The sequence below is a fragment of the Coregonus clupeaformis genome, chromosome 1, assembly GCF_020615455.1.
Source record: "Coregonus clupeaformis isolate EN_2021a chromosome 1, ASM2061545v1, whole genome shotgun sequence".
NCBI lineage: Eukaryota > Metazoa > Chordata > Actinopteri > Salmoniformes > Salmonidae > Coregonus > Coregonus clupeaformis.
Window position 1 is genome coordinate 41,677,771 of NC_059192.1, and position 72,089 is coordinate 41,749,859.

General features: G+C 43.4%; 2 protein-coding genes across 2 annotated transcripts; one reads left to right on the forward strand and one right to left on the reverse strand.

Annotated features, from left to right (window-relative positions):
* Positions 1-2,240: 2,240 nt before the first annotated feature.
* Positions 2,241-35,881, forward strand: LOC121568794 (phosphatidylinositide phosphatase SAC2-like). The gene is made up of 20 exons (XM_041879228.1): positions 2,241-2,585; positions 5,046-5,126; positions 19,436-19,572; positions 21,019-21,147; positions 21,366-21,533; positions 21,787-21,843; positions 23,726-23,924; positions 24,064-24,243; positions 24,459-24,526; positions 24,668-24,792; positions 25,795-25,872; positions 26,020-26,140; positions 26,353-26,481; positions 30,546-30,663; positions 31,033-31,231; positions 33,255-33,326; positions 33,411-33,484; positions 33,890-34,018; positions 34,178-34,265; positions 34,440-35,881. Exons 1-20 carry the CDS (start codon positions 2,489-2,491, stop codon positions 35,536-35,538), a joined length of 3,348 nt encoding a protein of 1,115 aa, XP_041735162.1. The 5' UTR covers positions 2,241-2,488; the 3' UTR covers positions 35,539-35,881.
* Positions 35,882-47,931: 12,050 nt separating this feature from the next.
* LOC121568822 (mini-chromosome maintenance complex-binding protein) lies at positions 47,932-66,133 on the reverse strand. Its single transcript, XM_045221232.1, has 10 exons — positions 65,711-66,133; positions 63,967-64,160; positions 63,655-63,858; positions 63,357-63,467; positions 54,972-55,090; positions 54,688-54,785; positions 54,448-54,593; positions 49,956-50,089; positions 48,913-49,407; positions 47,932-48,788 (listed from the first exon to the last, which is right to left on the reverse strand). Exons 5-9 carry the CDS (start codon positions 55,065-55,067, stop codon positions 49,159-49,161), a joined length of 723 nt encoding a protein of 240 aa, XP_045077167.1. The 5' UTR covers positions 55,068-55,090; positions 63,357-63,467; positions 63,655-63,858; positions 63,967-64,160; positions 65,711-66,133; the 3' UTR covers positions 47,932-48,788; positions 48,913-49,158.
* Positions 66,134-72,089: the final 5,956 nt, after the last annotated feature.

A 72,089-nucleotide genomic window follows, 5' to 3' on the forward strand; every position in this document is an offset into this window, starting at 1 on the left:
GGTAGTGATCACTATCCTGTCATGTGTACTGTAGGAATGAGGGTGGACCATTCAGTAGGAAATGGATTGAGGAGATGGATATTTGGGAAAGCGGAGAGGGGTCAGTTTCAGGAGTTGAGTGAACAGGAGCTGTCTCAGGTTGATCTCAATTCAGATATAGAAACAGTAAATGATGGAGTAAGAGGAGAAATAGTAGGGGCCACAAGGCAGGTGATTCCTATGTGTACAGCGGGAGAAAGAGTAACGCAGTTCCCTGGTGGACTGAAGAGTCTAGAGAAGCTGTGAAGAGTAGTAACACGGCTTTCAGAATGTTGAAAAGGTTCCATAATTACCAGCACCTGATTCAGAATAAACAAGCACAATCAGTAGTAAGGAGGATCATTAGGACAGCTAAGAGGGAGTGTTGGTGCCGGTTCTGTGGAAACATGTTTAGGTTCCTGGGGGTCTGGTTTGACACTTGAATGACATGGCCAGAGCATATTAACAGAGTAGTTGTCAAAGGAAAGAAAATATTTAATGTGATGCGTTGCCTGTCAGGAATGGGGGGCAGATGGAATGGCGTTGAAAATGCTATATACTGTATAGCGCTGTTAAGGCCATCACTGGATTATGGAAGTGTAGCATATGGATCAGCAGCTCAGACATCTTTTAAAAAGCTAGATGTAATCTAGGCCCAAGCCCTAAGAATATGTTGTGGAGCATTCAGGACCTCCCCGGTGGCAGCGATGCAGGTAGATTTGTGAGAGATGCTGTTAAAGTTAAGAAGACAACAGCTAACCATGACACATTGGGTAAATCTACAAGGACATAAGGATACACATCCTACAAAAAAGGTTCTCCTAGAGTGCTGGGAACATGAATGGAATCTGAATACAAGCTTTGGGTGGATAGGCAATGGCATGGCGAGAGAGATGGGGTTGTTTGGGAGGGAGTTTAGCCCCTCTGTGGTTCTTCCTGCTATCCCACCTTGGTTTCTCCCTCAGCCAGTGATAGATCTACATTTTCAGTCATTTAGCAGACGCTCTTATCCAGAGCGACTTACAGTTAGTGAGTGCATACATTTTCATACTGGCCCCCCCGTGGGAAACGAACCCACCACCCTGGCGTTGCAAGCACCATGCTCTACCAACTGAGCTACAGGGGACTACTAGGGTTGCTTGAGAGGGTAAGAGCTGTTGAGGAAGGAGTAGATTCAGTTGTAAGTGAACATTTAAGAACACAATACTATGCTTTCTTGAATGTATTCACAGATGGATCTAAGGACACTAAAACAGGGAGGACAAGTGCAGCTTTTAGTGTTCCTGAGTTTAAGGTGGCAGTGATGAAAAGAGCAACGGATAATTTATCTGTTTACACAATGGAGTTGTTGGCCATACTATTGGCTGCAGAGTGGGTGGAGGAGGTGAGGCCAGACAGAGTAGTCATCTGCTCTGACTCCAGTGCAGCATTGATGAGCTTTAATTAATTTATGTCTCGGAGCAGACAGGATGTATTGTATGAGGTTTTGCATACAATACATCATTTTGCAGTGCAGAGTGTATATGGTGAGACAGATGGGGGTATTTGTGATGTTCCTCTGGGTACCAGCTCATGTGGGAGTAGAGGGGAATGAGAAGGTGGATGTTATCGCCAAGCAGGCTCTTAAACATCCTAATGTTGAGATGGTATTGTCAATCAGTAAAGCAGAAGCAAAGGGGTTGATAAAAACAGTGGTTAAACACAAATGGCAAGAATTGTGGGAAAGGGAAGACACCTGTATAAGATTCAGGAAAAGGTGGGGGCAGGGTCATCAGGCCGAGAGAGAAGGGAAGAAAGTGTAATCGCAAGGCTGAGACTGGGATACACAAGACTCAATAGTACATTAAAATTGGTGAGGAAACATCAGACTGGGAGGTGTGATCATTGTCGGGAGGAGATGGAGACGGTGGAACACGTTCTATTTCAGTGCCAGAAATATGGGAGGGAAAGGGAGCGATTGTTATTAGATTTGAGGAGTAATTGGGTTGAAGAGCCAAGATTAAGTGAACTGTTGGGGAAATCTTCTGGGGATGTAGTATTTAATTAGGTATTTCGTTTCCTTAGGGAGACGAGAATATTGGGTAGGATTTAGACCTTCCCTGTCTTTGGTCCACACTCCAATCCAGTTGGTGGCGGTAATGCACCTTAAAGTTGGTTGCCAACCGCGCTAAAACATCCACAGAAGAAGAAGAAGTGACGTGTGATTGTTTCTGCAGGAAATCGACTGTCATTCAGTCTTCAAACTGGAAATGAATAAGCAGCCACATTTTCACACATTGAAGAAGTGTCTCACTATGCCTACTTTTTGAACTAAGAACGATTTCAAATAAGCAAAGAAAACGTTAGCTAACTTGCTAGGGCAACGCGCTGTCAGTAACGTTAACGTTAGATAGGCGTGCTAGCTATAGCTAGCTAACCGGTTTGGACCACATAAATATTTACATGTTTTGACATACTGTACACCGTCAAAATGGAGCTGTTTCAAGCCAAAGACCAGTACATTCTCCAGAGTGGCGATCATGCTCTTTGGTGTAGCCGAATAGATGGGACCATGAACGCCAGACCTGGTATGCAAAATACATTTGTCATACTCAAATTCGAGTACTATTCCTTTTTGGGATTGTAATAATATAATTTCTTCCCAACTATTTAGCTATCTAGACAATTATCCAAATGTGAACTGCCAAGCCATTACATTTATATTATTACCCTAATTTCATGTGCAGTGTGGCACTACCCAGTTGACCTGATAGTGATATTTGGAATAAACATACAGCGAGGCTCGAGGGGCACAGTAAAAATTATATAGCAGGGTTCCATTCTAGCCATGATCCAGAAAATAGACGATGACATTGTTCCATATGTTTACTTGTTTAAATGTCTTTAAATGGTTTTGTATTGAACAAAACAGCTATTGGGGTTCATCATTCATGCATCCTCCATCCATTCTTCATCTTACATGAGCTTGCTTTGATAGATTCCTTTGGCTACATGGGTAACTGTTAATTTTCTGAACTACCACTCAAGCATCTGTTGTGGTTCCTTATTTCCTTACACTGGATTCCACATATTTACAGACTAGTTACCGGCTCACTGCTACACACCACACCACACCACACTACACTACCTTGCTTGACTTGTTCTGCTTCTTGGGAAACAAGCATAATTTGGGCAGATTAATTGAGACAGGTGGGTCCACCCCCAAAGTACTGCATGTCATGATGACACTTACCTGTCTTGCTCAATGAGAGAAGATTTTAAATAGACAAGATGGCGGCGTACACATTGTTGGATTACTTAATGGAGAAAAAAAAATGATTTATTTTAATAACGGAGCATTTTCTGAATTAAAATGCACCTGCAACTTTTTTTGGTCATTTAGCAGACGCTCTTATCCAGAGCGACTTACAGTTAGTGAGTGCATACATTATTTTTGTATTTTTCATACTGGCCCCCTGTGGGAAACGAACCCACAACCCTGGCGTTGCAAACGCCACGCTCTACCAACTGAGCTACATCCCTGCCGGCCATTCCCTCCCCTACCTTGGACGACGCTGGGCCAATTGTGCGCCGCCCCATGGGTCTCCCGGTCGCGGCCGGCTACGACAGAGCCTGGATTCGAACCAGGATCTCTAGTGGCACAGCTAACACTGCGATGCAGTGCCTTAGACCACTGCGCCACTGCGCCATTTGAGATGATACATGTTTGTCCAAATCGAGAACGAAGATGGTATTGTTAAGGTTGGTCGAAAATTCTCTGTGCTACACCAAACAGTACCTAACTTGTAACTCCCAGTAATGGATACCAAAAATCTTTGGTTAAATCAAATTATCTGGTGTAACAATCTGCAGCTAACTTAGGCTAGATCGTTAGCTCTTGTGCTCCTGTCTGACCTGCACCCCAGTGTCTTGCCAAAACACCTCCCCCTTCTCTGTGACAGAGCGGCGAGCTAAGCCGGGACAATTCACAGCAAAGCCAGCAGCTGAGCCTGTGAACCTTGCCTTTCTGTTGTAACCAAAAAGCTGTTAAGAGGGAGCAGCCACTGTATGGATGTAAATGAGTACCCTGTGGGCTAGCTGACGTCACATGGGTGTGTAGCAAGCCTGAACAGGTTTGGGTTGCACCGCTCTTCCATTATTTAATTGGAAAAGGGTTTCCACTCCTCATTGGGCCTGTTGACACTAGCACCGACAGGAATTTCCACAATATTTCACATTTCTGAACAAATCTATGGCTGAGTTTGTATCATGGACAAACAGAGAGATGTGTATATAGGGCCAGCCCCAGTTTTCCACCTCCCTGCCCGGGCTCCAGCGCTGAGGTCGTTGCACAGAGTTCTCTGTCTCCATGGAACAGGAAGAGTTATTGTCTCAGCTACCTAGATGTTCTCCAGTCTCCACCCTCTTTGTCGCCCATTCATGCCTCAACACTTCAACTGCCTGACATACCCTTGACGTCTAGTTTTCTGTTATACCAAAGTTGTTTTAGTTATCAGCATCAGCCAGCTTTCTGTAGGCTAGTTGTGATGTAGTCATTTGGCAGTGATGTAGTCATGCCTCAGTGCATCATGTTACTACACCATTTTTTGAGAATGGAAACTGACACTAGCTAGGTTTCCATCCACTTGTTGAATAAAAAACTGTGTAATGATGTCACATCCTGAAAAGGTTCCATGTGTGTTTTCCATCCCATTGAAGTGTTGCCAGAAACATGGCCACTGTCTGTGACCCTCTATCACCTGGTTTTGCCAGAAACATGGCTACTGTCTGTGACCCTCTATGACCTGGTTTTGCCAGAAACATGGCTACTGTCTGTGACCCTCTATGACCTGGTTTTTGTGCTTCTGCTTCGGAGGCAAAGAAATTGTCATGTATTCTCTACATCCCTCAAACTCAACTCTGGACCTCAAAGGTAGTTCCACTCCGTTTTTTCATTGTTCCCCTCTAATCAGGGACTGATTTAGACATGGGACACCAGAAAGCCTTTCTTTTCTCTGATTTGTCTCTTCTCTCTCTTTTTATTCCAGCAACAGACCTTCGGTTAGCTTGCAACCCAGTGTGCTTGGGCCTGGTTGAGGGTCTCATCGGGAAAATACAACTTCATACAGGTAAGTAAAATGGTGTAGGCCTTGTGCTGCAAGTACTGGCTTGCTGGCTGACCGGAGAGGTACCATCGATCTTCAAAACAGCTGCAGTCACCTCTCCTTACTGAAGAAACCCAACCTTGACCAGGACATCCTATCCAACTACAGGCCCATCTCCTACCTCCCCTTCCTATCAAAAGTACTGGGAAAAGTGTTTGCAAACCAGCTTCAATCGTATCTATCATCTAATCAGTTGTACAGGGTTTTCCAGTCTGGCTTCTGGCCTTTGCACAGACCAGATAGGGATGGGTATGAGTACTCGAACGTACGTCAAAGCTCGATCTTTAACCAGAGATTATTATTTTTTAAAGTACTGTAAAACTATTTGGTGGAATGTGCTTTGTGGCTGGCCAAACGGGCAAGTGTAATTTTGTCTTGACGACAACATCAATTTGCTTTGACATTTGCTTTGACTCGTGTTCCGTTTGTACATGTGATTTGCGGGGCACAACAAAAAAGAAACCAAGCCAAGCATCACACTGTTCTTCTCCCTAAATTCCCTTTCCCCTCCATGTCTCATTCACTCAATTGCGTTCCGACCGCTCCCTCCACACACGCGTATTGAGTGCGCACACAAGCTCCCGTTAGGCAAACAGAAAGTCCTATTAACAAGGTATCTAACTGATGGGATACACAAGCTACATTCCTTGCCAAATGACGACAGTTTATCACAAATAGAAAATGGACTGGTTGATTTGAAGTAGGAAAATAAGTGTTCTAACAATGAGCTGCAGTTTCAGAATAATCCCCTCTATTTTCTGCTTAAGCTACTTTGCGAACTGCTAGTGCCATTTAGAATTGGTTACCCTAGGCCACGGGTCACGTTAATGCAGGATTCTGCATTTTTCACACAGAAAAAGGAAAGATAAAACACGTTTTGTATACGCAGATCTAAAATGCTTTTTATTGTAAATTCTGCTCGGCTTCAGTCAGAGTTCGCTCCAAATCATGAATGTAAAATATTTAATGTTTCAGTTGCACTTTTCAACTCGGATGAAATATATTTGCTCTGGTTATTGAATCACCAGACAGCACTCTGACTGATGCGTAGGCTACTTTTCCCCGGGATACTTTCCTCCGGTAGCAAGTTAAAATGCAATATTAACTTAAAACAAAACATTAAGAAATGTAGCTAGCTACATTATTTCTTTCTATGATAAATGTATTTAACAATATGATGGCAATGCATCGTTTTTGCAAAAAATACCTTGCTTTTTCATTTAAGCTAATTTATTTGTGTGGCTGATAGCCAAATAGCTTTGCACGTCTGTCTGTCATCTGATGAAAACGATTTTCTGCCGAATGTGTTGCACTTATGTACACTACATGGTCAAAAGTATGTGGACACCTGCTCATCGAACATCTAATTCCAAAATCATGGGCATTAATATGGAGTTGGTCCCACCTTTGCTGCTATAACAGCCTCCACTCTTATGGGAAGGCTTTCCACTAGATGTTGGAACATTTCTGCGGGGACTTGCTTCCATTCAGCCAGAAGAGCATTAGTGAGGTCGGGCACTGGCTCGAAGTCGTCGTTCCAATTCATCCCAAAGGTGTTCGATGGGGTTGAGATCAGGGCTCTGTGCAGGCCAGTCAAGTTCTTCCACACCGATCTCGACAAACCATTTCTGTATGGACCTCCCTTTGTGCACGGGGGCATTGTCATGCTGAAATAGGAAATGGCCTTCTCCAAACTGTTGCTACAAAGTTGGAAGCACAGAATCGTCTAGAACATCATTGTATGCTGTAGCGTTATGATTTCCCTTCACAGTGTTAGGTTCTGAACAAACAGAGTAAAAACTCAAATGGACGTTTATTCACATACTGTGATACAGCTGCACTCACTGGGTCATACAGCTGCAAAGACAAGGTATGATTACACAAGCACATATATTTTTTACCTCCTACTAGGCGGGGTCAACTCCTTACACATCTAGACAGCCAATACATCTCTGTTGCTAAGCAGGAACTTCATTGGTTCCTCTCACTGATGTAGTCATGGCCCTGCCTGATGGTAGACCCTTCATGAGCGTGGAAGTGTATGCGTGTGAGATAGGACTGTAGTAGGAGGGTCGTTGGGGTGGGCAACTCTGGCCCCCCTCCCAGAGGTTTCTTGTCACTTCATCTGTTGACTTGACATCGAGCCAAATTCCTCGCTGCTCCCTAGTTCCGCAGCTGGCCTGCCTTATCAGGAACTGAAACTAGACTGTTGCCAGTTGCCTCCCTCCTTAGGAACATTGATATTCAACAATAAAATGTTTGAACAGAATATGGACTTTCTGCACTTCCCCATGTCTCACTCAGTAACTTTCAATACACCAAGTGCCTATCCACCCTTCACTGACACAAACATATACTTTCCTTATACATGTAAAGTAATCAACTTCTAGGATGGTAACATTGATAAGTATATTTCAAGCTAGAATCCAACAACTGGAACTAAGGGGCCTCGCCCTAACCAATGAAAAACCGCTCCAGACCATTATTCCTCGTCCACCAAACTTTACAGTTGGCACTAGGCATTTGGGCAGGTAGCGTTCTCCTGGCATCCGCCATACCCAGATTAGTCCATCAGACTGCCAGATGATGAAGCGTGATTCATCACTCCAGAGGAGGCGTTTCCACTGCTTCAGAGTCCAATGGCGGCGAGCTTTAAACCACTCCAGCCGATGCTTGGCATTGCGCATGGTGATCTTAGGTTTGTGTGCGGCTGCTCGGCCATGGAAACCCATTTCCATGAAGCTCCCGACGAACAGTTCTTGTGCTGAAGTTGCTTCCAGAGGCAGTTTGGAACTTGGCAGTAAGTGTTGCAACCAAGGACAGACGATTTCTATGTGCTTCAGCACTCGACGGTCCCGTTCTATGAGTTTGTGTGGCCTACCACTTCACGGCTGAGCCGTTGTTGCTCCTAGATGTTTCCACTTAAGTGATAATGCCCAAGAAGCCAGTGTTAGGAGGATATAATGGCACGGGTGTTGTTAGGCCCGAGACGAACCGTGCCAATATATCCTCCAAACACCAGCATCGGGGGCATTATCACTTTTATACAATGGGTTACCAACATATTCAAATAATGATTTGCGTATTTTAATTAAAAACATTATTTTGATAAATTTATTCATACTATTTAATCCTTCCACAAGACACAAATCTAGGGTTGCTACCCAAGCCAGCTGGTCGTTTGTTCTATCGGTTCGGTTGCCAGTCTTTTTTGTTCTGTATCTATGGACCCAGTCATTCATTCTAAATGTTTCATTGCCATACTGGCTGGCAATGTTTTTATCCCTTGCTTGCTAGCTAGCCAACTATGGCTAACTTAGTCACGTAAAGAAGTGCAGCCAGAATAACAGCAAAATAGTTCCATTTGCATTTGTTTAAGCTGTTTTCTAATGTCATTTATTTGGATACATTCATAACAATGAGCTAATGATGCACGATTTCACCTGTCATAGAACATGTGCTCTCTCGTCAGGAATCTGTTGTTCAGAGGAGCTAGCCAACAACACAAGTAACACAATCACTTCAAACTGAAGCTGGAAAGACTGCAAACTAGCTGCACTTTGTTTTACCTATTTTCTATTGATAGTTCTTTGTATATAACCATAATAATTATGCTGATTCATGATTTTGACTGCCTGAGAAAAGCTGCCTGCCTGTCTGTCTCGTCCCAACTCCCGACACGTTCATTACTATGTGACAGCTGGAGATCGAATTTGAATATTGAAACAATGTTGCAAATGTTGGAGAGACAGACAGCAAGGTTTATACAAATCTCTACTGTTGAAAACTACATTTTAGTCTAAAAGAAATGTGAGATAATGTCGAGATGCTTTTAATAGTGGAGATCAAGTTTATAAATTGCCTGGCTGGGCTGATGAGACAGTGGATTGCGCAGTCAGATGAAACAGAGAAAATAGGCATTTTAACGTCATAGATTTAGGCGGTGGTAAATTGTGGAATAGACACCGGCTGGAATGCGCTTTTAACCAATCAGCATTCAGGATTAGACCCACCTGTTGTATAATTCACAATAACAGCACTTGCAGTTCTAGCAGAGCAGAAATTTGACGAAATGACTTGTTGCAAAGGTGGCATCCTATGACGGTGCCACGTTGAAAGTCACTGAGCGCTTCAGTAAGGCCATTCTACTGTCAATGTTTGTCTATGATTGCATGGCTGTGTGCTCGATTTTATACACCTGTCAGCAACGGGTGTGGCTGAAATAGCTTAATCCACACATTTGAAGGGTTGTCCACATACTTTTGTATATATAGTGTATATTGGCCATATACCACAAACCTCCGAGGTGCCTTATTGCTATTATAGACTGGTTACCAACGTAATTGGAACAGTAAAAATACATGTTTATTCATACCCGTGGTATACAGTCTGATATACCACGGCTTTCAGCCAATCCGCATTCAGGGCTAGAACCACCCAGTTTATAAATATATTTATACTCCGGACTCCGACATTGCTCAACCTAATATTTCTTTATTTCTTAATTCCATTCTTTTACTTTTTAGATTTGTGTGTATTGTTAGATATTCCCGCACTGTTGGAGCTAGGAACACAAGCATTTCCCTACACCCGCAACAACATCTGCTAAATATGTGTATGCAACCAATAAAATGTGATTTGATTTTGATTTGACCTACGTGACATCAGAGGACCAAACAACTTTCTGGTAGAGAATGCCGTGATGAGTACTGAAACTGTTGCCCGTAATAAAGCGCAGTGCATTGATGATAAGCTGCATCGAATGGCTTTAATTAAGTGGCAGTTGCGTTCATATAGATGATGTCGCCATAGTCTAGGACCGATAGGAACATTGACTGAATAATCAGCATTCTACTATTTAGTGAGAGGCAGGACCTATTTCTATAGAAGAAGCCCGTTTTTTTATTCTCAGCTTCTTAACTAACTCATCAATATGCTTTTTAATAGATGCCCAGATATCTGTAAGCAGGGAAACTATCAATATTGACACCGTCCAAAGTACATTTGTTTAAATCATCAGAGTTATCTTTATGTGCGCTAGATAACAACATACAAGGTTTTACGTGCATTCAATACCAATTTCAGGTCAATAAAGTTTTTCTGTAATACAATGAAGGCAGATTGTAGTTCAGGTAGAGCCTGGTCAACCGGGGGGGGGGGGCAATAGCATACACAACAGTATCATCGGCATACAAGTGCAGGTCTTTTCTTTTTTTACAGGAGTTAATATTGTTAATGTAAAAAGTACAGGACCCAGAATTGACCCTTGTGGGACATAGTTTGTTATGTCCAGAATCTGATTTAACACCATCAGTAGATACACAGTGAGTTTTATCTGTCAAGTAATGTTTAAACCAGTTACATGCAGCCTGGTCTAGGCCAATTGAGGGCCTCTGAATTAGCAGTGAGTGATCAACAGTATTGAAGGTCTTTGATAGATGGTGTTAGGTATTTCCAAAACTTTGGTTTACTTTAATGTAGCTGTAAGCTAGGTGTTGATAGCAACTGGCTGACTCATGTAATGCTAATGTAACGTTAGCAGGCTAGTGGGCTAGCAACCTTGCAAGTTGATTTATAACAATCAATTCATAAAGTATTTACTTGTAAGTTGGCTGAAAATTCTATTGAGACCAGTAGTCATGAGTGCAAATGATTTGGTTTAATTTTAAGTTATACATTTGAAGTTATTTCTGTTGTAATTTACATTATAGGGAATAGGCTGGCTTGCCGGGTCCTCCATATTACATCACCCCCCGGAAAAACATTTTCCAATTGACTTCGGCATTCTTCGGAATTCTGATCAGTTTTATGTAATAACTCGAAAAATAGAACAGTGGGGAAAAAAAGTATTTAGTCAGCCACCAATTGTGCAAGTTCTCCCACTTAAAAAGATGAGAGAGGCCTGTAATTTTCATCATAGGTACACGTCAACTATGACAGACAAAATGAGATTTTTCTTCCCAGAAAATCACATTGTAGGATTTTTAATGAATTTATTTGCAAATTATGGTGGAAAATAAGTATTTGGTCAATAACAAAAGTTTCTCAATACTTTTATATACCCTCTGTTGGCAATGACACAGGTCAAATGTTTTCTGTAAGTCTTCACAAGGTTTTCACACACTGTTGCTGGTATTTTGGCCCATTCCTCCATGCAGATCTCCTCTAGAGCAGTGATGTTTTGGGGCTGTCGCTGGGCAACATGGACTTTCAACTCCCTCCAAAGATTTTCTATGGGGTTGAGATCTGGTGACTGGCTAGGCCACTCCAGGACCTTGAAATGCTTCTTACGAAGCCACTCCTTCGTTGCCGGGCGGTGTGTTTGGGATCATTGTCATGCTGAAAGACCCAGCCACGTTTCATCTTCAATGCCCTTGCTGATGGAAGGAGGTTTTCACTCAAAATCTCACGATACATGGCCCCATTCATTCTTTCCTTTACACGGATCAGTCGTCCTGGTCCCTTTGCAGAAAAACAGCCCCAAAGCATGATGTTTCCACCCCCATGCTTCACAGTAGGTATGGTGTTCTTTGGATGCAACTCAGCATTCTTTGTCCTCCAAACATGACGAGTTGAGTTTTTACCAAAAAGTTCTATTTTGGTTTCATCTGACCATATGACATTCTCCCAATCCTCTTCTGGATCATCCAAATGCACTCTAGCAAACTTCAGACGGGCCTGGACATGTACTGGCTTAAGCAGGGGGACACGTCTTTCACTGCAAGATTTGAGTCCCTGGCGGCGTAGTGTGTTACTGATGGTAGGCTTTGTTACTTTGGTCCCAGCTCTCTGCAGGTCGTTCACTAGATCCCCCCGTGTGGTTCTGGGATTTTTGCTCACCGTTCTTGTGATCATTTTGACCCCACGGGGTGAGATCTTGCGTGGAGCCCCAGATCGAGGGAGATTATCAGTGGTCTTGTATGTCTTCCATTTCCTAATAATTGCTCCCACAGTTGATTTCTTCAAACCAAGCTGCTTACCTATTGCAGATTCAGTCTTCCCAGCCTGGTGCAGGTCTACAATTTTGTTTCTGGTGTCCTTTGACAGCTCTTTGGTCTTGGAAATAGTGGAGTTTGGAGTGTGACTTTTTGAAGTTGTGGACAGGTGTATTTTATACTGATAACAAGTTCAAACAGGTGCCATTAATACAGGTAACGAGTGGAGGACAGAGGAGCCTCTTAAAGAAGAAGTTACAGGTCTGTGAGAGCCAGAAATCTTGCTTGTTTGTAGGTGACCAAATACTTATTTTCCACCATAATTTGCAAATAAATTCATTAAAAATCCTACAATGTGATTATCAGGATTTTTTTCCCTCAATTTGTCTGTCATAGTTGACGTGTACCTATGATGAAAATTACAGGCCTCTCTCATCTTTTTAAGTGGGAGAACTTGCACAATTGGTGGCTGACTAAATACTTTTTTCCCCACTGTACCTATGATGAAAATTACAGGCCTCTCTCATCTTTTTAAGTGGGAGAACTTGCACAATTGGTGGCTGACTAAATACTTTTTTCCCCCACTGTAAGTGAGGTGTAACTTTGCATTCTGACTTTTGATGCGTATACTAATGCAATTCCATATGTTACATGTGGTTACGTTTATGCTACCTACCCTTTTTAAATACAATACAGGTGAACACAATTAACCAATGAAATATCTTGGGGGAGGTAATGAGGCAATTATTCACACTTGAGAGGTGTGTCCAGAGGTATGGTTGTTTCCAGGAGCATGGGGTAAGGGAGTCTGACACGTTGGAAGTTATGGGAAACAAACAAGATGGACGCCTGCCTCGGCTGCACCACCTCATATGCCTTTTGTTTCTGTTGTGTTATTTGGTATGTTTTATATTCACATGGTTTATTTGTGTTATTTCGACAAAAACAGGACAGTACTGAAAACATGAACCGATGAAAACATGCCTTAATTGATTAAATGTTTTGAAACTTGTCCTTTGTGTTGGTCTCCATGTTCACACTGCAGGCCTTAACGCTCAAATCAGTTTTGTTTTTCCAATCCGTTTTGGAATACTGACTGTCCAAACAGCAAGTTACAAGTGACCAAATCGGATTTGTGTGTGTTCAGACAGCAGTCATTTGCTGATATGGCTATGCTAGTTGTCATAGTCACTTTTTTTATTTATTTTTAAGCCTCAAAGGATAACATGATCCAACTTTCAAAACAAGTCCTTTTTGGCTAGCTACAGCAGTGAACTAGCTAGCTAGGTAGGTGTTTTAGCTTTCTAGCACATGTTTGTAAACAATTAACAAGCTAGTTAGCTACCACATGTCTTGTCCAACTGTCAACAGAGTAGCTAGCAAGCAACAAGATATGCCAAATAACAGTCTAAAACTACTTGAGGGCAAATCAGATTTAACCGTTCAGACAAGTCGCATGACCTGGAATCAGATTTATATCTGACTACAAACCACCTACGAAGGTATCTGATTCCATGTGGTTTTTGGCTGTTCAGACTGCAGGAAAAATAACAGATTCAAATCGGATATGTAGAAAAATAAAGAGAGAAGTCACTTCAAACTGCCAATGTGAACAAGGCACATTTCACTCTGCCTGTTCAACCCAGATCTAAAAGTACCTGTCACTTTCCACCTCGTGACAGATCCTCACGTTTTATAAAAAGGCAAAGCAAATGCATTAGAAAGCCAACATAGTACATTCGTTTTACAAGAGAAGGGCATGTATATACCTCTGATTGTAACGAATCAAGTGAATTTGAATGGGTGAAATTTCAGTTCGCTTAGCCAGATGCTGTGTTTCACCACAGACTGAGACTGAGACAGTGAGAGACCGAACAGGTGCTTAAGTCGCTAGGCTTACGGGCATTTGGAAATGGCCACGGGATGGTTTTTCCAAAACCATTTTAAACTACACTGCTCAAAAAAATAAAGGGAACACTTAAACAACACAATGTAACTCCAAGTCAATCACACTTCTGTGAAATCAAACTGTCCACTTAGGAAGCAACACTGATTGACAATAAATTTCACATGCTGTTGTGCAAATGGAATAGACAACAGGTGGAAATTATAGGCATTTAGCAAGACACCCCCAATAAAGAAGTGGTTCTGCAGGTGGTGACCACAGACCACTTCTCAGTTCCTATGCTTCCTGGCTGATGTTTTGGTCACTTTTGAATGCTGGCGGTGCTTTCACTCTAGTGGTAGCATAAGACAGAGTCTACAACCCACACAAGTGGCTCAGGTAGTGCAGCTCATCCAGGATGGCACATCAATGCGAGCTGTGGCAAGAAGGTTTGCTGTGTCTGTCAGCGTAGTGTCCAGAGCATGGAGGCGCTACCAGGAGACAGGCCAGTACATCAGGAGACGTGGAGGAGGCCGTAGGAGGGCAACAACCCAGCAGCAGGACCGCTACCTCCGCCTTTGTGCAAGGAGGAGCAGGAGGAGCACTGCCAGAGCCCTGCAAAATGACCTCCAGCAGGCCACAAATGTGCATGTGTCTGCTCAAAAGGTCAGAAACAGACTCCATGAGGGTGGTATGAGGGCCCGACGTCCACAGGTGGGGGTTGTGCTTACAGCCCAACACCGTGCAGGACGTTTGGCATTTGCCAGAGAACACCAAGATTGGCAAATTCGCCACCGGCGCCCTGTGCTCTTCACAGATGAAAGCAGGTTCACACTGAGCACGTGACAGACGTGACAGAGTCTGGAGACGCCGTGGAGAACGTTCTGCTGCCTGCAACATCCTCCAGCATGACCGGTTTGGCGGTGGGTCAGTCATGGTGTGGGGTGGCATTTCTTTGGGGGCCGCACAGCCCTCCATGTGCTCGCCAGAGGTAGCCTGACTGCCATTAGGTACCGAGATGAGATCCTCAGACCCCTTGTGAGACCATATGCTGGTGCGGTTGGCGCTGGGTTCCTCCTAATGCAAGACAATGCTAGACCTCATGTGGCTGGAGTGTGTCAGCAGTTCCTGCAAGAGGAAGGCATTGATGCTATGGACTGGCCCGCCCGTTCCCCAAACCTCAATCCAATTGAGCACATCTGGGACATCATGTCTCGCTCCATCCACCAACGCCACGTTGCACCACAGACTGTCCAGGAGTTGGCGGATGCTTTAGCCAGGTCTGGGAGGAGATCCCTCAGGAGACCATCCGCCACCTCATCAGGAGCATGCCCAGGCGTTGTAGGGAGGTCATACAAGCACGTGGAGGCCACACACACTACTGAGCCTCATTTTGACTTGTTTTAAGGACATTACATCAAAGTTGGATCAGCCTGTAGTGTGGTTTTCCACTTTAATTTTGAGTGTGACTCCAAATCCAGACCTCCATGGGTTGATAAATTTGATTTCCATTGATAATTTTTGTGTGATTTTGTTGTCAGCACATTCAACTATGTAAAGAAAAAAGTATTTAATAAGATTATTTCATTCATTCAGATCTAGGATGTGTTGTTTAAGTGTTCCCTTTATTTTTTTGAGCAGTGTATTTCTTTGAAGTTTTTCAATACATTTTAATATTTGCAGCTACATTAAGTAAATGCCTTCAGTCAACTTGTGCAATATTTTAGGAGATGAAGCAGATCGCATTCTTCATTTCACCTGTCACATTATTTTACATTGTGAAGCTTACCGTAGTTCCCCAGAACAGTTGAGCCAGTCACGTGTTTGTTTGTAAATAGCACAACGGGAGAAAGTGGGACCAGCTGTGTATTGACCAGGGTCACGTTTTATATTGAAAGTCAAGTGTTTTTTTGTTGTTGCCTCAATAGAGTGATCAGGGACGTGCACGTACATCTATAGTTTTCCTTCACAGAAAATACATTTAGTGCAACACATTAGGCAGAAAATAGCTTAATTTTCATTAGATGACAGAAGTGCAAGCTATTTGATTGGCAGCCACACAAGTGAATTAACTTGCAATGAAAATGCAAGGTCTTTTTTGCAAAAAAGACATCAGCCTGGTCTCAGAGCATTTCGTATTATTCTGTATGTAAATTCGAGACACGTTTCGTATGGTATGAATTAATTTGTAGATGTCCATCACCCATTTCGTATGATATGAATTACAATTCGTATTGTATGTTACGAATTTGCAAAATGTACAATATGTTCGGAATTTACAAAACGTGTTATGTTGCGAATTTGCAAGAATTACAGTATGTTACGAATTTGTAAAATGTTTGATATGTTATAAATTTGCATAACGTATGATACAGTTGAAGTCGGAAGTAATGTTCACAACAATTGTTTACAGAAAGATTATTTAACTTATAATTCACTGTATCACAATTCCAGTGGGTCAGAAGTTTACATACACTAAGTTGACTGTGCCTTTAAACAGCTTGGAAAATTCCAGAAAATTATGTCATGGCTTTAGAAGCTTCTGATAGGCTAATTTACATTATTTGAGTCAATTGGAGGTGTACCTGTGGATGTATTTCAAGGCCTACTTTCAAACTCAGTGCCTCTTTGCTTGACATCATGGGAAAATCAAAAGAAATCAGCCTCCACAAGTCTGGTTCATCCTTGGGAGCAATTTCCAAACGCCTCAAGGTACCACGTTCATCTGTACAAACAATAGTACGCAAGTATAAACACCATGGGACCACGCAGCCGTCATACCGCTCAGGAAGGAGACGCGTTCTGTCTCCTAGAGATTAACATACTTTGGTTCAAAAAGTGCAAATTAATCCCAGAACAACAGCAAAGGACCTTATGAAGATGCTGGAGGAAACAGGTACAAAAGTATCCATATCCACAGTAAAACGAGTCCTATATCGACATAACCTGAAAGGCCGCTCAGCAAGGAAGAAGCCACTGCTCCAAAACCGCCATAAAAAAGTCAGACTACGGTTTGCAACTGCACATGGGGACAAAGATCGTACTTTTTTGAAAAATGTCCTCTGGTCTGATGAAACAAACATAGAACTGTTTGGCCATTATCCCCTGTAGCTCAGTTGGTAGAGCATGGCAAATGTATGCACTCACTAACTGTAAGTCGCTTTGGATAAGAGCGTCTGCTAAATGACTAAAATGTAAATAATGACCATCATTATGTTTGGAGGAAAAAGGGGGTAGCTTGCAAGCCGAAGAACATCATCCCAACCGTGAAGCACGGGGGTGGCAGCATCATGCTGTGGGAGTGCTTTGCTGCAGGAGGGACTGGTGCACTTCACAAAATAGATGGCTTCATGAGGAAGGAAAATTATGTGGATATATTGAAGCAACATCTCAAGACATCAGTCAGGAAGTTAAAGCTTGGTCGCAAATGGGTCTTCCAAATGGACAATGACCCCAAGCATACTTCCAAAGTTGTGGCAAAATGGCTTAAGGACAACTAAGTCAAGGTATTGGAGTGGCCATCACAAAGCCCTGACCTCAATCCTATAGAAAATGTGTGGGCAGAACTGAAAAAGCGTGTGCGAGCAAGGAGGCCTACAAACCTGACTCAGTTACACGAGCTCTGTCAGGCCAAAATTCACCCAATTTATTGTGGGAAGCTTGTGGAAGGCTACCCGAAACGTTTGACCCAAGTTAAACAATTTAAAGGCAATGCTACCAAATACTAATTGAGTGTATGTAATCTTCTGACCCACTGGGAATGTGATAAAATAAATAAAAGCTTAAATAAATCATTCTCTCTACTATTATTCTGACATTTCACATTCTTAAACTAAAGTGGTGATCCAAACTGACCTAAGACGGGGAATTCTTACTAGGATTAAATGTCAGGAATTGTGTAAAACGGAGTTTTTAAATGTATTTGGCTAAGGTGTATGTAAACTTCCGACTTCAACTGTATGTTACAAATTCTAGCTAAGTGGCTAACGTTAGCTAGCTCGCTAATGTTAGCTAGGCTAGGGATTATTGTTAAGCTTAGGAGTTAGTTTAAAGGGTTAAGGTTATGTTTTGGGGAAGAGTTAGCTAACATGCTAATTAGTTGCAAAGTAGGTAAAAAGTAGTAAGTAGTTCAAAAGTTGCTAAAATGCTAAAGTTGTCCGTGATGAGATTCAAACTCGCAACCTTTGAGTTGCTAGACGTTCACGTTATACACCCGCCCATACATCCATCCATCCATCCATCCCGACCGACCAACCACCCTACTTTCGTTTTTGCCTTAACTAACCATCTGTCTTATGTAACCATACGAAACGTTACATATCATACTAAATGGAGTGTCTCGGATTTACATACAGAATAATACGAAATGCTCTGAGACCAGGTTGAAACAATGCATGGCCATCATATTTCTAATGTTTATCATAGAAAGAATGAATGTAGCTACATTTCCTAATGTTTTGTTTAAAGTTAATCTTGCATTTTACTGGAGAGAAGTAGGCTCACTACACCGAGAAAAGTAGCTACACATTATTCAGAGCACTATCTGCTGATAGAATGCCAGTTTGTGTATTCTCATCAGAGTGGAGAAGTGCAACTGTAGCATGAAATTAGTCTGATGCCGAGCAGAAATTACAATAAGAAGCATTTTACATCTGTGTTTACAAAACGCAGCAAGATATTTCTTATGCGTTTTTTATACTTTTTCCTGCGTGAAAAACACTGAATTCTGCGTTAATGCGACCCCTAAGTTTAACTTGCTAGTTCTCTGAGTGGCTCAATTAATGACGGGGCATCATATTGTGTTAGCTTTCTGCCGTGTTTGAGAAGTCAAAGCCCTTTGGATGAGTTATCTGTACAGCTGCCACTGCTATCTTCATTTTCTAGTTTTTTTCTCCTATCCATACTTGGCCTGTTTGCTCCTCCCTCATGTTCTCTGAGCAGGCCCATTGCCCTAGCGACTCCACACAGACACAGCCTGTACACATGCTGCTCCAGAGCCAGTACTGTTTTTCCTTCAGACAAGCATGCCTCAACTTCATTTGCACAATGTCTCTCGTTCACATTCGCTTGTAAATGTCCAAACTCCCCAAAAATGACATTCGGTAGCTCCTACCTATATATGTATAACTCTATGATCTGGATTGCCTGTCATTGCAATTTGTTTATTTTTGTTTGCGCTCGTTAGCATATTTAGCTAGCAGTCTCCATTGAAATGTGCTATTACTTGTGCTAATTTTGTTAGCATTCTGGTAATAAACGCCCAATGGGCTTTTTTGCGGTTTTTGGCACACCCTTGTGTACTAAACCAGTAATACCATAAATCCCTGGATGAGAGAAGGATGATATGACAATATGAAAATCTGGATACCGCCCAACCCTAGAAGTCGCACCTAATGGAATGTGTGGAATTCTGTGCCTGTGATGACGCATCCCTTCCCCCTTCCTGTTGGCAGATCTTCCTCTAGGTCTCATACTGATCCGCCAAAAAGCGCTGGTTGGCCAGATGCCAGGCAACCACAAAGTCTACAAGATCACCAAGATAGCTGTCATTCCTCTCTCTGAGGAAGAGCCACTGGATCTGGAGCTGGAGGTGAGAGACTGTATGTGATGAGGCACGTTTTATCTTTGAGCTTTATGGAGCTCTGAGCACTCAAGTAGTACTGGGACTTTAAGAAGTGTAGAAATGCAGCCGTAATCTAATTAAAGTAGCCACTGATGTGCTATTGTCTCCTTTTTTAAAGCTGCAATATCTAACTTTTTGGGCGACCCGACCAAATTCACATAGAAATGTCTTATAGATCTGTCATTCTCATTGAAATAAATGGTAGATATGTTCTATGTGCGCCATTTCTATGCTTCCCGTTCTTAAGTTTAGTTTTTGCGTCTTTTACTTTCGGTTATGTACACCAGCTTCAAACAGCTGAAAATACAATAGATGGTACAATGATTCTCTTAACTATACTTGCTTGTTTTGTCACATAAACTAAAATTAGGCTAACTATTCGAATTTTAGCAACCAGGAAATGGCGTAGTGATTTCTGCATAGTGCATCTTTAATCTAGGTTACAGTCATCATGAGATGTAATGAAAACCATAGCTTGCCGCTATCATCTAGGCTAGCCTTAGTTGTTTTCAATTTTATGATTGCATTTCAATGTTTCTAGTAAGTATCTCAATTGCCCTGTTTTGATTGACACCTTGATGAGTCCCCACCAATGAATCACCTTGTAAGATGAACATCCAAGGTACACTACATTAGTGTTCTTTTTCTGCATTGCTAATGTTAATCAGAATTGTTTAATTAGAAACCAAAATAATGGGATTTTGCCAAATGATCTCAGAGGAATTGGGATTTTACTTAGATGCCAGTCTTACAGGTGAGCCATGATGATGATACAGATGATATCGATACTGATCATGAGAAAGTAAGTGAAACTTTTCCAGTAAACGGGATCTGTTGGATAATCATGTCTCTGGTATGTTTCTAGAACCTAGCCCTACATACTGTCCATACCACAGAATTATTATTCCATCCCGTCTAGGTTAGGAATTCAGTAGCCCTGTGAAGTTGTTTTAGTTTTCTAAACCAGTTGTTTTGGATGTTTTTGACTGTTGGTAGCGAGTAGCTTTGAATTGATGTAATTAGCTAGCAATCAAATTGAGACTGAACCAATTAACCCACAGACGCCATAGCGATTAGCTGTCAATCAACCTCATAGACATGTCCACCAGTATGATCCCAATTGTCTATCATTCCCTGTAAATATATTTGGAATACATTAATCATTAATTAAATTATAAGGAAGACTTATAGCAGAGTTGGGGTCAATTCAGAATGCGTTGGTATACTCAGTTAGCCTAAGATGAACGAAATGATTGGTAATGCTTTCAGATGGGTTATAAAAGTGACCGTATTTCCCAGAGTTCATATTTAAATTCCTGTCACACATCACTACAGGGGATGATGACGTTGGTATGTTAACAGTGTACAATTTTGATAGAAAGTGGAATAGAAAGTCTGTCCTTTTTCTTTTAGCTTTGTAAGAAGCATCACTTTGGGATCGACAAACCAGAGAAGCTTGCACGGTCTCCAGATGAGTCGAAATACCTGATGAAAACTCTGAGTCAGATCAAGTCCAATGTTGGGGCTCCCACTAAGAAAAAGGTAATATAATTTGTGGTACTGTGCTCAGAAATCCCATGTATTATCATCTTTCATGCCTCTTGTACATTTTTGAATTGGTACATTTGCTTTTATTTACTGTCATTACAAAATACTTGGACATATATGTTTTTTATATATACTTTTAAAAAATATATGATTTTGCCAATTTAATACCATCCCTGTCCATGCCCACCACCCAGTATTCCCCTGCCTTTCAGGTCAAGGAAAACAAAGAGAAGGAACGTCTCGAGAGGCGGCTGCTCGAGGAGTTGTACAAGATATTCATGGACTCCGATTCCTTCTACTACAGCATGACTTATGACCTCACCAACACTGTGCAGAGGCAGGGAGACACAGAAAAGTCCAACTTGCCCCAATGGAAACAGGTAAGTGGTTATTACTACACTCAAAGCACACAGGTCGCATTTACTAAGACATTTACTAAATAACCGCAGGCTGCATTAAATCGGATCACTGGTCACGTTTGGCCCGCGGGTCGCCAGTTTGAGATGCTTGGTTTAAGTACAGTAGTATTTTACCACACATTTCATGTAATTTAAGATAAGTGGTTTAACCGAGCTTCAATAAGTCAAATAAAGTAATTGTGTTTGACTGATAATAGTTATTTTCCTCTTCAAGGTGGATGACAGATTCTTCTGGAACAAACACATGGTCCAGGAGCTAATTGATCTGCAGGTAACTGATGTATTTCAAGACTGTTTTGACAGGAATGGATAGACTATAAATTAATTTGTGAATTGTCAGATACAGTGCATTCGGAAAGTATTCAGACCCCTTCCCTTTATCCACATTTTGTTACATTACAGCCTTATTCAACAACAACCCATAATGACAAAGCGAAAACAGGTTTTAATAATTTTTGGTAAATTTATAAAAAATTAAACACAGAAATACGTTATTTACATAGATATTCAGACCCTTTGCTATGAGACTCTAAATTGAGCTCCGGTGCATCCTGTTTCCATTAATGATCCTTGAGATGTTTCTACAACTTGATTGGAGTCCACCTGTGGTAAATTCAATTGATTGGACATGATTTGGAAAGGCACACACCTGTCTATATAACGTCCCACAGTTGACAGTGCATGTCAGCAAAAACCAAGCCATGAGGTTGAAGGAATTGTCCGTAGAGCTCCGAGACAGGATTGTATCGAGGCACAGATCTGGGGAAGTGTACCAAAAAATGTCTGCAGCATAGAAGGTCCCCAAGAACACAGTGGCCTCCATCATTCTTAAATGGAAGAAGTTTGGAACCACCAAGACTCTTCCGAGAGCTGGCTGCCCGGCCAAACTGAGCAATCAGGGGAGAAGGGCCTTGGTCAGGGAGGTGACCAAGAACCCGATGGTCACTCTGACAGAGCTCCAGAGATCCCCTGTGGAGATGGGAGACCCTTCCAGAAGGACAACCATCTCTGCAGCACTCCACCAATCAGGCCTTTATGGTAGAGTGGCCAGACGGAAGCCACTCCTCAGTAAAAGACACATGACAGCCCGCTTGCAGTGTGCCAAAAGGCACCTAAAGGACTCTCAGAACATGAGAAATAAGATTCTCTGGTCTGATGAAACCAAGATTGAACTCTTTGGCCTGAATGCCAAGCGTCACGTCTGGCCAATACCATCTCTACGGTGAAGCATGGTGGTGGCAGCATCATGCTGTGGGCATGATTTTCAGCGGCAGGTACTGGGAGACTAGTCAGGATCAAGGGAAAGATGAACGGAGCACAGCGAGATCCTTGAATACCTGCTCCAGAACACTCAGGACCTCAGACTGGGGTCTGGGTTCACCTTCCAACAGGACAACGACCCTAAGCACACAGCCAAGACAATGCAAGAGTGGCTTCGGGACAAGTCTCTGAATGTCCTTGAGTGGCCCAGCCAGAGCCCGGACTTGAACCCGATTTGAAGAACTCTGGAGAGACCTGAAAATAGCTGTGAAGCGACGCTCTCCATCCAACCTGACAGAGCTTGAGAGGATCTGAAGAGAAGAATGGGAGAAACTCCCCAAATACAGGTGTGCCAAGCTTTTAGCGTCATACCCAAGAAGACTCGAGGCTGTAATCGCTGTAAGGTGCTTCGACAAAGTACTGAGTAAAGGGTCTGAATACTTATGTAAATGTGATATGAACTTTTTTTTTTATACATTTGCACACAAAAAGTAATCCTGTTTTTGTTTTTGTCGTTATGAGGTATTGTGTGTAGATTGATGAGGGGGAAAAAGCTATTTAATCAATTTTAGAATAAGGCTGTAACTTAACAAAATGTGGAAGAAGTCAAGGTATCTGAATACTTTCCGAATGCACTGTATAAGAATACAGATGGTCATGGTCCACTGGTGTGGCACTGAACGCTTCTGCAGAACACTATCTGAACAATAGGGAAATGTTCTAGCAAGGAAACAATTAGTGTTAGGTATTATTGGAGTGATTTGAACGGATACCAATCGTACTCCTTTAAATCTATGTTAAATATATACTGAACTACTGCATTCCCTCTTTATACATCTACATTTAGCATCACTGTATAGAGTTTAGTTGTAACTTTTCTTGTTGTGTTGCAGGTTCCAGAGGTGGACTTCTGGGTGACACCCATCATCCAGGGCTTTGTGCAGGTGCAGGAGCTGGTGGTGAATTACAACGAGAGCCCAGACGAGGAGAAGAGCAGCCCAGATACGCCGCTCCAGGAGATCACCTGCGTGGACGACATCCACCCGCGCTTTACCGTGGCCCTCATCTCCCGCCGCAGTCGCCACCGCGCAGGTACAGTACAGAGGTCAATGGTCATGGACACCCAGGCTAAATTGCTAGGTTCTATTTGCAACACTTTGATAAGTCATAGTTAAACTCTGATGATTATTGGAGGGTGAATTTAATGATCATAGTTTTCTTCTCCCCAAAGGGATGCGGTACAAACGCAGAGGGGTAGACACAGATGGCCACGTGGCTAACTTTGTGGAGACAGAGCAGCTGATACACGTGCACAACCACTCACTGTCCTTTGTGCAGAGCCGCGGTTCGGTGCCTGTCTTCTGGAGCCAAGCAGGCTACCGCTACAACCCCAGGCCTCGGCTGGAGAAAGGTCAGTGGGATATTTCCAATCCAAAATACTGCCTTGGGTATAATGAGTGCGTTCGTTTAAGCTTGTCCAGTGCCCCGGGTGGGCCAAATTTCTTTTTATGACTAATGGAATGGTCTTAAATATGCAAACTCCACCCACCCAGGGCACTGGGCAAGCTAAAATGAATGCGACCCCATCATATACTTTTTCCCGTTATGTTATAATAATCTTTTCAGGAGAGAAGGAGACCATTCCTTACTTTGCTGCTCACTTTGACGAACAGCTCAACCTTTACAAGAAGCAGGTGAGAATCATATGCCGGACAGCATTGGCATTACTTTGATATCAATACCAAAGCTTGAGTTTTAGTTTAACATAAGTAAAGACTTATTGTTTATAGTAAAATGAATGCAATTTACAACTATGTTTTCTCTTGTTTTGACAGGTCATCATAAACTTAGTGGACCAAAGTGGGCGTGAGAAGATTATTGGCGACGCATATCTCAAACAAGTCCTTCTGTACAACAATCCTAACCTCACATATGTCTCTTTTGACTTCCATGAGCACTGGTAAGAAAATTGATGCACAGAAACAATCAGCTCTTGACTGCACAGATCATTTAATACTGAACAAAAATATAAACGCAACATGTAAAGTGTTGGTCCCATGTTTCATGAGCTGAAATAAAAGATCCCAGACATTTTTCCATATGCACAGGTGTGGCATATCAAGAAGCTGATTAAACAGCATGATCATTACACAGGTACACCTTGTGCTGGGGACAATAAAAGGCCACTCTAAAATGTGCAGTTTTGTCACACAACACAATGCCACAGATGTCTCAAGTTTTGAGGGAGCGTGCAATTGGCATGCGGATGGCAGGAATGTCCTCCAGAGCTCTTGCCAGAATTGAATGTTCATTTCTCTACCATAAGCCTCCTCCAACGTCATTTTAGAGAATTTGGCAGTAAGTCCAACCAGTCTCACAACCGCAGACCACGTGTAACCATGCCAGTCCAAGACCTCCACATCCGGCTTCTTCAACAGTGGGATCATCAAAGACCAGCCACCCGGACAGCTGATGAAACTGAGGAGTATTTCTGTCTGTAATAAAGCCCTTTTGTTGGGAAAAACTAATTCTGACTGGCTGCGCCCCTGCCCAGTCTTGTGAAATCCATAGATTAGGGCCTAATTACATTTACATTTTACATTTTAGTCATTTAGCAGACGCTCTTATCCAGAGCGACTTACAGGAGCAATTAGGGTTAAGTGCCTTGCTCAAGGGCACATCGACAGACTTTTCACCTAGTCGGCTCGGGGATTAGAACCAGCGACCTTTCGGATACTGGCACAACGCTCTTAACCACTAAGCTACCTGTCTGATTTCCTTATATGAACTGTAACTCACAAAAATCTTTGAAATTGTTGCATGTTGTGTTTTGTGTTTTTGTTCAGTATAATAAGTAAATTCAATAAGGAAAGAATAACCTAAACTACAATTCTTGTATTTATTTATTTATTATAGTATGCACTTCCCCTGTATATATTTAATTGGTCTTCTGTCTTCTCAGTCGAGGTATGAAGTTTGAGAATGTGCAAACGCTGACAGATGCCATCTCTGATATTATCGCAGACATGAGATGGGGCTGGTAAGTGTGTGGGAGTGTGTGCCAACCTCAATATACTTTTTTTATAGGGCAAGAAAATCCTCAATGAATCAGTAATTGATCGCACATGTGGATCAGAAGCTCCATATCTACATGCAATGCATCACACAGTGAATGGTTCTCTTTCAGGGTGGACCAGGCAGGAGTCATCTGCCATCAGGAGAGCATTTTCCGGGTCAACTGCATGGACTGTCTGGACAGGACCAATGTAGTCCAGGCTGCCATAGCTCGTGCAGTAATGGAGGCGCAGGTGAGACATTTCCCCACTTCAAACATGGCAACTTAAAGCTGATGATGTAATGGTAGACATGGTAATGTGGTAATGGTTGACATATTACATATTAAAAGGAAAATAACAAAACATAAAATGTAAACTTTTTCAGTGGAATTCCCCTGTAAGTGTAGTTTTCTGGCAAAAGTTCCATGGTGTCTGATGGCTAACTTTGTCTCTGCGTCCCTCAGCTGAAGAAACTGGGTGTGATGCCCCCTGAGCAGCCTCTGCCACTCAAGTGCTACAGGATCTACCAGGTCATGTGGGCCAACAACGGCGACACCATCAGCAGACAGTACGCCGGCACGGCCGCCCTCAAGGTAAAATCATTAGCATGTGTAAAGTTTTAAGCTAATATTAGGTTTGCTATATTCGGTTTGCATCTGCCAACAGTATACTGTCCTGTTTCTCCACAGTTAGTAGGCCTCCGCTGCCTGGGTAAATGTATCAAGTAATGAAACAAGAAATGAGGGCGGCAGGTAGCCTAGTGGTTAAGAGCATTGGGCCAGTAGCCGGCTAGGTGAAAAATCTCTCGGTGACCTTGAGCAAGTCACTTAACCCTAATTGCTCCTGTAAGTCGCTCTGGATAAGAGCGTCTGCGAAATGACTAAAATGTAAAATGTCAAACATATTTGCTCAGTTATGTTTAATTACCAATTATACACATACTCTTTCCATGAGACTGACCAGGTGAATCCAGGTGAAAAAGCTTTGATGCCTTATTGATGTCACCTGTTAAATCCACTTCAATCAGTGTAGATAAAGGGGAGGAGATGGGTTAAAGAAGGATTTTTAAGCATCAACAATTGAGACATGGATTGTGTATGTGTGCCATTCAAAGGGTGAATGGGCAAGACAAAAAATATAAGTTCCTTTGAACAGGGTATGGTAGTAGGTGCCAAGCGCACCGGTTTGAGTGTGTCAATAACTGCAACGCTGCTGGGTTTTTCACACTCAACAGGTTCCCGTGTATATCAAGAATGGTCCAACACCCAAACGACATCCAGCCAACTTACATTTTAGTCATTTAGCAGACGCTCTTATCCAGAGCGACTTACAGTTAGTGAGTGCATACATTATTTTTATTTTATTTTTCATACTGGCCCCCCGTGGGAAATGCCATGCTCTACCAACTGAGCTACATCCCTGCCGGCCATTCCCTCCCCTACCCTGGACGACGCTGGGCCAATTGTGCGCCACCCCATGGGTCTCCCGGTCGCGGTCGGCTACGACAGAGCCTGGATTCGAACCAGGACCACTGCGCCACTCGGGAGATTACTTGACACAACTGTGGGAAGCATTGGAGTGAACATGGGCCAGCATCCCTGTGGAATACTTTCGACACCTTGTAGAGTCCATGCCCCGACGAATTGTGTCTAGTTTGAGAAACAGACGCCTCACAGGTCCTCAACTGGCAGCTTTATTAAATAGTACCCGCAAAACACCAGTCTCAACGTCAACAGTGAAGAGGCGACTCCGGGATGCTGACCTTCTAGGCAGAGTTGCAAAGAAAAAGCCATATCTTAATCTTTTCTTTTTATTGGCCAGTCTGAGATATGGCTTTTTCTTTGCAACTCTGCCTAGAAGGTCAGCATCCCGGAGTTGCCTCTTCTATATAGTCCCGTGTAGCTCAGTTGGTAGAGCATGGCGTTTGCAACGCCAGGGTTGTGGGTTCATTTCCCACGGGGGACCAGTATGACATTTTTTAAATAATTATGCACTCACTAACTGTAAGTCGCTCTGGATAAGAGCGTCTGCTAAATGACTAAAATGTAAAAAAGTATTTAGTCAGCCACCAATTGTGCAAGTTCTCCCACTTAAAAAGATGAGAGAGGCCTGTAATTTTCATCATAGGTACACGTCAACTATGACAGACAAATTGAGGAAAAAAAATCCAGAAAATCACATTGTAGGATTTTTAATGAATTTATTTGCAAATTATGGTGGAAAATAAGTATTTGGTCACCTACAAACAAGCAAGATTTCTGGCTCTCACAGACCTGTAACTTCTTCTTTAAGAGGCTCCTCTGTCCTCCACTCGTTACCTGTATTAATGGCACCTGTTTGAACTTGTTATCAGTATAAAAGACACCTGTCCACAACCTCAAACAGTCACACTCCAAACTCCACTATGGCCAAGACCAAAGAGCTGTCAAAGGACACCAGAAACAAAATTGTAGACCTGCACCAGGCTGGGAAGACTGAATCTGCAATAGGTAAGCAGCTTGGTTTGAAGAAATCAGCTGTGGGAGCAATTATTAGGAAATGGAAGACATACAAGACCACTGATAATCTCCCTCGATCTGGGGCTCCACGCAAGATCTCACCCTGTGGGGTCAAAATGATCACAAGAACGGTGAGCAAAAATCCCAGAACCACACGGGGGGACCTAGTGAATGACCTGCAGAGAGCTGGGACCAAAGTAACAAAGCCTACCATCAGTAACACACTACGCCACCAGGGACTTAAATCCTGCAGTGCCAGACGTGTCCCCCTGCTTAAGCCAGTACATATCCAGGCCCGTCTGAAGTTTGCTAGAGTGCATTTGGATGATCCAGAAGAGGATTGGGAGAATGTCATATGGTCAGATGAAACCAAAATAGAACTTTTTGGTAAAAACTCAACTCATCGTGTTTGGAGGACAAAGAATGCTGAGTTGCATCCAAAGAACACCATACCTACTGTGAAGCATGGGGGTGGAAACATCATGCTTTGGGGCTGTTTTTCTGCAAAGGGACCAGGACGACTGATCCGTGTAAAGGAAAGAATGAATGGGGCCATGTATTGTGAGATTTTGAGTGAAAACCTCCTTCCATCAGCAAGGGCATTGAAGATGAAACGTGGCTGGGTCTTTCAGCATGACAATGATCCCAAACACACCGCCCGGGCAACGAAGGAGTGGCTTCGTAAGAAGCATTTCAAGGTCCTGGAGTGGCCTAGCCAGTCTCCAGATCTCAACCCCATAGAAAATCTTTGGAGGGAGTTGAAAGTCCGTGTTGCCCAGCGACAGCCCCAAAACATCACTGCTCTAGAGGAGATCTGCATGGAGGAATGGGCCAAAATACCAGCAACAGTGTGTGAAAACCTTGTGAAGACTTACAGAAAACGTTTGACCTGCGTCATTGCCAACAAAGGGTATATAACAAAGTATTGAGAAACTTTTGTTATTGACCAAATACTTATTTTCCACCATAATTTGCAAATAAATTTATTAAAAATCCTACAATGTGATTTTCTGGATTTTTTTTCTTCTCATTTTGTCTGTCATAGTTGACGTGTACCTATGATGAAAATTACAGGCCTCTCTCATCTTTTTAAGTGGGAGAACTTGCACAATTGGTGGCTGACTAAATACTTTTTTCCCCCACTGTATATATATATATATATATCATTTTTTATTGTTGTACATAAAAGACTGTAAAAACACCAGGAAATCAGCTCCAAGTGATTGTAATTTAGGAAATCTGTTCCCAATTATTCCCACGTTTAATAGAGAGATTTGACCGTATAGAAATAATAATAATAATTGATTGGATTTATATAACGCTTTTCTAGTAACTGAGGTACTCAAAGCGCTTTACATAGTTGGGGGAAACTCACCTCATCCACCATCAATGTGTAGCACCCACCTCAGTGATGAACGGTGACCAATTTTGTGCCAGAATGCTCACCACACATCAGCTATCAGGTGGAGAGGTGAGGAGTGATATATGCGCATTAGGAATGAGGGGGATGATTAGGTGGCAATGATGGAATGTGGCCAGGTTGGGAATTTAGCCATGACACAGGGGTGAACACCCCTAATCTTACAATAAGTGCCATGGGATTTTGAATGACAACAGAAAGTCAGAACACTTATTTTAACGTCCCATCCGAAAGACCGCACCCTACGCAGGGCAATGTCCCCAAATGTAATCAAGGTTTGAAATTATTGTTTTAGTCAAATATTATATCTGTTTAGGCTTCTTGCGGTGAATTTGCAGTCTAAAAATATTTTGTTTTATTATGTTCCGAACATCCGCTCAAGAACAAATTGGCCCTCGGCTGAATCTAGTTGATGATCTCTGTTATATTGTTTTGTCGACATTTGGAAAGTTTACCGACAAATTAAGTATTTCCATCAGGCCTGATGTAAAAAATTTTTTTCCAACATGTACTTTATTTACATTAAAATGTTGGAAATGGAACCTGGTTAGGGTAAATAAAACTTTTACTCAATAAAGCCAATATCAGCAAAGTGTTTACACTACAGAGCCCTAAGCCAGGAAGAGTATAAAACCCTATTCTACCATATTAGCCTAGTTCTTTTGTGGAATGGATCAGACAGTGACTGTGCAATATCTTGCTTGTTTTTGACATCTTCTGTCTGTAATCCATTATACAGGGAGACTTCACCAGAACGGGGGAAAGAAAACTGGCCGGGGTGATGAAAGACGGCGTGAACTCAGCCAACCGCTACTATCTGAACCGCTTCAGGGACGCATACAGACAAGCAGTCATTGGTAAGAAGGGACCTGTAATACTTTACTTAAAGCCTGCAGATGTAATGCATTATGAAGCAGTTTTAATTAATTCTAAGACTTGTCATGAGCATGCATGATTCCCTTATGTGTTATTAATCATATCATAATGATCCTGACTAAATATCAATAGCCATTGTGAGTCAGTAAAAGGAAAAAAAATATATATATAGACATAACATATTTTAAGACATTATAAAGGTACATATATGCTTATAACAAGTTCAAATGCATTATACCTGCAGGCTCTAAGTAAAGTGTTATAAAAATGGATTCCACCCTCATTTATTTAGTCTTAAAACCGTGACTCAATCATCCTTGTTCTTCCCTCCCTCCCCCCTCTCTCTCTAGACCTGATGATGGGCCATCCTGTGACGGAGGACCTGTACTCCATCTTCAGTAAGGAGAAGGAGCATGAGGAGAAGGAGCAGGAGAGCCAGAGAGTAACCCAGGAGCAGGTCAGCCTCCTGCTGCAGACCTACATGCAGCTGCTGCTGCCTGACGACGAGCAGTTCCATGGTGGCTGGGCCCTCATCGACTGTGACATGAGGTTAGTGCTGGAACCATCCACAAATCACAACTCTAACCTTAAAGGGGCAGTGCAGTCATTAACATGATTTTCCTGTGTTTTGTATGTACAGTTGAAGTCTGAAGTTTACATACACTTAGGTTGGAGTCATTAAAACTTGTTTTTCAACCACTCCACACATTTCTTGTTAACAAACTATAGTTTTGGCAAGTCCGTTAGGACATCTACTTTGTGCATGACATAAGTAATTTTTCCAACAATTGTTTACAGACAGATTATTTCACTTATATCACAATTCCAGTGGGTCAGAAGTTTACATACACTAAGTTGACTGTGCCTTTAAACAGCTTGAAAAATTCCAGAAAATGATGTAATGGCTTTAGAAGCTTCTGATAGGCTAATTAACATAATTTGAGTCAATTGGAGGTGTCCCTGTGGATGTATTTCAAGGCCTACCTTCAAACTCAGTGCCTCTTTGCTTGACATCATGGGAAAATCAAAAGAAATCAGCCAAGAAAATTGTAGACCTCCACAAGTCTGGTTCATCCTTGGGAGCAATTTCCAAATGCCTGAAGGTACCACGTTCATCTGTACAAACAATAGTACGCAAGTATAAACACCATGGGACCACGCAGCCGTCATACCGCTCAGGAAGGAGACACGTTCTGTCTCCTAGAGATGAACGTACTTTGGTGCGAAAAGTGCAAATCAATCCCAGAACAACAGCAAAGGACCTTGTGAAGATGCTGGAAGAAACAGGTACAAAAGTATCTATATCCACAGTAAAACGAGTCCTATATCGAAATAACCTGAAAGGCCGCTCAGCAAGGAAGAAGCCACTGCTCCAAAACCGCCATAAAAAGCCAGACTACGGTTTGCAACTGCACATGGGGACAAAGATCGTACTTTTTGGAGAAATGTCCTCTGGTCTGAGGAAACAAAAATAGAACTGTTTGGCCATAATGACCATCGTTATGTTTGGAGGAAAAAGGGGGTGCTTGCAAGCGGATGAACACCATCCCGACCGTGAAGCATGGGGGTGCTTTGCTGCAGGAGGGACTGGTGCACTTCACAAAATAGATGACATCATGAGGAAGGAAAATTATGTGGATATATTGAAGCAACATCTCAAGACATCAGTCAGGAAGTTAAAGCTTGGTCGCAAATGGGTCTTCCAAATGGACAATGACCCCAAGCATACTTCCAAAGTTGTGGCAAAATGGCTTAAGGACAACAAAGTCAAGGTATTGGAGTGGCCATCACAAAGCCCTGACCTCAATCCTATAGAACATTTGTGGGCAGAACTGAAAAAGCGTGTGCGAGCAAGGAGGCCTACAAACCTGACTCAGTTACACCAGCTCTGTCAGGCCAAAATTCACTCAACTTATTGTGGGAAGCTTGTGGAAGACATTTCACATTCTTAAAATAAAGTGGTGATCCTAACTGACCTAAGACAGGGAATTTTTACTAGGATTAAATGTCAGGAGTTGTGAAAAACTGAGTTTAAATCTATTTGGCTAAGGTGTATGTAAACTTCTGACTTCAACTGTATATTTCCACACAATGATAATGGACTTTTAGTGTAAGAGCTATTTGAAAAGACTGCCTGAAATTTCAGGTTGTTTGGCTGGGTGGGGTTTTTGGACCGCCTGGTGACCTCACCAGGCGTTATAGGTTAATAGACCTATAACAAAGAGAGTTTGCCCTCCTCTCTGTCAATAACAGCTAGTTTTCAGGTTACAAATCCCTCCCATTAGGCTCTTCCAATTAGGTCCCACTCCCAGACAGTCCTAGCAAAATTATTGCTTGAGAAATTGTATTTTGCTTAGAAGCTATTTTTGTTTCTTTGACTGAATCCTTTCATGAGTTGGCTCTCATAGTGTTTGTTCTCCCAACACTGTTAGCGTGCATCAATTAAATTCAACTTTTTTTATTTCCTCAGGGGCAATTAAGACACACCTCAAAATCAACACTTTGAAAGTGTTTGTTCCTCAACAAATTGTTCATGTAGAAAGCTCATTGTCATGTTTTTTCTTCTCATCAGCCTTATTGATGCAACCAGCAAAGACGTGGATGTTCTCCTTCTGCTATCCAACAGTGCATATTACATTGCGTAGTAAGTGCCTGAATTTATTACAGAAGAGTCAATTACATGTTTTAGCCTTATATAATAGTTTTTTTTTTGCTTTCGTTTTTACAGTTATGATGAGGAAGCTGACAAAGTCAATCAGTACCAGCGCCTCAACTTAGAGGGTTTGGAAAAGATTGAAATAGGTGAGGAGTGTTTCCCCTTCAGAGAAATATAGCTCCACCAAGTGGAAATTCCAAAGTGTAGACAGGGTCTAAATCAGACATCACAGCTTCAATATGTATTTTACACTGTAAAGCTACTAAGCACACTTTGGGCACGGTTTTCATTCATTGTACACAAATTCTGAATGATGCAACTACTGTTTTTGATTTACCACAAACATTACATTTACATTTACATTTTAGTCATTTAGCAGACGCTCTTATCCAGAGTGACTTACAGTTAGTGAGTGCATACATTTTTCATACTGGCCCCCCGTGGGAATCGAACCCACAACCCTGACGTTGCAAGCGCCATGCTCTTCCAACTGAGCTATAGGAGTAACTCATCAATAAAGCTCACAACATGTCCTATGTGTTATTTTTTAGGTCCAGAACCTACTCTGTTCGGGAAGCCCAAATTCTGCTGTATGCGTCTACACTACAAGAATGAGGAGACAAGTGGGTATTTTCACACACTGAGGGCTGTCACAAGGAATCCTGAGGATGACGGTAAAGGTATGGGAAGATTATTTATTTCATAAAATTGTCAGCATAAAACTAGTCGACCATGAATACAATCTGGTAGATTGGAAGCGCACTGCCCGTGTATCCCAAATAAATTACCTGAATTCCTTGTCCTGACCTCCATTGTGGGAATGATTAATTATATTTCAGACACGTTACAGTGCATAGCTGAGATGCTTTGCATAACAAAGCAAGCCATGGGACTTGACCTGCAGGTGATTGAAAAGAAACTGGAGAGGTGAGTTGGAATTCATTATCACTCTTTCTAGATCTTCAGAATATTCTTCTCGTAGTTACTGTATTTTACACTTGTGCAGTATGCCTATACTAACCCTTTTGACATGGATATGCACTATGAACAGAAGCCCTGGATAAAATACTAGACTGTATATTGTCAATCCATTTGTTTCAGAAGGCACAGTAAACCTCACGAGGACATCATGGGCAGACACACTGACCAGGTCCTGGGCAGCTCTGGTCTGGCTCAGGGAAAGAGCTTCCTCCTCAACAAATTCTCCTCTCTCAACCAGAGGGTGAAGAAGTCCAACGTCAACATGGGCTCCTTCAAGGGGAGGCTTGGCAACACCTTCTCCACCAAGCCCGATGTGAAAGTGAACTTCCTGAAGCCCACCATTGGGATCACCCTCTGGAAGTCTGACAGCAGCTTGGAGACCTCAGAGAAGGCAAACACCGGCCCGGCCCTGAAGGACCTTTGTGACAACCACTCAGAGATGTCATCCGACTCAGACTCCTACAACTCGGATGAACACCTGCGCTCCGGCTCCCTGGAGAACGTGGACTACGTGCTGCCCAGCTGCGGCATCGTGGCGTCAGCACCGCGGCTAGGCAGCATGGAGCTCAACATCCGAGTCACTGGCTGCGACAGTAATAGTAAGCAGGAGGCTCCGGCTCTAGCCAGTCCTGAAGACCAGTCTCCCGGTGCTACCTCAGAGGCTGAGGAGGCCATCCTGATAGACTTTGGAACGCCCATTGATGCCTATTGCCACCAATTCATCCAAGATGCGCAGACCAAACCTGTCGAGGTATTTGGGGAGCAGGTGACTGGTGGCGTCCCCACACAGAACCCACAGGTCCCTTCACATGCTAAAGGGCCCCTTGCCCTAGACGAGCACCCAGGTTCAGATCAGCAGGAGAAGGAGCTCCAGCTCCCTCCCAGGCCGTCCCAGCTAGATGTTGCCTCCAGACCCAATCTCCTGACTGCCCAGAAGCTCAGCTCGGCAGCTTCTGGCGGCTCTCACATGGAGGGCAGCCTGGGCCCCTTGCCCGCCGACGGCAATGGCACCCGAGTGGTCTCTCCCTTTGCCAAGATCAAGAGCTCCATGGTGCAGGTGGCCAGCTTGACCCAGGCCGGACTTACCCAAGGCATCAACTTTGCTGTGGCAAAGGTGCAGAAGAGCCCAGAGCCAGAAATGGCCGGTCTCAATGAGACTCAAGAGAACGAGCTGAAGGCAATGTTTACACAGTGCCAGACGAGGATCATACAGATCTAGCACTTCTAAAGTTGTAGCCTCTAAGCAGGGTTTTGTACAGTTAGTAGTATAGTATCTGTGACTTCCAGTACAGTAGCTAGCAGTAGCATAAGCTTGCACAAGAAGGGGCCCACACTGACTTGACTAAGAACCCTGCTCTTCAATTCCCTTTGTAGTTGACCTGACCATGTTTACAGCCAGTGTTGTGTAGTATATAATACCCCAGCTCAATACACGGCTTACTTAATCCTAATGCAATTCCTTTCCGAAGCACTACCGCAAAGCGTTATATTCTGCCCATATTAACTAATTTATTTTAGGCCATAGCCTAAAGAACATGATTTAATGAAAAGCAGCAAACAGACACAACATTGTTTCACATTCTTTAATAAGACTCATAAACAGAAAAAGGCAATAGGCTACAGCTCACTTCAGTTTCCAAAACCAAATACAGGGAAACTCTACATATTTCAACGTATTGTACAAAACCTGTTGGTTGAGTATGCAAGTGGGTCTGTACTCTGTACGTAGCATAGTACCTTCGCTGACGTGTTTTGCTCGACAAAAAGATGTAAGCATTCCTTTCAATTGATTTTCCAGCTACATTTGCATGTCAGGCTATTGTTAATAACTGAATTAGATAAGGTAGGCAATATCCAGTGCATGTTGAGAGACGAGCTCTGAATTGATCACTTTTGTGATTCAATAGGTGCAGTGCATTGGCATTTGTGATATAGGCCTAGTTTATAGCTGTGTTTCAAAAACATTGGTAGAAGTGTCCGACCAAATGTCCCTATTGATTTTCAAAGGGCAGCTCAATGTTAGATATTAGACCTACCCTAGGCTAGTAAGAAAACAAACATAAAACTCCTAGATAAATGGGGATCAGTAGCTAGGTTTCCATCCAATTGGCGTCAGATTTTCATGCGAATATTCTAAAATCTGCATAAAAACAATATTCTAGTTTTTCCACCAGAGATGTTTCCATCAAATTGTTGTGGATAAAAAGCTGTGCGTGATGACGTAGTGCACATCAAAATAACTTTTGCAGTTAAATTCCCATGTTCCAAATAAAAAATAGGTTTCCATCGCATTTTCAACTCCACTGATCGTTTTGTCACAAATAATGTTGCGTTATATACAGTGGGTTCCGAAATTATTGACAGTTTTGATAAAGATGAGCAATGACTATGAAATAAATAATTCAAATACTGAGCTATAATGTAGGCGCAAAAAAAATTGGGAAATTATATTATTTTATACTAATACAATAGATTTTGTTTAACAATTCTTATAAATAAAGTAGTCAAAAGTTTAGTATTTGGTCCCATATTATTTGTGCCCAATAGAAATGAATGGCAAATAATGTATTGTGTCATTTTGGAGTCACCTTTATTGTAAGTAAGAATAGAATATGTTTCTAAACACTTCTATGCTACCATGATTACGGATAATCCTGAAATGAATCGTGAATAATGAGTGAGAAAGTTACTGAGGGTCAAAGATCATACCCCCCAACAAGTTTGAGTCACATGCTTGATGTAGTCATTGCGTGCTAGGAATATGGGACCAAATACAATAATTTTGACCCCTAACTTTTGGATAATTTTTTTTAAAGACTTGTTAAACAATAATGATTTCCCAATTTTTACAACAAAAAAAAAAAATATATATATATATAGAAAAAAATATAGCTCAGTATTTGAATTATTTATTTTATACAGACATTATTGCTCATCTTTATCAAGGGTGTCAATAATTTCGGACCCCACTCTAATGTATGTGCCCACTCTGGTCTTTGCATGTGCTCTCTAGCCAAAAGCTTGCAGATACAGTGTGGGAGGCTACCTACATGATGAAATTCCTATTATGGACAAAAGAGTGAGATAACCTTTGTCAAATGGCAGCCAAGCATCGATCTAAATGTCACCAGAATAAGACCCTCGATATTTATTGGAAAACAGCCTCAAGCTCATGCACTTTCTCCACCATTTGAAGTTCCTCATAACTTATTTCATCTGTAGCGTAATAAACTCCATGCTTTCCCGAGTCGTAGTGGGTGGACCACACGTTATCGTGTGACTCCCAAGTTCGATATGATGGTTATTATATCAATATTTGCGCATAATTAATTTTACTGACACAAAAAGATCCCACCTTGTCTAGCGTATTTTGTTTTGTTGACATTTGGCTGTTGGCTGTTTCCATCAGGCCTGTCGTGAATTATTTTATCCCACGTACTTTACTCGCATAAAAAGGTTAGATGGAAACCTGGTTACTGTTGTCGAGTTTATTCCCTACCAATATAGGACATTTACCAATATAGGACTTAATCAACGTACAAGAACTCCGGTAAGAGTATACTGTTTGATATGTAAGTATTTTACTGTATGTATATCTGTTCCCTAAATTATAACCTTTTCATTGACCAACATATATTTATGGACATAGAACTATATCTCCGTACACTTTGGCTTTTGATCATGTTGATGCTAGAGTAAGATGCACTGCTGCTGAACATTTCCGAAGGGGTTTGAGCATTTTTCTTTGAGAATACCAAATATTCACATTCAACTGACAGCTTACCAAAATCATTTTGGTGAGATTCCGTAAGCATTGGGGGATTGATAGGATTGAATTGAATTTTCATAGAAATGTCTGCATTAGGTCTATGAAGCCCTAAGTCCGTCACGTTTGACAAATACTGTACAGTAGCATAAAGGTTATAAAAACACACTGTTCAATGCTTTATGCACTCTAAAGTGTAAGCCTTAACAGGACATGAAAGTGGGAGATTGTGTATATCAGGTATTTATGGCAAATCTACCTTTAGATTTAAGTTTATTCCATCATGATGTTGCATAATTTGTTTGATCTTGGTACTGTATTAAATCATGTTCAGGGTAACGTCAGCTTTATCTTGGGATATTCCATCCTCTGGCCTACATGTTTTTAAATGGTGTTCAATGCTCAGGATATGAGCTCCATTTGTGTGTATGTTTGTGTAAAATAATATTGCATTACCAGTCCTGTGGAAGACTGGAGATTGTGTAACAATTGATGTGCAGAAAAACATCCCAGGCACCAACTGTAAAGTTGAAAAGCATTCTCTGGAGTGATGAATCACGCTTCACCATCTGGCAGTCCGACGGACAAATCTGGGTTTGGCGGATGCCAGGAGAACGCTACCTGCCCAAATTTTTAGTGCCAACTGTAAAGTTTGGTGAAGGAGGAATAATGGTCTGGGGCAGTTTTTCATGGTTCAGGCTAGGCCCCTTAGTTCCAGTGAAGGGAAATCTTAACAGCATACAATGACATTCTCTACGATTCTGTGCTTCCAACTTTGTGGCAAGAGTTTGGGGAAGGCCCTTTCCTGTTTCAGCATGACAATGCCCCCGTGCACAAAGTGAGGTCCATACAGAAATGGGTTGTCGAGATTGGTGTGGAAGAACTTGACTGGCCTGCACAGAGCCCTGACCTCAACCCCATCGAACACCTTTGGGATGAATTGGAACGCCGACTGTGAGCCAGGCTTAATCGCCCAACATCAGTGCCCGACCTCACTAATGCTCTTGTGGCTAATGCTCATTGCTACAAGTCCCCGCAGCAACATCCAACATCTAGTGGATAGCCTTCCCAGAAGAGTGGAGGCTGTTATAGCAGCAAAGGGGGGACCAATTCCATATTAATGCCCATGATTTCAGAATGAGATGTTCGAGCAGGTGTCCACATTTGGCCATGTCGTGTATAAAGCAACATGCAACAATTTCAAAGATTTTACTGAGTTACAGTTCGTATAAGGAAATCAGTCAATTGAAATAAATTCATTAGGCCCTAATCTATGGCTTTCACGTGACTGGGAATACAGATATTTACATTTTAGTCATTTAGCAGACGCTCTTATCCAGAGCGACATACAGTTAGTGAGTGCATACATTTTCATACAGATATGCATCTGTTGGATCAGAAAACCAAGAAACTGTTGTCTGTCCTCGGAAATGTGGGTGCTGAATGATTGCCTAGTAGCCTGCTGATATTGTCTGGCACTGCCAAAGCTTTTAATATGACAGCTGCAATGAAATAGGAATATAAGGCTTTAAGCAGGGTTACGGGTTGTATTTGTGGTGTTATTGTATTTAGGAATGAATGCACTGGACTGGAGCAGTTCTTAAATCGGAGCAGAAACCGTTCTTACCTGAATTAGGTACCGATTTGTAAAAACATTCTTTTAAAGTGTAAACATTCCTTTGAGATGGGGTTTTAATGTTAGGAGCGGGTATTTTTTGTTTTGTTCATATGCAATGTGCATTGTCCTTATATTTGCCAGATGGGAGTTTTTTTTAAACACCAAGTGCTTTTGAAATACCTTTCATTTGTCATCAATGGTTGACTTCACTTACCAGACATCTACCAGTAAAGATCCTGCCCATAGACGAAGTACAGTTCTATTTCAAATATATTGTTTTAATATCTCACAATGGGCATTCTCTCAGGCGGATTCTCTAATGGAAGAACCAATCACAGCAGAGCTACTGAGCCTGCTGCCCCTGCTACGCAAAACCCCCAGCTACGCAGCAGGCTGCGAACCCACATTTCGGCTTTCCCAGAGGCCGACAGTGGGGGAAGCGGTCCTTCGCTGCGACCACATGGAGGCCCTGCCCACCTGACTACTCTGGAGCGAAGGAGGGGCGTCTGACCTAGGGGTATGTCCCCGGCGGTAGAGGCAGCCAACAGATCACTATCACATCTGTACTCCTAAAACCCTACCACTCGTGCAGCGGTGCACTTCTATGCATCTGCTCTCAGGGACCATCAATTGCCATTCCACAGCTCTCCCCTCAAAGCTTTCACAAGCAGCAGAGGCAGGAAGACAAATGTTCAGTCATCACCATGCACGGTCCCCAAATCCCAGTGTTTTAACACTGCCCTTTGTAATAAAAAAGTATCTGTCGCATTCAAGTGTCTTGCAGAGGGCACAGAGCAAAAATACAACAAACAACTCGTTCTAACGCCACCATAGGGCACCACTGGTGAGAAAGAATCATCTGACTTGTGAGCAACTCGCCGCAAGAGCAGGGAACTGGCTCGCATGCACAGTCCATGCCCACCCCATTCTGGATCTACGGATCCTCAACAGATTTCTTAGAACGTACATGTTCTGTATGCTTACTCTCAACATGCTGTCTCGCTCTGTTTGTTGAGGCGACTGGTTCACTTCAGTCAACCTGCAGGGCGCTTTTAATACTTTTTTTAAGGAGTGGGGCAGTCACCTCTCCATATCCATATTTTGGGGGGGATAGAGACCGGGAGAGGAAGACACCAAAGATTGGAGAGATGTTTGTACCGGATTCGAACCCACGGCAGCGGCCCTAACTGCTAGGCCGCCACAGGATGCTTATTTTCACGTAAATATTCTGCCGACACACAGGACGTTTCTCATGTTCGCCTTTCAAGGCAAAGCCTACGAGTTGGCTCCCCGAACGTTCAAGTGTGGGGAGGGGCTAAAACTATCCGCTTACATAGACGATTACCTGCTTTTCTCCCCTACACAGAAGCAGGCGGTACTAGTCACGGCTTCTCTTGTATACCACTTCACCGAGCTAGGGTTCAAGATCAACCAGAAAAAGAGCTGTCTGCTGCCCACACAGAGAATAGAATACCTAAGCGTCAAGCTGGATTCTCTCTTATCGGGCTACAAACGTGTCTCCGAGTGCTGGGGTTGATGGCGTCCACCTCAGTAGTACCACTAGGACTACTGAGAATGAGACTTCCAGCGTTGCGTAAAAACTGCCCATCGCCTGTGTCCACGTCGGTCGAAAGATGGTGACCACGGACTGTCTTTCGGCTCTCCGTCACTGGAAGATCCCTCGATCTTAGTTTCAGGCACTCCCTTAGGGCTAGTGTCATCGAGGAAGGAGGTGACGACAGATGCGTCAGTCACAGGATGGGGCGCAGTTCACGAGGGAAGAGCAATAAACGGACTGTGGTCTCCACAGCTCCGCCACGCTCATATAAATTACCTCTGCTGAGTGTTTCATTTGAAATTGTCACATCCTGGACAGAACAGACAATATTACTGGTGGCATAGACTGCCAAGATTATTCTGTGGAGCAGTGCACATCTCCTCTCATTACGCACGACTCATGTCCCGTGTGTACTGAATGTGGGAGCAGACTTGTTGTCCAGAGGGAATCCCCATTATGGGTGTCCCAGAGCACTGCTGCAATATACGGACAGGTGAGACAAAAAATCTGGTTGCTGTTCATTTTGTACAAGCTGGACATCCTGTTAGTTCTCTGAGATACTTTGGAATAGAAATGGTCAAGATGTCACGCAGGGGAGGGGACATTGAGAGGAAGCTTCTTCAAAGGGAATCTTTCTGGATCCACAGGCTCAACACACAATCTACTCTTGGCCTTAACGAGGAGTTTGAGTTGAAACCGTTTTTATAGTTTCAATCATATTTTTAAAAAATCCTAATTGAACATTGTATGAATATTACTGTAAATATTGATCACATTCCTTGTATATGATCATATAATTTGATAGGTTCACAATATTAACATTCAATCTATGTTATACATTTTTTACCTCCTGTTTCAGGAAGTGATGTCACTGAGTACTGCCCCTATATATAGGACTTCCACCCCAACCTGGGATATCTAAAATGTAAATGTAAAATGGATGCCTGATTTAAGACCGAAACATTGTTATAAATATCACCTGGGAGCATGAGCAGCAGTGTGCAGCGTTTTCCTTTCTGTTTTTCAGAGATTTACCGTAGATCACTTCACATCGCAGAAAGACACGCCCTGTCCGTTGTCCCTTGGCCAAGAGTGTTCCTCTATGCTTTCCTCTGCAATGCTTGATCCTCCCCCCTCTGAACAGAGTGAGGGAACAAGGCTTATCCCTCATCTTGATAACCCCTCGATGGCCAGGAAAGCTTTGGGTAGCAGAGATCACTCTCCTGCTTTACGACGAGCCCTGCAGCTACCATTATGCAAGGAATCTATCTACTGACCCAAGCGAACTGAGCGATTTTGCCACCTTCACCCGGAAAACCATGATCCTCTGGGCTTGGCCCGTGAGAGGATGAATCTTAATGCGACAGGCTTGCCTCTCGGACTCATTGAGACTATCTAGAGTGTAAGGGCCTCTTCTACATGCTCACTGTATGGGAACAAGTGGTGCATATTTGAGAAGTGGTGCGACCAAAAACAGATAATTCCTTACCAATGCTCTGTATCAAAGGTTTTATGCTTCTTGCAGGAATGTTTAGACAGAGGGAAGGCATTCTCCACTGTTGAGGTCTATTTAGACGTTATCTCTGCCTGTCATATAGACTTCGACAACCACACAGTAGGGAAATGCCCTCTGTTATGTTTTATGAAGAGAGTGCGTTGTTTACGCCATCTCCAAGCCTTTAACTCAGTCTTGGGACTTTTCTATTGTGCTTGAAGCAATTTCCCAGCAGCTGCTGGAAAGTGTGGAGATGAAATATCTCTCCTTCAAAACCGCTTTTCTGATTGCCCTAGCATTGGGCAAAACGAGTGAGTGAGCTGCATGCACTGTCAGGTCAACATTAATGTCTACAGTTTGCCCCAGGGTTATCCAAGGTAACACTGTAACCCAACCCCGCTTTCATGCCTAAGGTCAGCGGCAATTACAATTGTCTAGTCTTGGAGCTTATGGCTTTCCACCCGTTGCCCTTCACTTCTACGGAAGAGCGTCTCCACAATTTGTGTCCAGTACGCGCTTTGCACATCTATACTGAACAGAAATATAAACACAACATGCAACAATTCTACAGAGTTAAAGTTCATATAAGGAAATCAGTCAATTTAAAAATGTATTAGGCCCTAATCTATGGATTTCACATGACTGGGCAGGGGCGCAGCCATTGGTGGGCCTGGGAGGGCATAGGCCTCATGCTGTTTAATCAGCTTCTTGATATGCCATACCTGTCAGGTGGATGGATTATCTTGGCTAAGGAGAAATGCTCACTAACAGGGATGTAAACAAATTTGTGCACAAAATGTTAATGAATAAGCTTTTTGTGCGTATTGGTTTCTGGGATCTTTTATTTCAGCTCATGGAACATGGGATCATTTTGGCAAAAACCAAAACGTGCACCCAGGTGGGGCCCAGGACCGAGCTTGGGAAACCCTGCATTAGAGAATCTGCCTGAGCGAATACCAATTGTGAGACATCTCAGTCATATTATCATAGAACCGGGGTTACGAAGTTACATTTTCGTCATTGTGAGTGACTAGACTCAACACATGATTGCACAGCATTTAAGCACATTTTCCAGCTATAATCCCATGTCTGTGGTTGTACTTCACCTCTCTTAAACAACTGACTTGTCATTTTCTTATGTTGTACTCAAATTTCATTTAACATTAAAATATATTTATTCTTGTTTCTACCGTAGAAGTCCTTTTTCCTGGGTCTATGAAAAATATACTGTAGCTACACACTCAAAGAATTTCAGTAAATTAAAGATCTGCAGACATAAACTACCAGTCAAAAGTTTGGACACACCTACTCATTCAAGGGTTTAACTTTGAACGTTTCTTCAAGTGCAGTTGTAAAAACCAACAAGCGCTATGATAAAACTGGCTCTCATGAGGACCACCACAGTTACCTCTGCTGCAGAGGATACATTTATTAGAGTTACCAGCCTCAGAAATTGCAGCCCAAATAAATGCTTCACAGAGTTCAAGTCACAGACACATCTCAACATGAATTGTTCAGAGGGGACTGTGTGAATCAGGCCTTCATGGTCGAATTGCAGCAAAGAAACCACTACTAAAGGACACTAATAATAAGAAGAGACCTGCTTGGGCCAAGAAACACGAGCAATGGACATTAGACCGGTGGAAATGTGTCCTTTGGTCTGGAGTCCAAATTTGAGATTTTTGGTTCCAACCGCCGTGTCTTTGTGAGATGCGGTGTGGTTGAACGGATGATCTCTGCATGTATATTTCCCACCTTAAAGCATGGAGGAGGAGGTGTTATGGTGTGGGGGTGCTTTGCTGGTGACACTGTGATTTATTTAGAATTCAAGGCACACTTAACCAGCATGGCTACCACAGCATTCTGCAGCGATACGCCATCCCATCTGTTTGGGCTTAGTCGGACTATCATTTGTTTTTCAACAGGACAATGACCCAAAACACACCTCCAGGCTGTGTAAGGGCTATTTGACCAAGAAGGAGAGTGATGGAGTGCTGCATCAGATGACCTGGCCTCCACAATCCCCCGACCTCAACCAAATTGAGATGGTTTGGGATGAGTCGGACCGCAGAGTGAAGGAAAAGCAGCCAACAAGTGTTCAGCATATGTGGGAACTCCTTCAAGACTGTTGGAAAATCATTCCAGGTGAAGCTGGTTGAGAGAATGCCAAGAGTGTGCAAAGCTGTCATCAAGGCAAAGGGTGGCTATTTGAAGAATCTCAAATATAAAATATATTTTGATTTGTTTAACACTTTTTTGGTTACTACATGATTCCATATGTGTTATTTCATAGTCTCCACTATTATTCTACAATGTAAAAAAAATATTGAAAAATAGTACAAATAAAGAAAAACCCTTGAATGAGTAGGTGTGTCCAAACTTTTGACTGGTACTGTATATTGACAATTATTTTACATGTCCAACTGTTCTTCATCTGTTTAATGAGTTGAAGCATGAACATTTTCACCCAGCTCTTTTTAATTGTGTAATATTATATTGGATATGCATTTGGGACCTAATCCAGAGTGTCCCTTAAAGGTCCAATGCAGCCGTTTTTATCTCACCCGGCCTCTAGTAATTCTCATGCATGCCTCTCTTCCTTGCGTTCTTGCGTGGAAATATACCCTGAACAAAAATATAAACGCAACAAATTAAGATTTTACTGAGTTAGTTCATATAAGGAAATCAGTCAATCAAATTCAATCAATGAAATGTATTTATAAAGCCCTTTTTACATCAGCAGATGTCACAAAATGCTATACAGAAACCCAGCCTAAAACCCCAAACAGCAAGCAATACAGATGTAGAAGCACGGTGGCTAGGAAAAACTCCCTAGAAAGGCAGAAACCTAGGAAGAAACCTAGAGAGGAACCAGGCTCTGAGGGATGGCCAGTCCCCTTCTGGCTGTGCCGGGTGGAGATTATAACAGTACATGGCCATTAAGGCCAGATTTTTCTCCAAGATGTTAAAACGTTCATAGATGACCAGCAGGGTCAAATAATAATCACAGTGGTTGTAGAGGTTGCAACAGGTCAGTACATCAGGAGTAAATGTCACTTGGCTTTTCATAGCTGGGCATTTAGAGGTTGAAATAGCAGGTGCGGTAGAGAGAGAGAGAGTTGAAAACAGCAGGTCTGGGACAAGGTAGCACGTCTGATGAACAGGTCAGGGTTCCATAGCCGCAGGCAGAAGAGTTGAAACTGGAGCAGCAGCACGACCAAGCGGGGACGCTCTGGATCGTACACGTCGATCCAGAGTGTCCCAAACATGCTCAACGGGTGACATGTCTGAGTGTGCAGGCCATGGAAGAACTGGGACATTTTCAGCTTCCAGGAATTGTGTACAGATCCTTGCGACATGGGGCCATGCATTATCATGCTGAAACATGAGGTGATGGCGGCAGATGAATGGCACGACAATGGGCCGCAGGAGCTCGTCTCGGTATGTCTTTGCGTTCAAATTACCATCGAAAAAATGCAATTGTGATCATTGTCTGTAGCTTATGCCTGCCCATACCATAAAAGGGGCACTCTGTTCACAATGTTGACATCAGCAAACCGCTTGCCCACACGATGCCATACACACTGTCTGCCACCTGCTTCTCCAGCGTGCCAGTGGCCATCGAAGGTGAGCACTTGCCCACTGAAGTCGGTTACGATGCCGAACTGCAGTCAGGTCAAGACCCTGGTGAGGACGACGAGCATGCAGATGAGCTTCCCTGAGATGGTTTCTGACGGTTTGTGCAGAAATTATTCGGTTGTGCAAACCCACAGTTTCATCAGCTGTCCAGGTGGCTGGTGTCAGATGATCCGGCAGGTGAAGAAGCCGGATGTGGAGGTCCTGGGCTGGCATGGTTACATGTGGTCTGTGGTTGTGAGGCTGGTTGGACGTACTGCCAAATTCTCTAAAATGACGTTGGAGGTGGCATATGGTAGAGAAATTAAATTATCTGGTAGACATTCTTGCAGTCAGCATGCCAATTGAATGCTCCCTCAACTTGAGACATCTGCGGCATTGTGACACAAAACTGGACAGCACAAGCTGTACCTGTGTAATGATCATACTGTTTAATCAGCTTCTTGATATGCCACACCTGTGAAGTGGATGGATTATCTTGGCAAAGGAGAAATGCTCAATAACAGGGATGTAAACAAATTTGTGCACAAAATTTGAGAGAAGCTTTGTGTGTATGGAACATTTCTGGGAACTTTTATTTCAGCTCATGAAAGCAACTTTACATGTTGCGTTAATATTTTTGTTCAGTGTGTGTGTGTGTGTGTGTGTGTGTATATATATATATATATATTTATAATAAATTAATCAAAATAACGTTTTAATGAAAATATGTCAAATCATTATTTGAATATGTTGGTAACCCGTTGTATAAAAGTGATAATGCCCTCGAAGCCGGTGTTTGTTGGATATATTGGCACAGATGTTGTTAGGCCCTGGGAGGGCAGGCAAACCGTTTTAATTTATTCATACCATTTCATCCTTCCACAAGATATAGTCCCGACACAAATCTAGGGTTGCTAGAGACACGACCCAGTCGTTCAGTATTTTTGTTCTGTATCTATAGACGTGACCTTGTCGTTCGTTCTAAATGTTCCATTGCCATGCTGGCTGGCAACGTTCTTATCCCCTGCTTGCTAGCTAGCCAACTACGGCTACCTTAGTCACGTCAAAAAGTTCAGCCAGAATAATAGCCAAGTAGATTTCTCGTTAATAATGAGCTAATGAGGCGTGATTTCGCCTGGCATAGATAATGTTGGAGCTAGCCAACAACACAGGGACAGCAGGATATCGAATTTGAATATTGAAACAATGTTGCAAATGTCAGAGACAGACAGCAAGGTTTATACAAATCTCCACTGTTGAAAACTAAATGTTAGTCTAAAAGAAACGTGAGATAATATCTAGATGCTTTTTATAGTGGAGTTTGTAAAGCGCCTGACTGGGTTGATAAGACAATGGATTGAGCAGTCAGATGGAACTGAGTAAATAGGCATTTTAAAGTCATAGATTTAGCTGGTGGTAACTTGTGGAATAGACACCCGGCTGGAATGCGGTTTTAACCAATCAGCATTCAGGATTAGACCCACCCGTTGTATTAATATATATATATATAAACACACTGAAATATATAAATAAATCAGGAGAAAAAAAATTCACTTGACTGCACTGGGCCTTTAATAAAATAGTAGCCCAGATGCCAAAAGTAAATGTCAAGCTGACCATATTTTAATAAGAGTACAAAACGAGTGCAGAAAACCTTTCAATTCTCATTCACAAACTTATCCCATAAGCAATAAATTAATTTCTTGACATTTTGGGAAGAACATTCATCAAATCATGATCAATGTACTGACTCCTAAGAACTTTATCAGGCATACAAGGAGGACAAATGTATTATATAAATGCTGATCTCAAAATGCACTATTTACATATACTTTGAATACCAGATCCACAACATGTTATAAAAACTAGAAAATTTGGTCTCGAGTAAGGGAAGAAAAGTAATCATAAGCTTTGCAAATTATTTTGTATTAGTTCAAACTTCCCAGGACGGGAATCCCACATGTAAACAGTATTTCAATGCAGGTTAAGGCAGCAAACTATATCTACAAAGCACTGAGGAACATCCCACAGTACAATTAGACCTGCTACTTTTTTTGCCAGGATTTGTATTGTATCAAGAAATTGCAAATATGACAATTAATAAAAAGCTTATCCTGATCTCCCAACACAGATGCAAAAAATGAGAAAATCCCAGTGCTTTACAAAGAGAACTAACTATTTTGTTACATACCTTTTATTAAGTTGAACTTTTCAAGAACTAGCTCTTCTGGTATCAAAATGAAAAATATTTGTTCCACAATCTTTTTATTCCCATACCGGGCAGGTGTTGGTGTTTAAGGCTCGTTGCTATTGAGACTATTCTGTTGTTCAGTCCTGCTCCTGCGAAGCATGTCTATGTGCTTGGCTCTCATCCATCCATAAGGGTGGCCTGTCCCAAACTTAAGGAGAGGAACCTTGGGACAAACGTTATGCCAGTTAGCTACACAAAATGACTGCTTAACTTGAGAACAGATGTTATGCGGAATTCAAACGTCTGGACAAATATGGCTCAATAAATTTCACATAACTTTTACACACCTTGCGACAACAACCATCCTATGCAGGTCCTCTGCGGTGACGCACTGGGGGTCATATTTGCGCATGTCAACAAAGTAATCCTCAACTGCCTGTGGAACACAATAACAAGGCAACTGAATAAGAATCAACAAAAATAGGCACATGTACAGTTTCTTTAGAAAATAGAGGGCGTGGACACTAACCATTACAGGTTTTGAAACCCGATACCTTACCACGATTTAAGCTCAATCAAGGTGTTTGTTTTAACTATTCAATATTGCTTTCAGCACGGCATCTAGGTTCATAACAATGGCCAGGTTTGGAAAGCAGACAATCCAAAGCAGCCTTTATCTTGGTGACCTCATCAGAGATGCTGTAGTCGAGGGTTTGCGGCACACTCAGGTATACCCGGAACTTGTTTAATTGTGATGTCAGCTGTGCCATGTGGATGGTAGTGAGGTACTCCTCCATGTTGGGTGGGGTCACCTGGGGCTGTAGGGGCACCTGGCAGTCCGACTGTGGGAGGGGAGGAGGATGGTAGGAGAGATTGCATTAGAAATACACAGCACATGAGTGGCAAATATGTTGAGGTACTTGCAAGAAGTTGTCTTTTTGAGTGGCTTGATTTCAAACCTCTCTGGTAAGCACTGGCTCACCTGGTGGAAACTATGATACCGAGTTTAACTGTGTAATACAAATGTTGGTGTGGCCTGATAAGACGGCCCTATCCCGACACCTCTGGCCAGGACTGTCCCAGTGGCACAGCTGCAGCCATGTCAACTCCATTAGACCAACACACACAAATAACAAAGTGCATTCCTTAGGCCATTTGCAACAGTGCAGCCAAGCTCTAAAGCCATACCATGGCGCTGCTAGGGGCTGTGGTGACCAATGGGCAGCGTGATGACGCTGGTTGGAAACAACCCCACGGCGTTTGACAAGTGTCAGCCTCCTGAGAGCCTGGCTGAAACCTAACCCCTGCAAGGGCGGGCAGACACACACACCCAGGGGCTACCCCTCCTACACCCTCTGGTGTGAATCTTGACCTCTTTGTCTGTCCTCACCGGCAGCAGCGATCGGCCTTCTGACGTGACGAGCACGTTAATATTGCAGGGGAATTCCATCTGGTGGTAGTTGAAGTCATAATCAACCTTCTGCCAGGAGATCAGGTTCCCCAGAGCTGTGATGTTCCGCACACCTACAGCAGGACACAGATTTCTATTAACATATTACCACAACGCATGGCTATTCAATGGATTAAATGACATTGCACTACCGCAATTGGTACACCAAATTAATGAATATACCATGGCTGTTTTACAAAAAGCTGAAGGTACTTCTGTGGGTATCTTAAACTAGTTCCCAGTCACTGCAGTACAGTAATGTACATCTTTCAGCCCGCCCAGAAACCACCCATTGTCCCTACCCCCACTTGGAGATCTGAGCGAATAAGACAGGTATAAGCAATGTCTAAAATTCCACCAAGCCTATCAGAGAGCAAGGTGGAGCAATGACCCCATTGTGTACACCTATCAAATCCTCTCAGATCTACACAAGTGTCTGGGGCTAGAGGTTGTTTCTGGCACAAAAAGCTTATTTCTCTAGAGGTTTTTGCAAAATATTTGTTTACATCCCTGTTAGTGAGCATTTCAATAAGCTGATTAAACAGCATGATCATTACACAGGTGCACCTTCTGCTGGAGACAATAAAAGGCCACTTTAAAATGTGCAGTTTTGTCACACAACACAATGCCACAGATGTATCAAGTTGAGGGAGTGTGCAATTGGCATGCTAACTGCGGAAATGTCCACCAGAGCTGTTGCCAGAGATTTTATGTTAATTTCTCTACCATAAGCTGCCTCCAACGTCATTTTAGAGAATTTAGCAGTACATCCAACCGGCCTCAAAACCACAGACCACGTGTAACCACGCCAGCCCAGGACCTCCACATACGGCTTCTTCACCTGTGGGATCGTCTGAGGGGGGTGCTGAGGAGTATTTATGTTTGTAAAAAAGCCCTTTTGTGGGGAAAACTCATTCTGATTGGCTGGGCCTGGCGCCCCTGCCACGCCCACCCATCGCTACACCCCTGCCCAGTCATGTGAAATCCATAGATTAGGGCATAATTCATTCATTTCAATTGACTGATTTCCTTATATTAACTAACTTTGAATCTTTGAAATTGTTGCATGTTGCGTTTATATTTTTGTTCAGTATAGATATCTTCAAAGTATGCATTATTTCAGTATTGTCACAAACAAATCTAATACTGACCTTAAGTGGAGGGCAAAATGAATTTTGTCATGACAATGAAGAAACTGTACTGCAGGCCAGAGTTGCATATTAGTGTTCTATTGAATTTTCATCTCAATTACTAAAGTGGCACCCAAATATGCTGTTACCCCTCAATTCAAATCTCAAATAAGTCAACTCAGTTTTGATTTGATATGGAGCATGATACAATATATTAACTCACACAAGGCACCATCTGTTGGATGATCTGATAGAGTCGCTCTGTGTATGAGGAGTTGAGCGGACAGACACTCCGGTTCAGGGTGAATTTACCCAGAGGCAGGACATCTGTCATTGTCCTGTTGGAAGTTGAACCTTAGCCCCAGTCTGTGGTCCTGAGTGCTCTGGAGCAGCTTTTCATCAAGGATCTCTCTGTACTTTGCTCCGTTCATATTTCCCTCGATCCTGCCCTGTCTTCCAGTCTCTGCCACTAAAAAACATCCCGACAGCATGATGATGCCACCACCATGCTTCACCGTAGGGATGGTGCCAGGTTTCCCCCATACGTGATGCTTTGCGTTCAGGCCAAATAGTTCAATCTTGGTTTCATCAGACCAGAGAATCTTGTTTCTCATGGTCAGAGTACTTTAAGTGCCTTTTGGCAAACTCCAAGCGGGTTGTGATGTGCCTTTTACTGAGGAGTGGTTTCCGTCTGGCCACTCTACCATAAAGGTCTGATTGGTGGAGTGCTGCAAAGATGGTTTTCGTTCTGAAAAGGTTATCCCATCTCCACAGAGGAACCATGGAGCTCTGTCAGAGTGACCATCGGGTTCTTGGTCACCTCCCTTGGTGGTTCCAAACTTCTTCCATTTAAGAATGATGGAGGCCACAACGTTCTTTGGGACCTTCAATGCTGCACACATATTTTGGTACGCTTCCCCAGATCTATGCCTCGATACAATCCTGTCTTGGAGCTCTACGGACAATTCCTTCGACCTCATGGATTGGTTTTTGCTGACATGTGTGCCTTTCCAAATCATGTCCAATCAAATTAATTTACCATAGGTGGACTCCAATCAAGTTGTAGAAACACCTCAAGGATTATCAATGGAAACAGGATGCAACTAGCAAAGGGTCTGAATACTTACAGTCAAAGTTTGGACACACCTACTTATTCAAGGGTTTTTCTTTATTTTTACTATTTTCTACATTGTAGAATAATAGTGAAGACATCAAAACTATGAAATAACACGTATGGAATCATGTAGTAACCAAAAAAAAGTGTTAAATAAATCAAAATATATTTGAGATTTGAGATTCTTCAAATAGCCACCCTTTGCCTTGATGACAGCTTTGCACACTCTTGGCATTCTCTCAACCAGCTTCACCTGGAATGCTTTTCCAACAGTCTTGAAGGAGTTCCCACATATGCTGAGCACTTGTTGGCTGCTTTTCCTTCACTCTGCGGTCCGACTCATCCCAAACCATCTCAATTGGGTTGAGGTCAGGGGATTGTGGAGGCCAGGTCATCTGATGCAGCACTCCATCACTCTCCTTCTTGGTCAAATAGCCCTTACACAGCCTGGAGGTGTGTTGGGTCATTGGCCTGTTGAAAAACAAATTATGGTCACACTAAGCGCAAACCAGATGGGATGGCGTATCGCTGCAGAATGCTGTGGTAGCCATGATGGTTAAGTGTGCCTTGAATTCTAAATAAATCACTGACAGTGTCACCAGCAAAGCACTCCCACACCATAACACCGTGTCCTCCATCCTTCACGGTGGGAACTACACATGCAGAGATCCTCCGTTCACCCACACCGCATCTCACAAAGACACGGCAGTTGGAACCAAAAATCTCAAATTGTCCATTGCTCGTGTTTCTTGGCCCAAGCAGGTCTCTTTTTCTTATCGGTGTCCTTTAGTAGTGGTTTCTTTGCAGCAATTCGAACATAAAGGCCTGATTCACACAGTCCCCTCTGAAGAGTTGATGTTGAGATGTGTCTGTTACTTGAACTCTGTGAGCATTTATTTGGGCTGCAATTTCTGAGGCTGGTAACTCTAATGAACTTATCCTCTGCAGCAGAGGTAACTCTGGGTCTTCCTTTCCTGCAGAGGTCTTCATGAGAGCTAGTTTCATCATAGCGCTTGATGGTTTTTGCGACTGCACTTGAAGAAACTTCCAAAGTTCATGAAATGTTCCGTATTGACTGACCTTCATGTCTTAAAGTAATGATGGACTGTCGTTTCTCTTTGCTTATTTGAGCTGTTCTTGCCATAATATGGACTTGGTCTTTTACCAAATAGGGCTATCTTCTGTATACCCCCCCTACCTTGTCACAACACAACTGATTGGCTCAAACGCATTAAGGAGGAAAGAAATTCCACAAATTAACTTTTAAGAAGGCACACCTGTTAATTAAAATGCATTCCAGGTGACTACCTCATGAAGCTGGTTGAGAGAATGCCAAGAGTGTGCAAAGCTGTCATCAAGGCAAAGGGTGGCTATTTGAAGAATCTCCAATATAACATATATTTTGATTTGTTTAACACTTTTTGGGTGTTATTTCATAGTTTTGAGGTCTTCACTATTATTCTACAATGTAAAAAATAGTAAAAATAAAGAAAAACCCTTGAATGAGTAGGTGTATATTAATAAGGTATTTCTGTTCTGAATTTACATTTGCAAACATTTCAAAAAATTTGTTTTCGCTTTATCATTATGGGGTATTGTGTGTAGATTGATGAGGAAAATTTGTATTTAATCAATTTTAGAATAAGGCTGTAATGTAACAAAATGTGGGAAAAGTTAAGTGGTCTGAATACTTTCCGAATGCATTGTAAATATAGTAAGAACATAATATACATAATTTATTTCTGTCCCGGTTTCCAGGACCCAGATCAAGCCTATTATTGGATAAAAAATAATTCTCAATGGATTGCCTCCATTGAAGGTTTTAGTTCAGGACTAGGCTTAATCTGGGTTTTGGAAACCATCCGTCTGTGTATGGAGTGCACACATACACATTAGAGATGAGGTGCAGTATGAGGTACTCAGCAGCCAGTCCGTCTCCCAGAAGAACATGAGTGAGGTAAGCAAGCAGCTGTCTTTACAGATGCCATCTCAACCAGAAAAGAGGATACAACTGAAAAGGTGAGACACAATTTGTTTCAGAAAGCATACACCCAGGGCCAAATTCAGAGTTGAGATAAGTGTGCACAACTCAGACTTTGGTGTAAATCATTAATTGATGTCAGTGGGAAACTTGCACTGCCCTCAGTGAATACAAGTACATGTATATTGTGATGTGTACTAGTCTTACAGGCGCTTTGGTCCTCCGTGGGAGTAGAGGGCAGTAGAGGGTTGTTGTGTTGCAGGGGGCAGAGCATGTGGAGACGGAAAACTAGTGAAGCAGGGGGGTCGTGGGCTCTCTGTTCCTCTGGAGTCGCCATTCTCTCTGTGGGGTCTCTGTGTGGATACACAATTCTGTGAGCAATTCGGACACACTCACACACACCTAAATTGAAATTAACCTTATTTAAAACAAACTCTAGCGCCTTACTTTTCTTCACCCAGCAAACTCAGGACTGGGTTGACGGAGATAATCCCATAGACCTCCAGGGTGTCGTTCAATTTGAAGCAGTCCAAGTCCTCATAGACCTGGTGAGTGCCAAAGTGGGATCTTTGGAATCACTTTAATATTCTGACACAGAAATAGGCCAGTCCTCTGATACAGCTTAGTTACAGAACTAATATAATCCATGAAAACAAGCAAACACTGGACAGTATGGGCCTAAATTCATGCAGGATGATTTTGTTTTTTTTATTTTCACTAGACAGGCTAACCCCCTCTCCGCTGGCAGGGGGAGGTTGATGTCCAGATGGGAGGAACAGTCTGAGGCGGCCGTCGTCTGGCTGGAGGAGGCTTCCGTCTCCTGCCATTTGGAGTCTCTGTTGCCATGGAGCTTTGTAAATAGAAGAGAGAACGGTTGGTAGTACTGTTAAAACAGTCTTCTACAAGCAAGGGTCGTGTTCACTAAGCCTGATACGAAAGAAAACAGTCCAAAACGGGGAGGTACTATCTGAACTTGTCCAATAAGAAACCGACATTTTCCTTTTCCATTGCATATGTTTATAGATTATTTACTTTTTACCCCCTTTTTCTCCCCAATTTCGTGATATCCAATTGTGATCTTATCTCATCGCTGCAACTCCCCAACGGGCTCAGGAGAGGCGAAGGTCGAGTCTTGTGTCCTCTGAAACATGACCCGCCGTGCTGCATCTTAACAACCGCTCGCTTAACCCGGAAGCCAGCTGCACCAATGTGTTGGAGGAAACACCTTTCAACTAACGACCGAAGTCAGCTTGCAGGTGCCCGGCCCGCCACAATGAGTCACTAGAGCGCGGTGAGCAAAGTAAAGCCCCCCGGCCAAACCCTCCCCTAACCCGGACGACACTGGGCCAATTGTGCGCCGCCCTATGGGACTCCCGGTCATGGCCGGTTGTGAGACAGCCTGGGATCGAACCCCAGGTTGTAGTGATGCCGCAACACTGCGATGCAGTGCCTTAGACCGCTGTGCCACTCGTGAGGCCGCATATTGTTTTTAAAGGGTAGGAAGCATACATTTTTACTCACCAAAGTATCAGCACAGTGTGGTCAAAGACTTAGTAACTTAGTTGTAGTCACGATCTGGTTACCTATAACTACAAACATAATTATGTTTTTACATATTTATTAACTTATTTCCGGATATCTTCGGAACTACCCACAATGCACTATTTTCTCAACATCATATGGAGTATCTACTTTTGTTACCTAGTTCATATGCTAGCTCGGTAACTAGCTCAAGCTGGCTAACGTTAGCCACACCTCATGCTCTTCACAGGAACCCGTTAGCACTGCAGGCTCTGGTGCCTTCTTGCCATGGGCTCAAAATGAAAGAGAAAATCATCTCGTCTGTTGGGGCGGTATGCGAATTGTAGTGGGTCTAGGGTTTCTGGGATGATGGTGCTGATGTGAGCCATGACCAGCCTTTAAAATCATTTCATGGCTACAGACATGAGTGCTACGGGGTGGTAGTCATTTAGGCAGGTTACCTTGGCGTTCTTGGGCACAGCGAATATGGTGGTCTGCTTGAAACATGTAGGTATTACAGACTTGGTAAGGGAGTGGTTGAAAATGTCAGTGAAGACACTTGCCAGTTGGTCAGCGCATGCTCGGAGTACGCGTCCTGGTAATCCGTCTGGCCCTACGGCCTTGTGAATGTTGAACTATTTAAAGGTCTTACTACGATCGGCTACGAAGGGCGTGATCACACAGTCGTCCAAAACAGCTGGTGCTCTCATGCATGCTTCAGTGATGCTTGCCTCGATGCAAGCATAGAAGGCATTTAGCTCGTCTGGTAGGCTCGCGTCACTGGGCAGCTCGCGGCCGGGTTTCCCTTTGTAATCTGTAATAGTTTGCAAGCCCTGCCACATCCGACGAGCGTCAGAGCCGGTGTAGACTGGGATGCTGACGGGAGAGGTTGTGTTTTCTCTAGCAGGAGGTAAGCTTGGCTTCTTATATGGTGTTGAGTAAAGCTTAAACCATGTATTTAGATTGTAGGTAGGTATTGTAGTTAGGTATTATAGGTAGTTTACTCAGGTAGTTATTGAAGGTTATTGTAGGTAATTATTGTAGGTAAGGACTGTATTCGGCGGACTCCGGCGAAGCACGAGGCTAGCCTACCCACTACTTGGACCAACAAAGCTAGCTAGCTAGCGGGTAGCTACCGGTAACTTTTAGCAACTGTGGTTAGCTGTTTCCAATGTTATTTCACGCTTAAGAGTACCTGTAATTGAGCCAGCTAGCTGCCACCTTCAGCTGTTTTTCTAACCTCATTATCATTAACGATAGGTGGTTGGTAGCTGCTGTACTTAATTTCGGCTACTGATTGCAGTCTGCCAGTTTGGCTTTATACATAGCTTGGGCTTTGTCGAGTAAGGCTTAAACTATGTATTTAGATTGTAGTTAGGTACTATAGGTAGGCATCGTGGGCTGTATATTATTAAGTAGTATAGGTAGGCATCGTGGGCTGTTGTGGGTAGCTGTTGTGTAGTTATTGTAGGTTACTTTTGTATTCGGCGGTGCCGGATGTAGCACAAGCTAGCTAGCTAACTCACCTCCTGGATTAGCTGGCGAGTTGCTATTAGCAACGGTTGCAACTAAAAACAATATCCTTTTAGCCAGCTACATTCGTTCGCAGCGACGCCGTTTTTCAAACAAAGTCAACACAGTAGCCATTGCTAGCCAGCCAACACTACCAGCAGGCTGTGGTAGCTAAATACAATATCTTTGTGCTAGCTACCCAACGTTTAATCGTTGCTGCGTTATGAAAGGTAAGCTTGGCTTCTTATATGGTGTTGAGTTAAGCTTAAACCATGTATTTAGATTGTAGGTAGGTATTGTAGTTTGGTATTATAGGTAGCTTACTCAGGTAGTTATTGAAGGTTATTGTAGGTAATTATTGTAGGTAAGGACTGTATTCGGCGGACTCCGGCGAAGCACGAGGCTAGCCTACCCACTACTTGGACCAACAAAGCTAGCTAGCTAGCGGGTAGCTACTGGTAACTTTTTGCAACTATGGTTAATTGTTTCCAATGTTATTTCATGCTTAAGAGTACCTGTGATTGAGCCAGCTAGCTGCTACCATTCAGCTGTTTTTCTAACCTCATCCGAGGCATTAACGTTAGGTGGTTGGTAGCTGCTGTACTTAATTACAGCTACTGATAACAGTCTGCTGTAGTTTACAACAATTCTAATTTCTAAAGTGGAAGTTGGGAGAGTTTTACTCGGGTGGTTCAGTGAAACAATTATAGTTTCTGAGGTGGAAGTTGGGAGAGTTATATATATATATATTATTTGGTGAGGGAGGCCTGCTCTCTCCTTTCCCTGATGTTTAGTTCATTTCATCCCAATCTCCTCTGCATTATTGTAGCCATCTGCTGCAGCCTGTCAACTATGCCTCTGCCTATCCCTGTTCTCTCCTCTCCGCACAGGCTACACAAACGCCTCACACCGCGTGGCTGCTGCCTCTCTAACCTGGTGGTCCCTGCACGCACCACACACCTGGAGTTCCAGGTCTCAGGCAGCCTCTGGAACTGCCGTTCTGCCGCCAACAAGGCTGACTTCATCCCAGCCTATGCCACCCTCCAGTCCCTCGACTTCCTGGCACTGACGGAAACATGGATTACCACTGAAAACACTGCTACTCCTACTGCTATCTCCTCGTCTGACCATGTGTTCTCGCATACCCCGAGAGCATCTGGTCAGAGGGGGTGGTGGCACAGGAATCCTCATCTCTCCCAAGTGGTCATTCTCAATTTTTCCCCCTAACCCATCTGTCTATCTCCTCATTTGAATTCCACGCTGTCACAGTCACTAGCCCATTTAAGCTTAATATCCTTGTCATCTATCGCCCTCCAGGTTCCCTTGGAGAGTTCATCAATGAGCTTGACGCCTTGATAAGTTCCTTTCCTGAGGATGGCTCACCCTTCACAGTCTTGGGGGATTTCAACCTCCCCACGTCTACATTTGACTCATTTCTCTCTGCCTCCTTCTTTCCACTCCTCTCCTCTTTTGACCTCACCCTCTCACCATCCCCCCCACTCACAAGGCAGGCAATACGCTTGACTTCATCTTTACTAGATGTTGCTCTTCTACTAATCTCACTGCAACTCCCCTCCATGTCTCCGACCACTACTTTGTATCCTTTTCTCTCTCGCTCTCCTCCAACACTACTCACTCTGCCCCTACACAGATGGTAACGCGCCGCCGCAACCTTCGCTCTCTCTCTCCCACTACTCTCTCCTCTTCCATCCTATCATCTCTTCCCTCTGCTCAATCCTTCTCCCTCCAATCTCCTGATTCTGCCTCCTCAACCCTCCTCTCCTCCCTTTCTGCATCCTTTGACTCCCTGTGTCCCCTATCCTCCCGGCCGGCTCGGTCCTCCCCTCCAGCTCTGTGGCTTGATGACTCATTGCGAGCTCACAGAACAGAGCTCCGGGCAGCTGAGCGGAAATGGAAGAAAACTAAACTCCCTGCCGACCTGGCATCTTTTCACTCCCTCCTCTCTACATTTTCTTCATCTGTTTCTGCTGCTAAGGCCACTTTCTACCACTCTAAATTCCAAGCATCTGCCTCTAACCCTAGGGAAGCTCTTTGCCACATTCTCCTCACTGCTGAATCCCCCCTCTCTGTGGATGACTTTGTCAGCCACTTTGAAAAGAAGGTTGACGACATCCGATCCTCGTTTGTTAAGTCTAATGACACTGCTGGTCCTGCTCACACTGCCCTACCCTATGCTTTGACTTCTTTCTCCCCTCTCTCTCCAGATAAAATCTTGCGACTAGTGACTGCAGGCCGCCCAACAACCTGCCCGCTTGACCCCATCCCCTCCTCTCTTCTCCAGACCATCTCCGGTGACCTTCTCCCCTACCTCACCTCGCTGATCAACTCATCCTTGACCGCTGGCCATGTCCCTTCCGTCTTCAAGAGAGCGAGAGTTGCACCCCTTCTCAAAAAAACCAACACTCGATCCCACTGATGTCAACAACTACAGACCAGTATCCCTTCTTTCTTTTCTTTCCAAAACTATTGAGCGTGCCGTCTTTAGCCAACTCTCTTGCTATCTCTCTCAGAATGACCTTCTTGATCCAAACCAGTCAGGTTTCAGGACTGGTCATTCAACTGAGACTGCTCTTCTCTGTGTCACGGAGGCTCTCCGCACTGCTAAAGCTAACTCTCTCTCCTCTGCTCTTGTCCTTCTAGACCTGTCTGCTGCCTTTGATACTGTGAACCATCAGATCCTCCTCTCCACCCTCTCCGAGCTGGGCATCTCCGGCGCGGCTCACTCCTGGATTGCGTCCTACCTGACCGGTCGCTCCTACCAAGTGGCGTGGCGAGAAGCTGTCTCCGCACCACGTGCTCTCACCACTGGTGTCCCCCAGGGCTCAGTTCTAGGCCCTCTCCTTTTCTCCCTATACACCAAGTCACTTGGCTCTGTCATATCCTCACATGGCCTCTCCTATCATTGCTACGCTGACGATACACAACTAATCTTCTCCTTTCCCCCTTCTGATAACCAGGTGGCGAATCGCATCTCTGCATGTCTGGCCGACATATCAGTATGGATGACGGATCACCACCTCAAGCTGAACCCTGGCAAGACGGAGCTGCTCTTCCTCCCGGGGAAGGACTGCCCGTTCCATGATCTCGCCATCACGGTTGACAACTCCGTTGTGTCCTCCTCCCAGAGTGCGAAGAGCCTTGGCGTGACCCTGGACAACACCCTGTCGTTCTCCGCCAACATCAAGGCGGTGACCCGATCCTGCAGGTTCATGCTCTACAACATTCGGAGAGTACGACCCTGCCTTACACAGGAAGCGGCACAGGTCCTAATCCAGGCACTTGTCATCTCCCGTCTGGATTACTGCAACTCGCTGTTGGCTGGGCTCCCTGCCTGTGCCATTAAACCCCTACAACTCATCCAGAATGCCGCAGCCCGTCTGGTGTTCAACCTTCCCAAGTTCTCTCACGTCACCCCCTCCTCCGCACACTCCACTGGCTTCCAGTTGAAGCTCGCATCCGTTACAAGACCATGGTGCTTGCCTATGGAGCAGTGAGGGGAACGGCACCTCCGTACCTTCAGGCTCTGATCAGTCCCTACACCCAGGCGAGGGCATTGCGTTCATCCACCTCTGGCCTGCTGGCTCCCCTTCCTCTGCGGAAGCATAGTTCCCGCTCAGCCCAGTCAAAGCTGTTCGCTGCTCTGGCACCCCAATGGTGGAACAAGCTCCCTCACGACGCCAGGACAGCAGAGTCACTCACCACCTTCCGGAGACATTTGAAACCCCACCTCTTTAAGGAACACCTGGGATAGGATAAAGTAATCCTTCTACCCCCCCCCCCCCCCCAAAAAAAAAAGTATAATTGTAAAGTGGTTATCCCACTGGCTATAGGGTGAATGCACCAATTTGTAGTCGCTCTGGATAAGAGCGTCTGCTAAATGACGTAAATGTGCCCTTGAGCAAGGCACTTAACCCTAATTGCTCCTGTAAGTCGCTCTGGATAAGAGCGTCTGCTAAATGACTAAAATGTAAATGTAAAATGTAGTAGGATTCAATCTTAGTCCTGTATTGACACTTTGACTGTTTGATGGTTCGTCGGAGAGCATAGCAGGATTTCTTCTAAGCGTCTGGATTAGTGTCCCGTTCCTTGAAAGTGCATGTTCAAGTAGGCTAGCCCAGTTTTTTGTAACTTTTTCCACCTTGGCTTAGTGCTAGTGCGCTAGCTGACTGACATCTATCCATTTTGGATTACTCGCTATAGCCATCGGATGGGCCCCAGCCTTCAATCTGTAAGTCTCTGCTCATTTGATCTGTGGTTATGTTTTAGTTTTGTTGGTTGTGTTCTAACTGGTCTCCAGTAGTTGGGCTCTAGCATGCCAACCACAGCCGTGCTGGTTGTCTAGGCAAATAGCTAACATTAGTTGGTATAGCTAATGTTAGCTGGCTGGCTAAGATAAATGTATATAGCTAACATTCTTTGATATTTGGTTAGATGGCGTTATGCATTTCAAAAACATTGGTTTACTTGAATGTAGCTGTAAGCTAGGTGTTGATGGCAACTACGTACAACTCAACTTGCAAGGTTGCTAGCCAACTAGCCTGCTAACGTTAGCTCTACTAGCCTGCTAACATTATCCCTACCAGCCTACTAACGTTACATTAGCCTGACTGGCAGGGCTAACGTTAGCAGGATAGTTGGCTAGCAACCTTGCAAGTTGATTTGTAACAAATTCATAAAGTATTTGCTTGTAAGTTGCAAAAGATTGGGTTGTATTTAAAGTTATACATTTGAAGTTATTTCTGTTGGAGTTTACATTATAGGGAATAGGCTGGCTTGCCAGGTCCTCCATATTACATCACATACCGAAAAAATCATTTTCCGAGCTGACGTCGGCATTCTGATCGGTTTTATGTAATAAAAAAGTGAGGTGTAACTTTGCATTGGGACTTTTGATGTGTATACTAATGCAAATCCATATGTTACATGTGGTTACATTTATGCTACCTACCCTTTAAAAGTTTTGCTACGCTGTGCCCTAATGAACATGACACAGGACTAATCCTTTACTTGGATGCATGTTTAAGGATTGTGTATCCACTAGGGGTGTAACGATTCGTTTTAACAACGATTCGATTTGTATCACGATTCGTGGTTGTCGATACGATTCAAGGACGATATTGGTTCATTTAGAACGATACGATCCGAAACGATTCAGTGACTTGAAATCGATTCAGTAACCTTTTAGCCAAAAATTCAACCAGTGTGACTGAAATAAATACCTGGATACTGGACAGTGCAGGTGAAGTTTCCTAGATTCCTGTTTCTTGTAAGGACCGCAATGGTGGCTTGATAATTTCTCGCTCGTCGGCTTCTCCTCTGTTGTCGGCTTCTCCTCTGTTGTCCGCTTCTCCTCTGTTGTCCGCCATGCTTTGTTTTGTTGTCTTGGCGCCTTTGCGCTGCTGCTGGCGCGATGACGTCACGGATAGGCAGACTGAATCGAGTAATGTTTAAAGCCTTTTTCATTAAAAGTGCTAAGAAAAAACATCCATATAAAGTCTGACGTGCTTAAATCCAATGGGTTATTTCCTAGTATCGATACAATCGATTTATTACATTTTAAAACGATGTTAGATCGATATATGTTGTCCAAAAGGCCAACTCGCCGAGCACAGATCGATGTTGTTGGATCATAGGAATATAAATCGATACATCGATGTAGTAGATGGATCGTTACACCCCTAGTATCCACCTGTGTGTGGTTCTCTCTGCTTCTGACAACCCTGGCGTTGCAAACACCATGCTCTACCAATTGAGCTACATCCCTGCCGGCCATTCCCTCCCCTACCCTGGACAACGCTGGGCCAATTGTGCGCCGCCCCATGGGTCTCCCGGTCGCGGCCGGCTACGACAGAGCCTGGATTCGAACCAGGATCTCTAGTGCGATGCAGTGCATTAGACCACTCATTCAAATGCAACAAATAAAGAATATGGACAATATATCACAGGGCATACTGCATAATCATATTCATAGACTCAAAGCCCATTTTTGACCAAAAGTCAGGAGGATAAGTCCTTTATCTTTTGACAAACAGACAAATAAAAGTGCTTTGCTGAATATATACCACAGCAGATGGAAAGGATATCTCTTTAGCCCAAGGGCTCTCTCCTGGAATAGGGACACAATAGAAGGTCTGTCTCTCCGCAGTCACAGTGTTTCTGGAGTTCAAATCCATCTGAAGATGAACACAGGTAATCAAGATCAGTCATGTGAATGTAAATCTTAAAACACTATCATTTCGTTCAAACAAAATCTAGATTGTAGACATCACTTGCTTGCCCATGTAACGGAGTTAAGAACGTGATGCAAGCTCACTCCACAGCTAGCTTGAAATGACGCCAATGGCGCTATTAAATTGGTACCTTTTGTATATCTCAATCCGTTTGCATGTTGCCAAGGAGGGTGGTCACGTGTGTTGCGAAGCAGAGGATCACTGGTTCAAGTCCGGTATGGGGACAGGGACAGTGGAGGAAGCTAAACTATTAGCAGCACACTGATGTCGGTTACACTGGTGCCATTAGACCTGGATCGGCAGTTGGCCTCAGCTCAACGGCTGGGGTAGCGCGCTGTGTAGCGAGTTTATAAGGGGTGAGTGTAACGGAGTTAAGAATGTGCTGTAAGCGCACTCCACAGCTAGCTTGAAATGTTGCGGTGTGGAGCTATTCAATTGGTACCTTTTGTATAGCTCATCTCATTTGCATGTTGTCAAGGAGGGTGGTCACTTGTGTTGCGAAGCAGATGATTACTGGTTGGAGCCCAGTATGGGGACAGGGACAGTGGAGGAAGTGGAGGAACTGTTAGCAGCACACTGACGTCGGTTACACTTACTCCGTGTCAAAATGATGTGCCCTGACTTCCATGGAAAGGCCTAATATACAGTGGGGGAAAAAAGTATTTAGTCAGCCACCAATTGTGCAAGTTCTCCCACTTAAAAAGATGAGAGAGGCCTGTAATTTTCATCATAGGTACACGTCAACTATGACAGACAAATTGAGAAGAAAAAAATCCAGAAAATCACATTGTAGGATTTTTAATGAATTTATTTGCAAATTATGGTGGAAAATATGTATTTGGTCACCTACAAACAAGCAAGATTTCTGGCTCTCACAGACCTGTAACTTCTTCTTTAAGAGGCTCCTCTGTCCTCCACTCGTTACCTGTATTAATGGCACCTGTTTGAACTTGTTATCAGTATTAAAGACACCTGTCCACAACCTCAAACAGTCACACTCCAAACTCCACTATGGCCAAGACCAAAGAGCTGTCAAAGGACACCAGAAACAAAATTGTAGACCTGCACCAGGCTGGGAAGACTGAATCTGCAATAGGTAAGCAGCTTGGTTTGAAGAAATAAACTGTGGGAGCAATTATTAGGAAATGGAAGACATACAAGACCACTGATAATCTCCCTCGATCTGGGGCTCCACGCAAGATCTCACCCCGTGGGTCAAAATGATCACAAGAACGGTGAGCAAAAATCCCAGAACCACACGGGGGGACCTAGTGAATGACCTGCAGAGAGCTGGGACCAAAGTAACAAAGCCTAGCATCAGTAACACACTACGCCGCCAGGGACTCAAATCCTGCAGTGCCAGACGTGTCCCCCTGCTTAAGCCAGTACATGTCCAGGCCCCTCTGAAGTTTGCTAGAGTGCATTTGGATGATCCAGAAGAGGATTGGGAGAATGTCATATGGTCAGATGAAACCAAAATAGAACTTTTTGGTAAAAACTCAACTCGTCGTATTTGGAGGACAAAGAATGCTGAGTTGCATCCAAAGAACACCATACCTACTGTGAAGCATTGGGGTGGAAACATCATGCTTTGGGGCTGTTTTTCTGCAAAGGGACCAGGACGACTGATCCGTGTAAAGGAAAGAATGAATGGGGCCATGTATTGTGAGATTTTTAGTGAAAACCTCCTTCCATCAGCAAGGGCATTGAAGATGAAACGTGGCTGGGTCTTTCAGCATGACAATGATCCCAAACACACCGCCCGGGCAACGAAGGAGTGGCTTCGTAAGAAGCATTTCAAGGTCCTGGAGTGGCCTAGCCAGTCTCCAGATCTCAACCCCATAGAACATCTTTGGAGGGAGTTGAAAGTCTGTGTTGCCCAGCGACAGCCCCAAAACATCACTGCTCTAGAGGAGATCTGCATGGAGGAATGGGCCAAAATACCAGCAACAGTGTGTGAAAACCTTGTGAAGACTTACAGAAAACGTTTGACCTGTGTCATTGCCAACAGAGGGTATATAAAAGTATTGAGAAACTTTTGTTATTGACCAAATACTTATTTTCCACCATAATTTGCAAATAAATAGTTGACGTGTACTAAATACTTTTTTCCCCCACTGTATTAGATACACATCTTTGAAACTATGGTTGCTGCTGAGCTTAGAACATTTTAGAGACGAGCTTACCCCGCATTCTGTGACGTCTTTGTACTTCCCACATCTCAACACCTGAGAATTGTCAAGACAGACACCAAATGACTGGAGGAATAGCAAACAAGATTGGAATAGCTTTTTCCCATGGACCAACAATGACAGTAAATTGACTATGCACTTCCAACAAGTACATTGACTATGTACCATCTACAAAACAAGAACTAAAACGGATTGTTTTCACAGGGCTAGGTGAAATATATTTATTTTAAACATCAATCATTTCTGTCAGTCTCCTCAGCAGATGCCCATGCAGGCAAATGTCTACACAGACAACACTGACAGCAGGTGTCCGTGTAATATAGTGCATTCCGCAGCTGCTACTGTACCATTGGAATGGAAGAGTGAGAGGTCTTAGTGTAGTGGAACCCCATATTATCGGCATATTCAACAGCGTTTAAGAAATATATTACCTTCAACAGTGTTATCTTGTGATCAAGCCATCAATGTTATGTGATTATTGGTGTCGTAAAAATGTTAGCTAACGGGTTAGAAATTAGCAAGTTTGACATTTCAGTGGAAATACAACTATCAGCTTTTTGATAAGCGGTTTAGCATAAAAATACATCCCGTATTATCGGCATACGGCCCCCAGTTATTGGCCACCTTACTATTTTGTTCAATTACAAGATATATCAGTTTAATTTTGTTCAAAGAGACACTAACCACATACCCGAAGTGCAGGGACGGCTTGTTCAATAGGGCGATATGGGCGACGCACTGCCAAACGGGAAAAGGAAGGGATTTTTTTTCTAATCAATTATTTAAAAAAAAAAAAAAAAAAAAAATTATATATTTTTTTTATAAATTTATAAAAAATTATATCACGGCAACAGCAGTTATCAGTGTTCACGTCTGATCTGCCAGCCACTAAATGTCAAATCAGGCTAAAGTCGTGCTTCAAATGGCCCCGCCCGTTTTTTGGGCGATTTCAGTCAGGTTGAAAATCGCCCAGAAGTCTCTCATAGCCTGTCATGTAAAATCTATTTTTTTCACATTTCAAAGCTTTCAATACATTCTCTATGGGTGTCTGTGTGCATGCACTTACGCGCTTTCGTCATACGTGACGTAACGTTGAACGTAACTAAGACAATGGCGGCTATCAGCGTCTATGTTGCGACCTGCAGTGTGGCGTTATTTTATGTTTTTAATTTGTAGACTTAGTTTACAAACATTCTGCAAACATTCTGCTTTGGACTGATCTTCGGTTTTGGACTGATCTTGTTGATCGTGTACATACCCGCTACGAACGGACTAAATAATGAAAACGCTGCTGGCAGAGAGGTGGAGCCGGCCACCTTCACCCTGGTCAGAGCGGACCGCGATCCTGGTAAGAGAGCGACTGTACCCCGACATTGAACTGCTTTCTGTGTCATTGAACCTTACTATTGTTGATAAAACAAGTTTACTGGAGAACGGAGAAAAAGTAGAGACTTTTGGACAAGGTGGATAATTGTATAATATAAGGCAGTTTATTCAGAGGTAAAGATATCTGCAATCGCGTTCACGGACCCGTTCGTCAAACTCTTAGGGAGCTATAAATCAAGCCCCATTACTTACCATATCAGATAAGAGAAATTGCTGCAGCTACATATATTTTACATCCTGGCCCTACATAGTTCACTATTTGCATCACTTACCAAAATATTACATGTGGTCATATATGCTTGGAAAGTGGAGATGCCATAGAACGTCAAAAAAGTAAACATTGCTGGAGACACATTGCGTTTGCTAGCGAAGAGATTTGTTGTGGCAAATGAACTTGGGCTGGGAATTGCCAGGAACCTCACGATAAGATATATGCATCAGCATTGCGAGTCTCATGATTCTATACGTATTGCGATTCGATACTGTGATTTTATTGCGCACCATATGTCTGTTGCAGAGGGATCAGAAAGCCATGAGAACGAGTTTTGATCAGTCATGGAAATAAAAGTGCTGAAAACAAATTGGCTCCCAATGTGAAAAGATTGAGAACAAGCTATGAAGGAACAATAATGGTGTTTTGGTGCAGGTACAGCCAACTAGCGCTAAAATATTGCGATATTGTCAATACAGTATATCGTAAAGTATCACTATGTAACTCGATTTCTTTCACCCCAATCCCTCAAATTAACGGTAAATAACTGAATTGTTTGCCCCACATTTAGCTAAGATGATTAGCTAGCCAGCTAAAATGTTTTATTTAGTTAGCAGTCGCATCTACAATAGTTTACTGTCAATAACATGTCTCCAAAAATGACGTGGTGTCTCCAATTGTGTTGACATTTTACAATTGCAATGCGCATCCATGAGTATCCACTTTCTGTAGCTCAGCTGGTAGAGCATGGTGCTTGTAACGCCAAGGTAGTGGGTTCGATCCCCGGGACCACCCATACACAAAAATGTATGCACGCATGACTGTAAGTCGCTTTGGATAAAAGCGTCTGCTAAATGGCATATTATTATTATTATTATTATTATTATTATCTAAAGAGAGCCCCGAAACATTGTGTGCAGACATTTTATGCAATAAATGAAGTAGGTTCAATCTAGTAGTTCTGATCTTCTGATTGGTCCTGATGAGTTGGGCGAGGTCCCCCTCAGGCTACTGTCACTGTTGCATTGGCTCTGAGTCGGGTTCTCTGTCTTCAAATGTTCAGCCTAAGAGAGGGGATTTTTTGTGTGTGTGTGTGTGTGTGTGTGTGTGTTTAACAGTGATGATGTGTGTGTGTGTGTGTGTGTTTAACAGTGATGATGTGTGTGTGTGTGTGTTTGTGTGTGTGTGTGTCCTCAGAGCAAGAACTCGTGAGTTGGAAGAACTGAGAGGCCTATGGCGTGGGTGTTGTCCTTGGCCACCTGCTGACAAGGCTGACAAGATAGGACCCTTTTGTCCATTGTTATTGGATAGGAACATAACTTATAACCAGCTCCTGACCTAAATAGATCTTAGCACAACATTTTACTCAACATATCATATTCCATATTCACTATAACAAATATATTTACTACGACATTAGCAAGAACCGCCACATCCTCAGCCGGCTAATCCAGTGTGTGAAGTTTTGCGGAGTGTTTGAGTTAGCCTTGCGAGGCAAAGATGAAACTGAGGGCTCCACCAACCCTGGTAAGCCAACACTTTTGAGATCAGTCAATAAATGCTTCTGGTATTGACTTATATGCTGCCCCTGTCTTCATGTTGTTGCTGGACATATCTTTTTTTAAATGTGTGTAGGTCACCTAAATCATCAGAAAAATTGCCCCTCCTGAGAATTTTTTCAGGAGCCGCCACTGCCGAAGTGTTTACTAGAAGGCTGGCTAGTTGGCTAGCCTTCCGGCAAAAAATTATGACTTGCCTGTCAACTTTTCATTGCGTAGCCCGGTGCGCCCTCCTGTGGACTCTTAAAAAATGGTTCTTCACCAACATATTCAGTGTTGTAAACAAATAATGTCTCATCATTTGTTTTACAGATTAATCTTATGTTTTGATAAAGTAGATAACAGTTGAATACTAAAATATGAGTATTAATAATTTACATCAAATAAAACTTTAATTTCAGTAATGTGCATTGACATAAACAATGAAAACACTCTTGGAGTTTGTGTTGCAGAGATGCACTTGGAAAGTAAAGGAAGAAATACACAAGATGGGTTCAATAAATATTATATTTTAGACTTCTTTTTGTACAAATAAATTTCATATGAACACAGACGTGACCAGTGGAGCTTTCCTCTTCCTTTTCTGTGCTGCAGTTTGAGAAAAAGTAGTGTTAGACTGAGCATGTTTCATCAAAACCCTTTTCTACATCAATACCTCTGGAGGAAGCTGCAGAGGTTTTGGAGGAGGTGGAGATGACTTGAGGGCTGGTGCTATGGACTGTAGATATGTAAAGAGAGATTATTATAATTTTTTTTACATTGGTGTTTTATAAAAAAGAGAAGTCATTTTTTTTGTAATTTAACATGTTTACCTGTGGAGGTGGCTGTATTCAAATTGCAGGGGGCAGGGACACCAGACGAGGCTGCTATGGTGGTGTGACCAGGGGAGACGGAGGAGGCAGTTGGTCCAGAGGACGCCGTGTTGGTGGTGACAGACAGGGGGGGTGGTGTGCATCGTGGTGGTGGTGGACAAAACCGCTGACGATGGCTTGGAGGAGCTGGTGTTTATAATGGTGGGGTTGAGGGGCCGACGATGGTGTGGCCGGGACAGTAGGCACGTAGCCTTCTTCTGCAGCTGAGGACTCCGACGGCTCCTACAGGTGTTGCACACTGGGAGGCACTGGCAGTGGTGATGCAGCTGTCAGGAGTGGTTCCAGCAGGGGGTCCAGCAGAGGCGATGGCGTCAATGGTCACATCCATGGCAGCCCTCTCCTGTGCCCTCTGTGTTCTGAGGGCTGCCCAACGCTCTTTCTCCTCTGCCTCGGCCCTCTCCTTCTCACCCCTCTCCTGCCACTGGCGCGTGTATTCCTCCCCGGTGAGGCATGTGGCAACCACAGGGAGTCTTCTGTATCGATCTAGCCGATACTTAAGGACAGTAAGGATGTGCCCCAGGTCCTTCGCTATCAGCCCCCCCTCTATTAGGGGGTGCTCTTCTAGGGCTGGGACTAGAGCAGGGGCTTGGACTGGAGCAGGGGCTGCGGGGTCCTCTTGTGGTCACTGGGGAGGAGGTGCTGATGGACGGCACAGTGCTGCTGGTTCCAGGAGAGGCGGTGGTGGGACCCGGTAGGGTCCGAGACAACATTAAACGGGACCCTTCAATGGCTGAAGGGTCAAAAGGGAAGAGGCCACACTTCTTAAACCCTTCCACCGAAGAGGAGAAAGAAAGGGCGCTCCTTCACTGCATGCTTAATGAAGTGCTGAAACCACTTCCTGAACAGGTCCCCATCAATGTAGCCACTGTTTGACCGTCCATACAAGGCTTGGGGGGGGGCTCCCAGTGTGTAGTGGCCACCGGGGAAACACTTGGGGTAGATGATAAATGGGGGGACATCCTCCCCAGCTGCGTTGAAGCAGGCCAGCACTGTGATGTGCTCCTTGGCACCCAGACTCATTGCAGTTATAGATTTGTCTGGGTTTCTCCCTCAACCCACTCTCCTCCAAGTGCTTCTCATAAGAAGTGAAGAAGGTGTCCATCATCGGACGTGTGGCACACTCAGCTCTCCCCCTGTCCAGGGTGTCCAGCCTCCTCATGCTCAGGTTCTTGTGCCTCCTCCTGAACATTTCCCACCACCTCTTCCCCAGTGGTGGGATTGTTTCCCCTGGGTGCCGAAACCTACAATAGAAGAGAATATGTAATTGTCCATCCAGGATGAAAATGCTTGTTTTGGCATCACCTTACACATCCACATCACACACACATTGTCCAGCCTTGCAGGTAGCATTCTACATACAAAAACACATAGAACACCAAATACCTGCGTATTTTGTTGGCCTATTTCATCAGCCTCTGTCTGGTAAAGGGGAACCCATGGCTGGCGCGGTAGATACAGTACTGCACCAGAGAATTTAAACAATGTGGGTGGTCCACTGTGACAACCATGGGTCACCTGGCCGCTCAACATGTCCGCCAGGGTCTGCCGAGGTACACCATGCACCTTGGTAGATAAGAAAAGAAAACTGTTACTCGAGGTGATTTAGTCCTCCAACCGCTAGAGAGTGTCCGATGTTGAGAGAAAATTAGCCATTTGGAAAACAAAGCAAAACACAACTAAAGCAGTTCCACGTAAGCAAGCTCATAGTAACTCATTCGAGTCTGATCCGCTTGTTTACTCTGATAAGCCTTATTGATATTTTTACCTAGAAATCAGCTGTTTTCAAACGCCTAGCTAGCTAACTGTGGCTTGCACTCGTTAGCTAGCTGCTATTGAGGTGGCTAGCTGACTAGCTATGTTCCCGAACCAACATTGTTTCGTTAGCACCACCTCATGTGTTTACTTACCAAACATCCATTCGACAACGCTCAAGGGGTTGTTTATCCACTCGTGAGATTTAGGCATTGTTTACCAGTAAATCCTTTGGAGGGCCGATTAAACAAAGTACAGAAAATATCAATAGTTATTCCTCATTATCTTTATCACTCGACTCGCTCTCCCGGCCTGGGTTATACCTCAGTGGTTCACAGTGGCAGGAAAACTGCGTCACTACATATTAGAACTTCACGCCGTAGTCTCTTTTGGGGATATTTTCGAGAATATATTTAATATTACTGCATTTTAAATAAGTATTCTGTTACTAATGTTGACTGTCGACTAGAGAGTAATGTCAATCATTGTGTAAGCCTTTTACTTTTAAATTACAGTACCTCAGCCACAGCAGTAGATGGCAGCACTGAATCTTCCTCATATTTATTCCCGTAACCGGTCCATCAAGACTGCAA

Bases quoted from the DNA above. Each gene is read 5' to 3' on its own strand.
- LOC121568794 (XM_041879228.1), top strand. From the start codon at position 2,489: ATGGAGCTGTTTCAAGCCAAAGACCAGTACATTCTCCAGAGTGGCGAT. The intron at 5,127-19,435 runs GTAAGTAAAATG...TCCTGTTGGCAG, and splicing joins GAAAATACAACTTCATACAG to ATCTTCCTCTAGGTCTCATA. The intron at 25,873-26,019 runs GTAAGTGTGTGG...GTTCTCTTTCAG, and splicing joins GCAGACATGAGATGGGGCTG to GGTGGACCAGGCAGGAGTCA.
- LOC121568822 (XM_045221232.1), bottom strand. From the start codon at position 55,067: ATGGCAGGAGACGGAAGCCTCCTCCAGCCAGACGACGGCCGCCTCAGA. The intron at 54,786-54,971 runs GTTAGCCTGTCT...GGCACTCACCAG, and splicing joins CCCCTGCCAGCGGAGAGGGG to GTCTATGAGGACTTGGACTG. The intron at 50,090-54,447 runs GTAAGACTAGTA...GTCCTGCTGTAG, and splicing joins CACGGAGGACCAAAGCGCCT to GTGTGCGGAACATCACAGCT.